Source organism: Hemitrygon akajei, unplaced genomic scaffold (genome assembly GCF_048418815.1).
Source record: "Hemitrygon akajei unplaced genomic scaffold, sHemAka1.3 Scf000060, whole genome shotgun sequence".
NCBI classification, from domain to species: Eukaryota; Metazoa; Chordata; class Chondrichthyes; order Myliobatiformes; family Dasyatidae; genus Hemitrygon; species Hemitrygon akajei.
The window spans coordinates 2,405,944-2,478,032 of record NW_027331946.1 but is presented as its reverse complement, the minus strand read 5'-3'; the positions used below and the strand labels follow the sequence as shown (position 1 = coordinate 2,478,032).

At 45.2% G+C, this 72,089-nt stretch overlaps 2 protein-coding genes across 3 annotated transcripts; both read left to right on the top strand.

The window, feature by feature from the left end:
- Window positions 1-21,239: 21,239 nt before the first annotated feature.
- On the top strand, window positions 21,240-45,104 carry LOC140721710 (NACHT, LRR and PYD domains-containing protein 3-like). The gene is made up of 7 exons (XM_073036495.1): window positions 21,240-21,362; window positions 25,543-25,634; window positions 28,686-28,852; window positions 33,796-33,967; window positions 34,066-34,131; window positions 44,135-45,006; window positions 45,099-45,104. The coding sequence occupies exons 2-7, from the start codon at window positions 25,625-25,627 to the stop codon at window positions 45,102-45,104; spliced, it is 1,293 nt and encodes a 430-aa protein (XP_072892596.1). The 5' UTR covers window positions 21,240-21,362; window positions 25,543-25,624.
- Window positions 45,105-45,176: 72 nt separating this feature from the next.
- On the top strand, window positions 45,177-48,870 carry LOC140721703 (NACHT, LRR and PYD domains-containing protein 3-like). 2 transcript variants are annotated; one of them, XM_073036489.1, is made up of 6 exons: window positions 45,177-45,902; window positions 46,986-47,072; window positions 47,219-47,389; window positions 47,545-47,715; window positions 47,871-48,038; window positions 48,199-48,870. In XM_073036489.1, the coding sequence occupies exons 1-6, from the start codon at window positions 45,226-45,228 to the stop codon at window positions 48,299-48,301; spliced, it is 1,377 nt and encodes a 458-aa protein (XP_072892590.1). In that variant the 5' UTR covers window positions 45,177-45,225; the 3' UTR covers window positions 48,302-48,870. The 2 variants fall into 2 exon arrangements, with proteins under 2 accessions (XP_072892590.1, XP_072892591.1); XM_073036490.1 differs by lacking the exon at window positions 47,545-47,715.
- The last annotated feature ends 23,219 nt before the right edge of the window (window positions 48,871-72,089 follow it).

The following is a 72,089-nucleotide window of genomic DNA, read 5'->3' as shown; positions in this document are numbered from 1 at the left end:
ACTGCCTCGGAAGGTAGTGGAGGCCAATTCTCTGGATGCTTTCAAGAAGGAGCTAGATAGGTATCTTATGTATAGGGGAATCAAGGGATATGGGGACAAGGCAGGAACCGGGTATTGTTAGTAATTGATCAGCCATGATCTCAAAATGGCGGTGCAGGCTCGAACGGCCGAATGGTCTACTTCTGCACCTATTGTCTATTGTTTTTTTTTACATAGTTTAGTCTAGTTTTTGTACTGTGTCATTTAACGTCATGGTCTTGAAAATCGTTGTCTCAATTTTACTATGCACTGTACCAGCAGTTATGGTCGAAATGACAATAAAAGTGATTTGACTTGACTTGACATGATTTGAACTTTAGACTAGAGCTGAGCCTTGAATTTCAGCCGGGTTTCGCTTCCCAAATTCCCTTCAGACTTCTAAGAATTTCTTAAAATGCAATTCTGTTAAATTTGAAATTAAATAATTTTCTCTTGATATGGATTAACACTGCACATCTGTTTGAATTACCGGTTTATTTTCAACACAGGCCACGGATTAAATAACAAGGAAGCTTCTTATCGAACACAGTGCTTGTCACAATGTCTGCATCGCACTCACTGATACACCGGCATCAAAATGCTGTCGGTAACCGAACGAGTCCAAAGACCGCGCACACAGAACAGCAAATATTAGTTCACTTTTGTTCTTACCTGGAACACCAATAACGGCAATGATCATGTAGTATATCTTTCTCACGCTGTAAAATGTTTCGAGCATGCTGTGTGAGATTCAGCCTGTCTTCCAGCTGCCCGCGATCTCGCTGAAGAAACTCTGAGCTAATGAATCTCCACGGTCATTCTTTATACTCGCTCCAGCACCACTGAATATTCAATACTACACAAGGCTGACGTGTCTTCCAACAGCTGGGGTAAAAATAAACATGATGCCCTTCAAGTCAAATCCCAATTGCGATGAGGTATGGATAGCTTGACACGAAATTGCAAAAGCTCAGAGACAAAGAAATGACGATTCGAGAAGTCAGTGAAAGTCGTTGCGAAACTCTCTCAGGCTCAGTTCTTGGTTTCATCATCGTTCGAGTTGATGATTTCCATTCCATGGCTCCATGACGTCGTCACCATGGACCAATGTTATACTGTCATTGGGCTTCTCTGTTTTACTCGGGATATTGTCTCGGTATAGATCTTGCAATAGAAATGTAAAATAAAATATGTTGTTTGTACGTTCCTTGAAAATACTGAAGAGCCTCAACCATCTGCAAACTGTTAATGAAATTAATAAACGGTTTCACAAACACCCTCTAGCAAACAATTTCAATTCCTATCCAACTCCCACTCCGAGATATCAGTTCATGGTTTCAGCTTCTGCCATAATGAGCCCACTGTCAGGTGGAACGAGCAATGCATCGGTCCCGATCACCTCCAATCTAATCGATTGAACGTCGACTGTTCTGACTTCTGATACTTTTCACTTCCCGATTTCTTCATCCCCATTTCTCTACTCTGCCCGTAGCCCTTCTCCTGCCCTGCCACTAAACTCCCCCTGTGCTTCTTCTCCTTGCCTTTCTCCCGTGATCCATTTTCCTCTCCTATTAGATTCTTCGTCAGCTCTGTGTCTTTTATACTTACCAACTTCCCAGCCTCTTATTTCTAGTTTTGATTGGTGAAAGAAACAGAAGGGTAAGGAAGAAAGAAGAAAAGTATGTCGGTGGGGGAGGGCACCGGAGCAAGGCGATGGGTGGGCAAGATAATATCATGAGTGGAGGAAACGGAGATGGGAAATGATGAAGGTGAGGGAGGCACTATTTGCTGGAAGTTTGAGAAATCGATGTTCACGCCATCAGGTTGCAGGCTACCCAAAAGAGATATCTGGACCAGATTGACGAGGCAATAGTATTCAGAAAGATCGAGATGGCAGTTTGTGGAGGCATTAGCAGTGAACTTTCAATAATCACTTGATTTTGAATTAGCCCACGTGAGTAGAAATAGCAAACGTCAACAGTTGGGAAGGGAGGTGGTCAAAATTCAATATTTTGTTACGAACTGTAGCGTTTGTCAAACAAATTAGAAGAACGAAATGTTATATAGAGTCAGGTTTTAATGTTAAACCCACTATCTTTATTAGTATCTACTTATAATACAGTAACTTAACGACATAAGTAAAAGTTAACCGTGTTATAGGTGTGTGTGTAACTATCAAGCTTAGGAATATTTATTGAAGACTTAAGATGGCAAATTAGTACGGTTGAGTAATCCACAGAATAAATGATGATTGGAGAGGTTTTGTAATTCACGTTGTAATGGAGAGAGAATGTAAGTACGAAGTATTCCATAGGTCCCACGCTAGTAAAACGGGATAACTGTCGTCGAAGATCTTGTCTATCGAGTCGTTCCAAATCCACATATGAATTATCACCAAAAAGTGACCTGTCACAGGAATGTCGTCATTGAGAGGTTACCACACAACATAACCAGGCAAGGGTTACACAGGTGATCCCATAGAATATTCCAAAATGCACTCCTGTTGATTATACAAAGTGACAGTGGCTTTTTCGTTATGCACTGTGTGGAGGATCAGCCCACCTTGGTGGGCATGGGAGAGTCCCAAGCCTCAGCTGCGACAAGGCGAAGCTATAGCTTTCCTATAGTCTCTCTCTCTCTCTCTCTCTCTCTCTCTCTCTCTCTCTCTCTCTCTCTCTCAGCCCACAGTCAGCAGTCTCAGCCTGTGACTGACGTCATAGTCCCGCCTCACTCAGGCGCTCTTAAATAAACAGTCTCAGCAAACGATCGCAACAATAATAAGCGACAGATAGCCTGACCTCTGTGGTTGAACATATGTAGGACTCCTATATTAAAGATGTTCTGGGTATATATTACAAAAGGCCCTTGGTCATACAAATGTTCATACAAAATCCATCGAATTTTGCCAGAGTTTCCTCAAGAGGAAATAAGCCGCGAAATCAGCAGTGGATGTTGTTTACTTGGATTTTCAGAAGGCCTTTGACAAGATGCCACGCATGAGGGAGCTGAACGACGAAACACTCTCGGTATTACAGAACGATGTTCTGATGGATAGGCATCCGTAGTCTCGAGAGAACATGGATTTGCGCCGTGGAAAGTTTCCAGGGCACAGGCAGGGTTTTATGGGAGGCTGACAGTTTCCCACGCTGCAAGTCTCCCCTCTCCACGCCACCGATGTTGTCCAAGGGAAGGGCAAGGACCGATACAGCTCGGCACCAGTGCCGTCGCAGAGCAATGTGTGGTTAAGTGCCTTGCTCTAGGACAGAACAGGCTGCCTCAGCTGAGGCTCGAACAAGCGACCTTTAGATCATTAGGCCAACACCTTGGCCACGCGCCAACCCTCTGCCAACACAAAAATGGCTTAATGATAGGAAGCAAGAGTGGAATAATGGAACATTTCTTGGTTAGTGTTCCACAAAGGGTCGTTGTCAGGATCGCTTCTATTCGCTTGGGGTGAAGGGAAGGTGCCTGTTCTCACGAAATAAAATCTCCCATTGCACAGGCGACCAAGTTGTGGTTTATTCAGTTTTCAAATGCACGTAGGTGCTTAGTCATCTGTCGGGCCTGCTACACATTTTATCGTTCCCACCTGCATCCAGATTGAGTTCTTGGTTCTATTTGAGACAAAGACACTGAATTCTCAGAAATTTTCCTATTCTCATACGGCACTCCTGATATCTAAGTCTGCGTGCTCATCATCTCGGGTACAGGGGTGGTCCTTATCTGGCAGTACACTGTGGCAAAATGTCGAGGTTGTGAGTTCGAGCCTCAGCTAGAGCACCAATGGTTTAAATGGTTGTTTCAGATGCGAGGGGGTAACTCTGAAGCTGTGAATTCCGCATTGCGTTTGTGTTTGCAGGACACCCTGGCTCGTAACTAACTTAGAAACGATGCACATGTCGTTTTGCCAAAGAGAATAAATTGCGCTTTCAAGCACAGCATGAGATTCTCGCTTAATAAAATGAAAGGCGTATTCCCCCTCTCTGCCTTTGATAATAAAGTCTGGGAAAGTATTCTCATCTTTGGAATTCTTCTGTTGCCTTTTTCCTGTTGTTTTTGTATTTACTTGTTCACCACCAGAGTCGCAAGCACACTCACTGTTTGTTCTCCCTTTGAACCCGCCGCGCCTCTCTACTCGTTGTTGAACAGGAGGTTGGTTGCCGAATCAAGACGTCACGTTTGCCCTCAGCTCCCCTTCTTATACGAAGCCCTGTTAACCAAACTCGTTTAGTCATCAACGCACCGTTCCTGAGGCCATGCTTGAGAAATGATTGCATACTCTAATTGCTCCTCCACCCGCTGAGGCCTGAGACGAGGCCATGAAGCAAATTCAATCTCATTTCATTCTTTTGTGCATTTTCGAGAAGCTTCGCGTTGGGCGGACTGTCCCAGCTGACATTCGACAATCTAAAGTTGCAACCGAAATCCCTCAGACCTCTGACGATCCGGTCCAACTACTCTGCCACCACTCCGGCGCAGCAATACGGCAGCGAGTATTTTGTCATGGAACTGGATGCAGCTTTTTATTTTTCTAGTGGAGTCCGAGCAATGGTTTAGACGTCATTGAGTTCAGGTTGTAATTCTCTCTGCAAGAGCTGACCATCCACACTCTGAACAGACAGACCGGCAGTGTTGTCTTTCTCACTATACTTGTTAACTCTGCGATAGAGACCAGGTTTAAGAGGGAATCTCTCTGCCTACCCAATCCCACGTTAAATCATGGAATACAAAGAGCATTGAAAATATCCACTTGGCTGCATTCTGCTCTGTTTTGATCGGATTCACTTTCAAGTTTCATTTACGTGGTGACAAAGTGCACTGATTAGTCTGTGTCAAATAAATAATAAACCGTTCATGATTCTAATAAAATGCTGTATGATAACTTGATACTAAAAACTAGGGACTTGCCCAATGCTGCATGCGTCCAGTTGGCCATTGAAACCAGGCGACATGGGACGGATCCACCGAACGCCAGAGTAAATGAATTCCACGGCCGCCGCTCCACAAGTTCTTGCAGGACAAAATCAAACCCCATCTTCCAGGACCCTGATGCGCGATTGAAGGGCAGGACTTCTTCACGTCACTGCGACTGTCGTTACAGCATAAGATGAGCCCTCGGAGGGTAAACAACAGAGACTGGGAGCAAGATGATGACTGGTGGAGGGGCAAGTCGTATTGAGGAGGTCGGGAGGCGACAAAAGGTTATTCAGATTTAAATGGGCAAAGAAGTGGCAGATGGAATATAGTGTCGGCAGGTGTATTGTCATGCATTTTAGTAGAAGAAGTGAAAGGGTAGAATACTTTATTAAGAGAGGGAAAACTAAAAAAAAAAACTCAGTGGCGCTGGCCGAGCCTGGGAGAGCTTTCAGCGTTCCCTAAAAGTTAATGTGCATGTTGAGTCGCTGGTGAGGAAAGCAAATGCGATGTCGCATTTATTTCAGGAGGTCTAGAATGTAAATTCAACGGTGCAATGTTGAGGATTAATATTGCACTGGTGGGGACGCACTTGTATTATTGTGAGCCATTTCTGTCTCTTTTTATAAGGAAGTGTGCGCTGGCAAAGGACACGGTTCAAATGCGGTTCACCTAAATGTTTCCTGGATAGAAAAGCTTGTCATATGAAGAGCGTTTGATAGTTCTGGGCTTGTACTCATTGCAATTCAAAAAAAAATATATGAGTGGTGACCTCGTCGAAACCTATCAACTGTTGAAAGCCATCGGAGGGGTGGTTGTGGAGAGTATGTTTCCGGTGGCGCGGCAGAGTAATGGGTATGAACTTCTTTAGCCAGAGGGTGGCGTATCTGTGGAATTCGTCGCTACGAACGCCCGTGGAGGAAAAATAATTGTCTGCATTTAAGGCAGAGAGTGATTATTCAAGGCATAAAGTGATAAGGGGATAAGGCAGGAGAGGGAAAATGGATTGTCCTTGATGAAATGGTGGAGCAGACGCGATGTGCCAAATTGCTTAATTCTGTTCTTAAATCTTATGGTCTTAGGGTCATATGGCAAAGATATCTGACAATCCGCAGACGCTATTCTGTGCTAAACCCTACTCTCCGTTTTTCAGGCCGTCATTAAAGAGGCCCTCCGAGACATGCTATACAGTTATGACTTCGACAGGACAGTAGCATCTGGTGAGCAATTATTTGTGGCAATCCACGCCGATAAAAAAAGAAACTAAAAACAATAATGTGCAAAACACAGGACTGAACTTGATCTAGCTCAAGGGCGATCAGCTGACTGCAGCGATCGCACAATGAGTTTTATAAATCACCAGCTGAATTTTGTACAGAAAGGAGAAACTTCAAACTTGCATCCTTAGGAATGCATTTTATTGAATGATCAGGTTACGCTCTGACATCATCACTTTGATCAGCTGACTGTGCAGAGGAAACAACGTTATCATCATAGTCAACGAAGGGCATGAATTAGTAATGACGCCGTCAGCATAGCTAGAAATGATATCGTCATCTCAAGTCAAGTCAGATTTTATTGTCATTTCGACCATAACTGCTGGTACAGTACACAGTAAAAACAAGACAACGTGCCACATGAAACAGTACAAAAGCTACACTGAACTACGTAAAAACAACACAGAAAAAAACTACACTGGTCTACAGACCTACCCAGGACTGCATAAAGTGCACAAAACAGTGCAGGCATTACAATTAATAATAAACAATAGGCACAGTAGAGGGCATTAAGTTGGTATCAGTCCAGGCTCTGGGTATTGAGGACTCTAATAGCTTGGGGGAAGAAACTGTTGCACAGTCTGGTCGTGAAAGCCCGAATGCTTCGGTGCCTTTTCCCAGACGGAAGGAGGGAAAAGAGATTGTATGACGGGTGCGTGGGTCCTTCATAATGCTGCTAGCTTTGCGGATGCAGCGTGCAGTGTAGATGTCCGTGATGGGGGGAATCTCTGCTCAGTGATGTTAAAGAAGCAGTGATAACATCAGCGTGGCAGGTGACGTGTTAAAGAAAGCGCAGCGCAGGCCATTCTGCTTATTTAATGTAAGTGTCCATATGAACAATAAACCAGGCCCGTTCTCGTTTAAACATTTCGAAATTACAGTCAAGGTGTCTGCTTAATGTCAGCTGACGTGCAAACCGAGTCCAGGTGGTGGCTCTGCAGTCGCGCAGACAAATGAGGGCGAGTGCGCTTCCTGGAGAGCTTGGGGGCATCCATCAGGCTGTGTTTTACATCAATCCCCATCTGCACGGACATTTTGTTCTGTTCCTTTTCTCTTATTACGGCAAAATTGAATGCCTTGATATTCTGATGTAATGTTGGTCACTCGTTGATAAGTTATCCTCAAATCTCTCTCCTCCGAACTGTAAGCAGGCTTGTTCCACTGAGGCTAGGGATGAGAAAACACCAGAGTTCATGGTTTAAGGGTGAAGATGGAAAAGTTTAAAGGGAACATGGGGGGGTTCTTCACCCAGAGAGTGGTGGGAGTGTGGAATGAGCTGCCAGATAAAGTGGTAAATGCGGGCTTACTTTTAACATCTAAGAAAAACTTGGCCAGGGACATAGATGAGAGGTATGTGCAGAGATATGGTCCATGTGTAGGTCAGTGGGACTCGGCAGAAAAATGGTTCGGCACAGCCAAAAGGCCTGTGCTGTAATGTTCTATGGTCCTATGGTTCTGTGTTATAACTGGTAAAATCAAATCCCAAAGCCATAATTTGTAGGGAAAGGCCCCCACTGTACAGCGTACTCTGAGTTCATAAATTATTACATTTTTGAAATATTGTTTGTACAATTTGTAAGTTGCGGAATTATCAGTATTTCTATTTGCTGGCAAGGGAGCGGCTTTGACCGATAAAGATATGACTAATATGTTCTGATATCCAGTGAAAGTGTGATGACCGATGACAGGATATCTTGACTGACAGTGTGATTGCGCTGAGGACCTTTTTTATATAAAGATGTGTCTACCACCTGACTGGACCAACAATGGAATTACCATTATACCCAGAGATGGTTCTGAACAAGCGATTATATTGTTTGTGTGCTCAATAGTGGGACCATTGAGCTGTGATAATAAAATTGCGATTGAGGGAACTGGACAAGCAGAGACATTATCCATGTGGCCGGTGACAGGTCAGGATAAACAGTGATAACACCAGTGTGGTCACCGACGTGTCCGAAGAGCGAGGACGGTTCTATCCATTGTTGTAATGGATCGCCTGGAAGGAGGGGAATCTGGCTGTGATCACCTCACTTCCCAGGAACGCAATAAAATTAACCGTCTCGTATCTATTCTCCTTCTCAATCGACGGTGAAATGTCATTATGTTCTTGGAAATTTTGTTCTCAATTGAACAATATATCCACATGTTTTATCGTTATTTTAAACGAACAGTGGTGAATGCCAACAGTTCGATTATAATTAGCAGACACCTGAGCCGCTATAACAGGAAGTACAATCACTCTGTTTCCAGTATTCTGTGTTTTCACCATCCTGATCTTACCAAGCGCCCTCCCAACCCCCACCCAGGCACCGCATTCCACCTTGTACCAAACAATAAGCGGGATCAGGTGACAAAACTCTCCGTAATTGAGCAATTACTAAGCTTTGACAAGGATATGAACAGAGATACGGGACAGTATTGAATTCGGGGAGGCGAATTCGTTAATACCTCGGGATCGTAAATTGGGGACAGATATACTCAGAGAAATGCACAACAGAAATGTAGAAGTTATTTATAGAGTACTTGCATAGTGTTCTGGATGGATTTTCCCCACTGAGGCAGCGGAAGAATGGTCGTGTAAAGAGCCACAGTTCTCAATACATAGGCAACTCCGACTGAAGAGGATGAAGGAAGTTCGCTTAAGGAGGAAAGGATCAGAGGGAGCTCGAGAGTCACCAGGTAGCCAGGAAGGAAGTTAAGAACGGATCCAGTAGAGCGAGAAGGGGACAGCAAAGGCATGGGTCAGAAGAACAGACGGGAATTAAGGCTTTTTACACACACGTGAAGAACAGAGGGTTGAGTAGAGTGAGGGCAGGACCGATCATGGATCAAACCGGAAACGTGCCCGGAGTTAGAGGGGAGCTGCAGCGGTCCCTGATGTACAGATTGTATCTGTATTCACCGATGAGTGGGGCACTAACGAATGTGAGGAGAGCGTTATGCAGTATAAATACACTGGAAAATGTTCATACCAAGAAAGGGAATTCGCTGAATTTTTTAAAGAAAAACCATTGGGATGGCTAGGTTTAGGGCCCCGGGTTATTCAGAGAAACGAAGACGGACAGACAGACATACATTATTGATCCCGAGGGAAACTGGGTTTCGTTACAGTCGCACCAACCAAGAATAGTGAAGAAATATAGCAATATAAAACGATAAATAATTAAATAATTATAATTTAATCATGCCAAGTGGAATAAGTCCAGGACCAGCCTATTGGCTCAGGGTGTCTGACACTCCGAGGGAGGAGTTGTAGAGTTTGATGGCCACAGGTGGGAATGACTTCCTATGACGCTCGGTGTTACATCTCGGTGGAATGAAAAAGAAGTTACTGCGCCCTTGACGATTATCTCTGTGTACGCACTAGCCACAGGATCAATAACAGAATGCTGGAGTGTGGCAAATGTTATCGCTTTGTTTAATGTTCAAGAATTTTAATAGGACTAATCCTTGCAATTATAGACCAGAGAATCTTCCATCAGTCATGGGAAACTAATGTAGAAGATTCTGAGGGAAAATATTTATGGAAACTTCGAAAAATATCTACTGATATTTAGTAAACCTTTATGATCGGCAGATTGTTTAGCCTTCAAAAGGAAGAGTCTGATAGCAGAGGAAGAACATTCAGCCTGGTGGTCGATGAGCTGTCGTGTTGCGCGGGGTCTGTTCTGGGTACCCGGCTCGTTTTGGTTTGAATACAAGAGCTTTTTGAGAAAGTGTAAGGTTTGATTTTCACGATTGTCGCTGTCCCGAAGATTGTTCGTTTTATCATTAATGTAGAATGTTGTAGCTCAGAACGGAGCATTAATAGGAAGTGGAGTTGGGCTGAGAAGTGGAAGTCGATGATCCATCCGGAAAAGTGTGAAGTGATACACCTTGGTGGGCCGAAATACAAGCAGAAGTGTGGGATTGTTAGCAGGATTCTTTGCGGTGAGGAGGTACATACGGGACTTGGTGACCAAGTGCACAATTCAAAGTTAGCACGCAAGTTGATAGTGTGGTTCAGAGGGTGTTGCCCTTCAGTTTTCTGGGGACTGAGTTTAAGAGCCGAGAGATAATGCAACATCACGATAAATTCCGTTAGACCACACTTACAGTATTGAGTTTAGTTCTGGTCCCTCATTATTAAAGCATCCCAATAGATGGACATTAACTTAGAATAGATATTTGGAGGATTATTTATTTTCTTAGTCAAACGGTGGCGAATCTTGTGTATTCACTCCACCTGTCGGCTGTGGAGGATAAGTTATGGATACAGTATTTAAAACCGAACTTGAGAGGTCCTTGATTAGTCAAGGCTTCAAAGGTTTTGGGAAGAAGGGAACATAATGGCATTGCGAGCGATATTAAATCAGCCATGATTGAACGGTGGAGCAGAATAGGCCTAATAGCCGCATATTATAGGAAGAATTTGGAAGCCTTAAACAGGATGCAGAGCAGATTTACCAGGAGGAAATTTTGACCGATCTCGGGTTTTTCACTTCGGGCGAAAGAGTATGATAGATGTCTTGATGGACGATAAGAGGTTTTGACAATTGGAGAGCTAGCCTTTATCGTGAGTGTAAATGGATAATGGCGAGGGATATAACATTAAGGTAATTGGAGAAAATTGCGGAGGGGATGTCATGTGTAAGGTTTTTTTTTTCTTTTGTTTACACAGAGAATGCTGCGGGCTTCGCACATGCTGCCAGAGCTGGTGTACGTGGCCGAAAGATTACGGGAGTTTCGGCGACACATAAATGACAGTAAAGTAGAGGTTTATACAGAGGAGTCATTTGTTATATCTGGGAGTAGGTTCCAGTGACGGTGGGACCAGTACAGAAGAGACATCTTGCACCTGAACTGAAAGGAGACTAATGTCCCAGCCGGAAGGTGTGCTGGTGCTGCACGCGAGGTATCGGGGGCGGGGGGGAGGAGTAATTTTAATAACCAGGGGAATAGAAACCAGATTGTCAGATCACTGGAGAACTTGCCTAGTGAGGTGTTCCCTGTCCAAAGGTTTTCGAGGAATGAATTAGTTGAGATCGCAAACTGTTGCAAGAAACAGAAGGTGATAAGAGGTGATTTTAACTTTCCAGATTTTGACTGGGAATCCCATGCTGTAAAAGGATTGGAGAGAGTAGAGTTTGCCAAATGTGTTGTGGATAGTTTAGTTAATCAGTACATGGAAGTTACAAACGTGAGAGTGCGCGATACTTGATCTGCTTTTTGGAAGTGAGAGAGATCCGATGAGAAACGTTTCCGTAGGGGAACACTTTCCAGTCAGTGATCCGAATGCCTTTAGACTCAAAGTAAATATACATAAAAGGTAGGTCTGGTCCACTAATATTGGGTTGGACGGCAACCAGTCGTGTTTAGATAAGGTGTAAGATGCAGGCATTAAGGGGAACAATGTGAAACTACTTCAGTCCGAGGGTGGTGAGAGTGTAGGACGAGCTGCCAGCACAGGTGGTGCATGCGAGCTCGATCTCAACGTTTAAGTAATAGTTTAGAAAGTAGGGGTATGGTGGGTATGGCCCCGGTGCAGGAAGATGGGAATAGGCAGGTTAAATAGTAAGGCGGAAGGGCCTGTTTCTGTGCTGTACTTTTCTCTGACACTTTGATTCCTTCGTCGCTGATTCATAACAGACCACAGGTTGATTATAGAAAGATCAGAAATAAAAATCATAACTTGAATTATTCACACCTAAATTCACCTAGAAAATTCCCGGATATACTTGGATATGTTTTGAGGTGGTTACAAACTGCCCCGTCCACTGCTCCAACCGCTCCCTCTCACCGATCTGAGAAGTCAGATGATTGATTATACTTGGAGCATGCGGGTTGGTTTTCTGTGAGAATCGGAGCTCAGGTATGTGTGTCAGTAGCTGTCTGGCCCTGCACATTCCTCAGAACAGGGAGCGGCCTTTCTGCTGAAACCAAATCCAGCCTGTTCGACGATTCACTCTCATTCGGCTGTGAACAAACTCACTTCAATATTGTACTTAACCATTTCTGCCTCAGCGAAGAGCGATAGGATCTTTAACGTGATTCAAAGAAAATTACCTGGGTTCTCGAACCCGCATCGTTATCGATGACAGCTCCTGACCTGTTTGCAGCGAGTTTCCAGCATTTTATTTTTATTTCAGACTCGCATCATCTGCAGTTATTTTAAAACATATATACATTTTTTTAAATATAAAAAAACAAATATTTGAAACTTATAAGGAAGGATTGCATAGATTCAAACTGTATTCCTTTGAACCGGGAATATGTGACATAGGTAGTTAAAATGAGGGGTGTTGATAGCAAAACTGCAAGCAGACGTTTTCCACCGAGGTTGGGTGGAGCTACAGGCACGGGTTAAGGGTTGAACATGAAAAGGTTAAGGAGAACATGAGGGGAAACATCTTCACTAAGCGGGTCGTGAGAGTATGAATCGAGCTGCCGGCTACACATGTTAGATGCGAGTTCGATTTCAACCATTAAGAGATATTTTGCATGGGAGGGGTGTGACGGGTTTTGCTCGGTTCAGCTCGATGGGTTCAGGCAGTTTAAATGGCTCAGCCGAAAGGCGTGGTTTTGTTTTACGTTCGTATGTCTCCTTGATCTCTGATTCATAACAGAGACAACAGGTTGATTAAACAAAGATCAGAAATAATTATCAGAACTTTATTTTTTTACAGCTTATTTCCCCAAGAATATTCTAACAGCGAAGATACGTTCTGAAGTTTTTTCAAGCTGCCCCTTTCATCTGCTCCACGCGCTGATCTTTCAAAACCATGGTAACACACAAAATGCTGGAGGAACTCAGCAGGACCGGAAGCATCTATGGAACGGAGAAATCAGTCGAGCTTTCGAGCCAAGACCCTTCAGTGGAACTGGAAAGAAAGGGTAAAGAGGGCAGATCATGGATGATTTGGAAGATGCGGGTGGTTGTTCTGTGAAACTCGGAGCTCAGGGTCTATGTGGAAGCATCTGCTTCCTCGGAACAGGGAACGGCCTTTCTGCTGAAATCACATCCGACCGGTTCGACAATTCACTGTCATTCAGGTGCGAAATCACTCACTTTTACAATGTATTTAATAACTTCTGCTGCAGGGAAGACCGATAAAACCATTAATATGTCTTTAAGAAATTTACCTGTGGTCTCGAATCCGCAACGACACCCATTACAGCGCTGCGAGTGTTTGCTGCGAGTTTCCAGCATTTTATGTTCCTCTTGGACTCGCATCATCTGCAATTATTCTACAAGTATTTTCAGCATTCCTTCAAATAATCAGTCCGTGGCATTCCTAACCGCAACATTAACTTGGTTGTGTTCCCAGTTACCGCTGTCAGTAACTTTTAAATGTTTCCTGTAACCGCGAGGGGAAGGGGGAGGAAGAGGCTGATGGAAAGAAGGAGGGGTGGGTGCGGAAGTTGGAGAGGGGAAAGATGAAATTCTGTCGGGAGCAGGCGGAGTGGGAGAGAGTTAAAGGGATGGGAGACATGGAGAGGGTGAGAGAGAGGGGAGGCAGAGAAAGAAGGGGACAGTGAAACAGTTGGAGGGAAAGGGGAGAGAAAGGAAGGGACAGGTAGAGGACGGAGAGAGAGGGAGAGTGTGAGAGAAAGGGTGTGAGGCATCTGGAGGGGTAAGTGAGAGGGGTAGCAAGCGCGGCAGAGAGAGATGAGAAAGAGTTGAAGAGAGCGTGAGTTACGGGTAAGGAGGGGGAATAGGAGAGGAGAGAGAAACGTGGGAAAAGGGGGAGAAGGGAGAACGTGGAGGGAGAGCGTTCAGCAGAATGGGAGAGACGATGATGGAGGGGGTGCGAGGAGGGTTGGGTGAGTGAGAGGAAGAGGTGTGCAGGAGGCGGCGAGTGGGAGGGCTGAGAGAGAAGTGCAGTGAGTAAGGAGGGTGAGTGACCGGGAAGCATAGGGGAGAGGAATGAGTGAGGTGGGTGGCAGGGAGAGAGGGGTGTAGAGGGGTACTCTTTACATCTCGTGATCACAATGCCACCAGATTCAAAGGAAATATGGAAAGGGGTATCTGCATGGGTTGAGATTAAAATTTGGAAAGGACAATTTTGTTGGTATCAGAAATGACCACTGTGGAATAGGGCAGGCTGTTTTCTGGCAAAGGCGTTCTAATAAGCGGGGGACCTTCAAAGGTGAAATTTTGAGAGTAATAAGAATGTATGTGCCTATCAGAATAAAAGGCAAGGATAACTGGATTAGTGATCCTTGTTTTTTTGAGAGATGTTGAGGCTCTGGTTACGAGATAAAAGGAGTCCCACTGTAGGTACAGGCAGATAGGTAATTATTGAGTATACGAAATGCAAGGTAACACTTGGAAAGAAATCAAGAGTGCTAAATGAATGTTTTGGGTGAAGGCCAGTACTAACGCAGTATACAGATTAGACCAAAAGGATTGCAAAGGTTAGCATTGGGCCTCTGAAAGATCAGAACAGTAAACCATACATGGAGCCAAAGGAGATGGGCAGATGACGAGATGGAAGAGATGGATATTCTGCATCTGAATTTACTTGGGAGATGGATACAGAGTCTGCATAAGTACTGAGGTCCTGGATCCTATATGGATTAGACAGGATCCTCTGTTTCAGAAAAGGTCAACAACTCTGTGAGAATGTTTTAGGCAGGTGAGTCTGATATCAGCAGTGGGAAAGCTATTGGGAGCTATTCTAAGGGATAGGATATATAAATTATTTGACATCCAGATGATAATGCAGTTAACTGGATCAGCGAATTTGCAGAGAACGCCAAGATTAGGGGTGTAGTGGATAACGAGGAAGGTTATCATGGCTTGCAGAGCGAATCGGACCAGCTGCAAAAATGGGCTAAAAACGTCAAAGGTAATTTAACGCGGACAAGTGCGAGGTGTTACACTTCGGTAGGAACAGCCAGGGTACGACTTTAGCAGTGAACGATAGGGTACTGAAGATTGTGGAAGAACGAAGGGATCTGGGGTTACTGTTCCATAATTCATTGAAAGTATCGTGGCAGGTAGACAGGGTCGTAAAGGAAAAATTTTCAAACATTCGCCTTCATAAATCTATGTACTGAGTACAGGAGATGGGATGTTATGTTGAAGTTGTATAAGACTTTGGAGAACGGTGTGAAGGATTTGTCACAGACCTTCAGTAAAGATGTGAATAAGGTTGTAGGAGTACTGAAGAATTTTACAAGGATTGTGCCGGGTCTTGATGACCTGAGTTTTTAGGACATATTGAATAGGTTGGAAAATTGAGAGGGGATTTGATCGAGGTATACAAAATTATGAGGAATATAGGGTAAATGTAAATGATCTTTTTCCAGTGATGGTGAGTGGGACTGCAACCAGAAAAGATTAAGAGGAACATGAGCTGAAACTTCTTCACTCAGAGGGTCGTGGAATGAACGGACATCAAAGGAAGTGCATGCCAACACAATGTCAATGTTTAACTGATCGTTTGAACGGTAGGGTTATGGTGGGCTACGTCCCTGGCGCAGGCCGATGAGATTAATCATTTGGATGGTTGGGGTAAGGTGAGCTACGGCCCCAGCGCAGGCCGATGAGATAAGGCAGTTTAAATTCCTCGGCCGAAGGGTCTATTTCTGTGCTGTAATTATCTATGTCTCCATTACTCCTGGATCTCCGACCCATAATACAGACAACGGGCTGATTAAACGGTGGTCCAAAATAAATATCAGAAATTAAATTATTCACACCTAATCCCCCCCCCAAAAAAGCCAACAGCATGGATGTGTTTTGAAGTAGTTTCACACTGCCTCGCCCACTTCCCCACACGCTCCCACTCGCCGATCTTTCGTAACCATGGTAACACACAAAATACTGCAGGAACCCAGCAGATCTGGCAGCATCTATGGAAATGAATCATGTATCGATGTTTCGGACCAAGTCCCCTCAGTGGAATTGGAAAGGAATGAGGAAGAGGCCGGATCATTGATTTGGAAGATGCGGGTTGTTCCGTTTGACTCTGAGTGCAGGGTCTGTGTGTAAGCAGCAACCTGTCCGGGCCCATTCTTCAGAACAGGGAGCGGCCTTTCTGCTGAAATCAAATCGGACCAGTTTGACAATTCACCCTCATGCGGGTGTCAAAAAAGCCACCTCAATAATGTATTTAACCATTTCTACTGCAGGATAATGCGATTGAAATCCGCAACGTGATTTTCAGTAAATTGCCTGGGGTCGTGAACCCGCCACGTTACCGGTTACAGTTGCTGCCCCGTTTGCTGCGAGTTTACAGCATTTTATGTTCACCTGAGACTCATATAATCTGCTGCTGTTATAAAGACTATCTTTCACGATGCCTTAAAATAATTCAACCCTTGGCATTCCCAACTACAACATTCCACAATCTAAAGAACATTATCAAGTATCTGGAATCTGAAAAATTGCCAATCACAGTTACTAGTAAACTTTTAAATGGGGTAGATGTACAGGTGAGAGTGAGGAGAAGAGACACGGTGATGTGGATGGTCAGGGGGTGAGCAGGGCAGGGGAAGGGCAGGGTTTGGGTGTGGAAGTTGGAGACGGGAAAGCTGAAGATGCGTTTCGCTGTTTGGGGCAGGTAGAGGGAGAGAGAAAGGTGAGCGAGAGAGAGCTAGGGAGAGAGATGAAGAGAGAGGAGAGAGTGAGAGGTGAGGAGAGGGAGAGAGCGGAGCACAGTGAGGGGAGAGAGGGAGAGTTAGAGGAGGAGATTGTGAGAGCAAGGGTCTGAGGGATTATGAGACGGTGAGTGAGAGGTCGAGAGCGTGTGAGTGAGATAGGAGAGAGAGGTGGAGAGGGGAGGGAGTAAGGAGTGGGGAGAGAGTGAGGAATCAAAAGGTTAAGTACGATATGATAATGTCCTGATGGTGATATGACTAATATTTCAGTGTAATAATTAGTGAAGGATAGGCAGATGATCTACTGTAGCCATTAGACTTGGTTACAGGACGGCAGACCTGGCAGCTCAGAATTTCGGGGTTCCGTTGTTTTAGACACAAGAATGTGGGCGGGATTAATGGGGGACGAGGCGTTACTAGTCGGGGTAAATATCACGTCATTGCTCAGTCAGGACAGAGAACACAGAACAACACAGGAACAGACCATTCGGCCCACAATGTATGCCGAAGCACCGCAGAGGCAAATCAGAGCACACAAACACTAATCCCTCTTACCGACACCATGTCCATATCCCCAGTCTTCCTTACATCAATGTGCCTATCCAAACGTCTCTTAAAAACGTCTAATGTCTTTGCCTCTCCCTCCATACCAGGCAGCACATTCTCTGAACACGACTCTGAATAAAGAAGCTTACCCCTCACATCCCCCTTGAAGCCACCCCCTCCTGCCTTCAATGCATGCACTCTGGTATCAGACATTGCAACCCTGGGAAACAGATAATCCTCTGTCCACTCCACTTAAGCCTCTCATAATATTTTAAACCTCTATCAGATCTCTGCCCACTAACTCCAGACCACCAGCTCGAGTTAGTCTCTTCAGCCCCTACCACCTGTCGTCCATGCACAAGCCAGTTCTGAATTCAAACAGCGAATTCGTAGCGGATCCCGTGCATCCTCCTCTTCTGGATTAGCCTCCCATGAGGGACTGTCAAATGGCTACTAAAATCCATGTAGACAACATCCAGTGCCCCACCCTCATCAATCTCTCTCATCGTCTTGTCAAAACGCTCAATCAATTTGGTACGACACGATCTAACAAACACACAGCCAATCCGGCTCTCCGTAATTAGGCCATGGTTTCCAAATGCTCAGAAATCCTAACCGGAATAATTTCTTTCAGCAACTTCACTCCACCTGACGTGAGACCCACCGGTCTACTGTTCCCAGGATTTTCCCCTTACTCCTTTCATAAAGAGAGTTGCAAAGTTATCGGCTTGCCTGTTCTCCGGGACCTCGCCTGTGCTGGAGAGGACAGAAAGACAGCAAGGGCCCAGCAATCTCATCTCTTGCCTCCTTCAAGGAAATGGAATAAACCCCATAAAGTTCAGGGAACCTATCCACCTATAAAACGTTATGGGGAGAAGTTAAAATAGGTTTCCTTTTCCTTCTTAATTAAATTTATCACTTCGCTGTTCATCTGACCTTCTCTTGTCTTTCCATCGCCGTCCTTTCTTTTAACAGAAACATACCTTTCTTTTTCTCATCAATTAACCTTTAAACACCCTGTACGTATCTGATGTTTGCTTTCCAGACAACATGTTCCCAATTAACACCTCTTAGTTCCTGTGTAATACACTCGAAGTTGTCCTACTTCAATTTAAAACACTCCCACTGGAACTATGCCTCTCCTTATCCGTCACTACCCTGATAGTTAAGGATTTATTTTCAATGTTCTCTGACTGTTCACCCACTGAAAGGTGAGACTCGTTATCCTACACCATATCCAGTATAGCCCAAATTCTGCTCCAATCTAAACCCCGACACTAAAAGAAGGCCCTCTTTATATTAGGGACGTTGAAATCCACCATGGCAACAACCCTACGTTTTTACATATCTGTGCCTCGATGTCCCGGTGGCTATTAGGGCGTCTGTAGTACAAAAACATCAGTTTGATTACACCCTCCCTCGTCCTGAGTTCCACCAAATGGACTTTGTCTGACCCATCCATTATATCTCCCCTGAGTGCAGCTGTGATATTATCCCTGATTAGTCGTGCAACTCCCTCGCTCCACTTTCACCGCCTCCGGTATCTTTTCTATAACTTTAAAAACCTGGTACATTAATCACTCATTCCTTCCCCTCTCTCAACCAAGTGTCAGTCATGGCTACAGCATCACAGTTTCATGTCCTGATCCATGCTCTATGTTAATCACCTTTCCCCATAATGCTCCTAATATTAAAATATACACACTGAACCTATCGGATCAATCATACCTGTTACATCCACAATGCGAGACAGTCGATGCTGTCTACTTTGCATTTGACAAGTTCCCACGTGAGAGGCTGACTGAGAAAAGTCATTTGCCTGACATTCAGAATGAGGTAATACATTAGAGTAGATATTAGCATTGTGGGAGAAGGCAGAGAGCTGTAATGGATGTTTGCCTCTCCCGTGTAGACTTGTGACCAGTGGAATACCGAAGATATCGCTGCTGGTCCGTTGCTATTCGTCATGTATATCAACGATGTGGATGAAAATGTGGTTAATTGAATCATCACGTTTGCGGATGACACCAAGATTGGGGGTGCAGATAACAGCGAGGAAGGCTATCAGTTTGCATTGGGATCTGGACCAGCTGGAAAGCTGAGCTGAAAACGGAAGATAGAATTTAATGCAGACAAGTCTGAGTTGTTTCGCTTGTGTAGAATCAACCAGGGTAGGTCATACACAGTGAACGGTAGGGCTCTGAGGAGTGCGGTAGGGCAAAGACGTCTGGAATACAGGTCCATAATTCATTGAAAGTGGCGGCACACCTTGATACGGTAGTAACGAAATCTTCTGACACATTGGCCTTCATAAATTATTCAGTACAGGAGATTGCATGTTATGTTAAAGTAGCATTAGAGGTTTATGAGGCCCTATTTGGACTGTTGAGTGCAGTTTGCGTTATTAACCAAGAGGACAGATTTAAATAAGGTTGACAGAGTAGAGTGAAATTTGACAAGGACGTTGCTGCGATTAGAGGACCTGAGTTACAAGGGAATGTTAATAGTTTTCGACATGTTCATTGTGGACAGTTCTGATCACCGAATTATAGGAAAGATATCAACAAATTAGAGAGAGTACAGAGAAGATTTACTAGAATGTTACCTGGGTTTCAGCATCTCAGTTACAGAGAAAGGTTGAACAAGTTAGGTCTTTATTCTTTGGAGCGTAGAAGGTTGAGGGGGGACCTGATGGAGGTATTTAGAATTATGAGCGGATAGATAGAGTTGACGTGGATAGGCTTTTTCCATTGACAGTAGGGGAGATTCAAACAAGAGGACATGATTTGAGAGTTAAAGGGCAAAAGTTTAAGGGTAACAAGAGGAAGGATTTTCTTAACTCAGAGAGTGGTAGATGTGTGGAACAAGCTTCCAGTAGAAGTGGTAGAGGAAGGTTCGGTATTGTCATTTAAAGTAAAATTGGATAGGTATATGGACAGGAAAGGAATGGAGGGTTATGGGCAGTGTGCGGGCAACTGGGACTAGGTGAGTGTAAGCGTCGGCACGGACTAGAAAGGCCGAGATGGCCTGTTTCCGTGCTGTAATTATTATATGGTTATATGGTTAAACGCAGAAGATTTTGGGAGAGATTGACGGAGGTCTACAAAATCATGAGGGGTATAGATGTGGTAGACGGGGTAGAGGGACGGGGAGAGTGAGGGGTAGATCAAGAGATAGTGGAGAGTGAGGCATCCATTTTAAAGCAGCACACTATTCCCTCTCTGGCGCTGATTTTCAATTAGTACGTCACTCCCTCCCAGGCGGCCATTCTGACAGCGGTCTTACTTAAGTTTTTGCATCACTCCCTCAGTAACGCCCACTTTCAATCAGCCCATCCCCCCCTCCCGACCCCTCTCGGTAAATCTTCTGGCCATTTAGAACATAGGACTTTTCAGAGAAACGAATTCCACAAGTATTTCCGGCGGGGTGTGGATCAACAATCTGCTTGTGAAGTGATCCCCCCGTTAACTGTGGGCGAGGGGGATTCTTGTGACAATAGTAATCCGGGTGGAAATGCAATAATTTTTCAATGATAGTGTTAATTAATGATTTTTCGTAAATTACCCTGAATCAAGAAGAGTTGAAAAATCTTTGACCAGATTTATTCCAGTTGAATGTAAATGCATATATATAGCAGAACTCTTTGGCTTAATTTCAGCAGGAAGGCGGCTCCCTGTACCCAAACAGGTGAGGGATGTTTGATCTGAAACTGTACCAACGCCGGGCAGTCCAGTTTACACACAGGGCGGAGCTCAGATCCTCCCAGAACCCGGACTAGATCAAATCCGCAGCCTGGGACTCGCTGAGTTAAATAGAGTAACTCCGCCCCACTGCTTGCAGTGAAAGGAAAATTAGAGATCTACGCGGAAATCCGGACAGAAAGGTTAACGCAGCAGCTCAGACCCAACTCTCCGTACAGGGTGAGCACACCGGTGGAGGAACATTGTCGATCACCCGGGATGTCAGACTGTGATTTCCCGGGACCACACTGAACGCCGTCCGGTTACAACATCAGAGGTAAGTGTTGTCTATGATTCTGCACAACTATTTAGCATTTACAGCGAGGCGAGGCTTTGGTCAGGGTCGGGAGTGAATTTAGTGGGAGAAGCCAGTCCTGAGACGTTCATGTTAACGAGTCAGTCACTGCCCAAATGTATTAAGAGAAACGAGGTCTTTGCCCAACCAGAAATACTCTGCAGGGTGGTTTCTACTGAGTGCGAGCAGAAGGCATCTTTCAGCCCGGTAGTGACTTATGAAGATGCCACGGGGGAGTGACCCATCACAGATCTCTCTCAAAGAAGAGAAAACAGTAGATGCGGGAAATCGGAGCAACACACACACAATGCTGGAGGAAATCGGAAGGCCAGGCAGCGTCTATGGAACAAGATACTGTTACCTTGGAGGCTATAGGTCATGTTCTTTACGTCGTGCCATGTAGCAAAAGGGGTTAAATACAATATTAAACTTCCTTCATATTTGAACAACAGTGTCTAGTCGAACAAGTTTGGATTTGATTTCAGCGGAACGGCCGCTCCCTGTTCTGAGGAATGTGACGGACAGGCAGCTGCTTGCTCGCAGACCCTGAGCACCGAGTCTCACAAAACAACAAGCCGCACCTTCCAAATCAGTCAATTATCTGCCCTCCTCCCCTTTCCAGTCCAGTCCTGGTGAAGGAACTCGGTCCGTAACGTCGCCTGTTTACACTCACCCACAGATACTGCCTGGCCTGCTGAGTGTGTGTTGTCATTGTGTGTGTTGTCATGGTTACGAGACATCCGTGTGGGGCAGTGGGCGGGGTTATTTTTAAGTAACGACACACAGTATCCATCTGTCAGAACATCGTTGGGGAATTGAGGTGAGAATAATTCATCTTCCGATATTTATTTCCGATCTTTATTTCCAAAGAACCAGCTGTCTGTGCACTGGATCAGCGATCGAGAAGATATTTGTTTTTTTTTAAGCCACTTCTGGCGGCAGTGATTTGTGTGTTCCTACTGTTTCCTGTTTGCATGATTGACATTTTCCACAGGTTTAGTAAAGAATAAGAACGACGGCCACCTGATTCAAAGCAAGGGTGTGAGCGATGTACAGCAAACACCTGTTCCTTTTACAGAATTTCTAATTTCATACGAGTGCATCTACTGGTCCTGTGTCAATTGTGGGTGTTTTGAGCTCCTCTGCTCAATGGTCAGTGGAGGCAAAGACTGTGATTCTGTTGAAGGCCGATATTTTTGATAAGCAGCGGGATTGAAGTGTTACAGGGATGGACATGGGAGAATACGTAATCAAATTTTAGATCAGTTCGGTCGTGATCTCATTATCTGCACAGCAGTTTCGAGGAGCCGGGTGGTCCAGTTCTGTGTTTTGTTGTGTTCACTGGAACGACTCTGACAATTTAATTAATGTAAGCTTACTGGTATGTGAAGGGAGATATGATTTTACATATAATAGTTGAGCTGAACACAAGCCGTTTGCTTGATTTAATGATTTGCGTTCAGCTTTGTGCGTTAAATGTGTGCCTCAACTGCATTAGGGGGTATAACTTTTGACTCATTTGGTAGCTGGCCAGCACGGTACGGGACCGAGGGCCGCGCTACCCGTTCCTTGTCCCTGACTCAACAGTCTCCCCATCTTCTGTACGCAGCAGCTCACCGCCCCGCCCACTGCCCACGCGCGCCCTCTCGCGCAGCATCTTCACCCTCGCGCTCCGGGGCTGACGTTGAGACGATTGATTCACGCTGCGCGGGCCTGGCATTTATCAGACAACTGCCGTGAAGTGACGGGATTTATCTTATCGCCTATTAGTGGCAGCAAATGCCACTTTAGCACTGCAACCAATGGGCGTCGCCATTAAGGAGTCCCTTCCCGTAGACCCCACCACATGTTTAGTACCCTGACTCCTGGGAAAAATCCAATAAGCTCTTTACTTTTAAATGTCACTCTTCCTCGACAAGGAGTTTGCGGAGCTGTAAAGGCGACGGATTGAAGTGGGAAAACAGGGGGTAATATCCTCTGAACTAACGAGGAGGAAAAAAGCTTCAGTATATTGTAGCTGACACTGGTAAAGTATTGACCTGCAAGTGCGGTGTTGGGGTGATTTTGAGGGCAAGGAATGATCTTACTGTATGACACCTTGGGCTAGAGGGACCATGTGGTTGGTCTTTGTTTGAGGTGTCTGGGTTTAAAGAACAGAGTAAACAGAGCCACATTGGGCCAGCAGACTGTGCTACTAGATGCTGTGGTTCAGATACTTGTAGCCTAGTTGTTTCCTGTTTGCATTATCAACTTATCTGAAGAACAAATTGCAACAATTACAAGTCTGTTATTGACTGAAAACATTTCTATGTATTCTGTATTTTGTTTATGATACAATCATTGTCCAACATGTTCAAATTCAATAGTCATTCAAACATAAATGAAAACCCATGAATCCAGCTAAATAAAAAAGTGCCTTCTTGTAAGAAACTGTCTCCCTGAGATCCCCTAAGGTCAAACCCATTTTCCGAGTAATATTATCTATCCATCGTAGACACTGTCATCCTCACCTTCTTTTGATTTCTACTTTACCTTGGATTCTTCTCCAAAGAATTCTGTCTTCTCATGATGTGGCCAAAACATTTGAGCTTTTCAAGCTTCCTAGTGAGCGGTCTGGCTGTATTTCACCAATTATTGACTTGTTGGATCTTCCTGCTGTTCAACGAACGCTTAACACTTTCTTCCAGTATCCAAGTTCAAAGGCGTTGATTCTTTTGTATTTATAGTATAGTCCAGCTGTCAGAGCCATACATCAAAACTGGAAATACCATAGACTTGACTCTACGCTCCTTCGTAGACAATGTTATGTCTCTGCACTTCAGTATTTTACCTAAATTTCCTATTGCTGCCCTCCCCAGAAATAAGAGCTATTTAATTTCGTGGCTACATTTGCCACCTATAGAAGACGTTGAACCGACAAAATCTGTTATTATTTCCACTTCCTTTCCATTTATTACCACGGAGTTGATAGGACTAGCCGGTATTCTTAATATTGATCAAAAGGGCAGCTTTCCACTTTCCTCTTTCACTTTCATCAGAAGCTTCCTCAGATCCTCCTCGCTTTCAGCCATTACAGCAGTAATACATCAGGCAACTTTGAGTCCGCGAGACCAACATTCTCCATTATGTGTTCAGCATATAGATTACATAAGTAGGGTGACAGTAAGCAGCCTTGTCGCACTCCTTTCCCAATGTTGAATCAGTTTGTTGTTCCGTGTTCAGTTCTGACTGCTGCTTCTTGATCTTCGTACAAGTTTCTCACAAGGCAGATTAGATGTCCACTTCTTTAAGGATTTGCTATAGTTTATTATGGTCCACACTATCGAAGGCTTTAGAGCAGTCAATAAAACATAGATAATTACCTGATTGGAGTTCCCTCGATTTCTCCATTATCCAACGCAGGTTAGCAATTTGGTCTCTGGTGACTCTGTCTCTTCTAAGACCAACTTGTACCTCGCAGTTCTCGATCCATACATTGCTGGAGTCTTGCTTGAATGATCTTTGGCATTAACTTGCTACCATGTGAAATTGTTCGGTAATTTCAACATTCCTTTACGTTTCCTTTCTTGGGTATTGAGATAAAAACGGATCTATATCCAGCCTAAAGGTCATTGATGTTGTTCTTTTTTTTCAGTAGAACATCACCCATTAGAGTTTTAAACAATTCAACTGGAATCTTGTCACACCCTGCATTCTTATTATTGGCAATGTTTTCTATCGCCCATTCGACTTCATTTCCAGAATGTCCGGCTCTAGATTGATGAAGGAGTCATTGCAGCTGTCTTCGCTGTTAGATCTTACTACAATTCTTCTGTGTGTTCCTGGCAAAACTTTTTGATCTGCTCTGCTTATGTAAGGTCCTTCCCTTCTTTGTCTTTTCCTATGCTCATTTTATATGAAACATTCCTTTGATTTCTCTAATCTTCTGCAACAGATCTCTTGTTTTGTTGTCCAATCCTGTTGGCTTCTTCAGCTTCAATGCATCACTCCTTTAAAAACGTTTCCTTATATTTCCATGCTATCTTCTTGAAATTTGTGTTCAGTTGGAGGTCTTTGCTCCAATCTGCATTTACTCCCTGGAGTGAGCAGTAACCTTATAAAAGTCTTTTAAATTTGAAGGACGGAGTAACTGAATCATACTTTTTTTATTTGTGTAATTCAGGTCATTGCCAGCAGGTGGGGCTTTCTTCCACCCGGATGGCAGTCAAGAAGACGACAATCAACCAAACTCAGTCAGAGTCAGAATGGACACAGGTATGCTCACTGGGCTCTTATTAAAACCCTGTCCTTATGGTAGACGTGTAGTCAAATCATCAATAGTTCAGAGGAATAAACTTGGGCGATAAAGGGGCAGGGAGAAAGTACCATCAAACGGGGTCATTAATCCTAATGGTAAAGCAACCTTGAGCACTGGAACAATTCAGCAGCTCCAGCGCAAGGACCTAACAAGGGGAATGGTCGAATCGCTCCGCTCACCAGGCAAATCTTCACCTGAGTGAAAGGAGAAGGAGCTTCTGAATAAGTGGCTGAAACTCAGGAATACAGCAGCGGGCAATGCAACAGTCCAGGGAACAGACAGAATATTTGGTACAACCTGATGTGGAAAATGCCTCCAACAGCCAGTGAGAAAAACAGATGTTGTTTTCTCGTTTGGAAGGGCAACGGTGAATTCTCCCCGGATTTCCGGGTTGTTGCACAATGGAGTTGAGCGGAGTTTCCCGGTGTCTGTCTTTTGTGGCCGATCTAAAGAACGTTATATTGAGGGAGAACCGGGAAAACAGGGAATCTGGGGGGAGGGGGGCTACCGAAGTATTGAAATGTCCTTGGCGAATAGGATTAAAGTAAAACAAAATGATAAGTAGAGAAGGCAACGCACAAAATGCTGGAGGAACTCAGCAGGTCAGCTAACATCTATAGAGAGAAATTAAGTATCAACGTTTCAGGTTAAGGAATCTTAAGGAATTAAGGAATCTTAATTAGAGAATTTGTGCATTGATTTGAAAGCTGTTTTGGGCACATAAAATAGAATAGGATTGTCTGTCTAGGTACCATGTCCGATGCGGATGTGGGTGACCATGGCTTTCCATACAAACTTATCCCTCGCTCTTTGGATGACTTCATTTCCCCGATATGCAGCCACCTGGGTTTCCAGACAGTATAAGTTCTTCTAGTTCATCTTTCCGCATGATGTGTCCTAGGAATCTGAGCTATCTTTCTCTTACTGTTGGTATGAGTGATCTAACTGCTTGTGCTCTTCTGAGAACTTCTTCAGTTGACGTGTGTGTAGTCCATGATATTTTAACATTCTAACATTCTCTTGTAGAATTATAATTCAGCTGCTTCTAGTCTCTTTTCCAATGCTGGGCAAATGGTCCAGCATTCACTTCCATAAATCAGGATAGAATAAATGTAGCATTGTAGTATTCTGTTTTTAGTGTACATGCTCATCTTTCTGTCTGTTAACATGGTCTTCATTTTCTGGAAAGCCTATTTCGCCATTGCTAATCTGTATTTGATATCTGTGTCGCACCTGCCATCACTTGCTATTTGGCTGCCAAGATATCTGAATTTGTTGACTTGTTTGATGTTTGTATTTCCGATCTTGATCACACTTTGTGGGATGCTTGTCTTTCTGGAGATAACCATGCTTTCTGTCCTCTTAGTGTTGATTGAGAGGCCTCTGCAATTACTTTATGCTGCCACTATAGTGAGTAGTTCTTTAAGTTTTGTTTCCGAGTCAGCTACTGGTAAGATGTCACCAGCATATCGGATGTTATTTATATTCTGGCCTCCAATTTGTGAGTCCTTTGATGTCTTTGATACTTCTCAAGATATTTTTACTATACAGGTTGAAGAAGTCAGGTGAAAAGGCACAACTTGCCTCTCATGATATTCACATACTCACTCACTTCTCCTTCTATTCTGATGGATGCTGTCTGGTCCGAGTATAGCCGAACATAAAGAAGAATCTTGAAGGACCTAACATTCTAAAATCAGAGATTCGAGCAGCCAGAAATAAAACAAAACATAACAAAGCAACTCGTCCAGTCAACATCGCTGTTGAAATGATACCGGCCTTAGAAGATTTTGGAATAGAGAAAATAACAGAAATAGCAAATGAAATCTATGATCATCGGGAGATACCTGATGATTTAAGTAAATCAGTGTTCATCGCACTTCCAAAGAAAGAGGGAGCAACAGAATGTGAGTTACATCGTACAATAAGCCTGATGAACCAGGTGGGAACAATTATTCTCAGAGTAATCATAATGAGAGCAAGACGCTTTTAAAACCATAATCCATTAAAGAACAATGCGGCTTTGTGGAAAACACTGGAACCAGAAATGCAATTTTCATGCTACGGATGATCTGTGAACGAGCCATCCAGTTTAAAAAAAGACATCTACCTATGTTTAATAGTCTATACAAAAGCTTTTGACACTGTCAGACACCAAGATCTCCTGGAAATGCTTCAAGAATCAGGACAGGAGGAGCGTTATTCTGGCTGAAGATCTGTGACCAGTAGTGTCCTCAAAGATCACTGGTTCGCCATGCTTCGTGTGTGATTTAAATAAATTAATAATAAACTATGCATTACTCAAAATGATATACTTTGTAAAACCACGTGGGTGCACTCATTAGTCGATTTACACAGTTGGCAGAGTTGAGTAAATTTGGGACTGTTGTCGAAGTGCTCAGCATCCAATTAGAAATATGAACAGAGAGTCACCAGGCACAGTTAATTCTGGCAAATATGAGAAGTTGCACTTTGGGAGGTCAAGTTCGCAAGCGATGTGCACACTGAATGCTGGGACCCTTAATAAGTTTGTTGTACAGACGGGTCTTGGATATGCATAGCTCTCACGGTTGGTAGCGTGCTAAGGATGAGTTGAGATATTTGTTAAAGTTGGGCTATAACTGGATGAACTTTGGTTAAGAGACAATTTCAATATTGTACAGAAATCTGGCAACCACATCACGAGAATGATGTGAAGGGTCTGGAGAGAGTGCAGACGAGTTTCACCACAAATACCAGAGGGAATAGGTTTAAGGTTAGAGGGTAAAGTTTAAAGGGGATTTTGGATGCATGTTTTCCACAGAGAGTGATCAATGTCTGGAATGAGCTGCCGAGAGAGGGACTGGAAACAGATACTCAGCAGCATCTGAGAGGCGTTTGAACTCATGAGTAGGCCGGGAACGGAGGGACATTGACCGTGTTCCTGAAGATGGGATTGGTTTAAATTGGCATTGTGTCCGCATACGCATGGTACACTCTACTATTTTATGTTCGATGATTGACTACAGATCTGAACTCCGCCATCTCCGCCTTCCTGGCAAAATGTGAGGATCACCACCTGTTCCGGTTGACGAGATTCTACATGGAGCGACTGGAGCAGGCGATTGAGGAGGGTGTGGAGGGAGTCGGCTCCATGTTAATGGGCGAGGATCACTTCACCGGGCGAGAGTATCACGTAAGTGGAAGTGACATATACTGAGTGTAGATTCTACTGAATCAATCACAGACCGACAGAACCGGTGTAACGGCGTCTCCGGGCTATGAAAATCCTGCAATGCTTGTGGTGAACATCAAGAAAAGAGTTTTCATCTGCGGAAACCCTGAACCTTTATTCACCAATATAATCCCCTTTCCAGTTATCTGACCACGTTCATTTTTAGACAGGTTAGGATACAGGCACTGATTGACAGGTGACTTTAGTGATGTGACACTTGACGGACATTGCAGGTGGACAGAGAACCACTTTACACCACTCAGTCTGACATCACATCATGTTTCCAATGCTCGACCTTAATGACCATTCACCAGACTGTGTTCTGCTGATGACCCACAGGTTTCCCACAAATCAGATATATTGTGACTTATTTCTCAGCTCATTTCTCGAGGCTAACTTCAATCCCATTTTCAACTGACCAGGCAACACTGACTATTATCTGTCACTTGAACTGCTGACCCTTTTTTGATCAATATCACAACATGCCTCATGGTTCTGTTATCTTTTGTTCCTTGTGACTGTTCCAATTTGAGTTTGTAGTTAACACGGCATATGCTGTTAACACCGGGAAGTGCAATATTACTATCACTGAAAATATTCGAATGATCTACAGCTAACACAGAATTACAAAGAAGCAGCTTTCCAATGGTCCATGTGCTACTGGAGTGCATTCACCTATTGCCACCCAGACTGAATTTTAGTGAAGAGCTACACACTATAACCGAACACTATATTCCACGTGAGGCAGCTGACAATTTCATTCCAAACTTCTTACTCAACATTACCACCAGTTGGCTTTGGTCTGTCACACATGCACAATAGTCCTGAGTTTGCTGACTGCTCCTCACTGGCAATTCCCAGCTGCAGGCTGTATCTGGACCCCCCATGGAGCCTGGCAGTGAAGTGTAATCCTGCTGTGGTTCACCAGCAATTACCCCAGGGAAAATCAACAGTGAGCCTGCCATAGATTGACCTAGCCATAGTCATCAAACCCTACAGTACAGCAACAGGCTCTTCTGCCTTTTTTGTCCACACTGACCTATTATATGCTTAGTCCCATTGATCTGAACCCGGACTGGAGACGTCCATAACTCCCCCATTGATTGAACTTATCCAAATCGATCTGAAACGTTCAAATCGAATGTACATCGACTAATTCCGATGGCATCACGTTTCACGCTCTCCGCAACCTCGGAGTGAACAAGTTCCGCCTCATCTTGCCTTTCACCTGTCATCGTTACCCCATGACCTCTAATTCCAGTCCCACCCAACCTCAGTAGTAAAAGCATTTTCGCACTAACTCTCTCTATACCTTTTATAGACGTGAATTCCTCTAGCACACCTCTCCTGGTACTCCTACACTCTATGGAGTAATGTCCTAACCTATTCATACTCTCCCTATAACTCAGGTCCTCAAGTCCTGGCAACAATCTGTAATGTTTTTCTGCATTCGTTCAATCTTATTGATATCCTTCCGAGAGGTACGCGCACACATTGTTTCAAATTAGCCTCTGCAGCATCAATTTCGACAGAATATCCCGACTTCTACATTCAATATTTTGATTTATGAAAGCCCATGGATCATGTATTCCCAGATATCTTAGTTTTACTGCACTGCTCAATGTTCTACCACTCAATGTCTTAGTGTTATCGTGGTTTCTCCTCAAAAAGTGCAACACCTCACATGTGTTTTCATTGAATTCTATCTCCGAATCTCCATTCCACCTTTTTCTAGTTGTTCCATGTCCCGCTGCAAGCTCTGATAACCTTCCTCGCTGTCACTACCTTGGTGTCATCCACAGATTTGCTGACCCATTTTACCAGGTTGTCATCCGGAGCGTTGATATATATGACAGACAACATCAGACCCAGTACAGATCCCTGCCGCACACCACTAGTCATAGACACTCAGTCGGATTAGCAAACCTCTGCTGCCACTCTCAGCTTCTTTCGCGAATCCAATATCTAAACTAACTTACTGCCATGTCATGAATGGCAAGCGACTTAATCTTATTGATCAAGCATTCATGACGGATCTTCTCAATGGTCTTGCTGAGGTTCATGTGGATATCATCCACTGAATGGTTTACATTATTTGCTTGGTGAGTTCCTCGAGAAACTATAAGATTGGTTAGACGGGATCTACTAGGCACAGATCAGTGTTGACTATCCCTAATCAATCCTTGCCCATCCAAATACTAATATTCAGTCCCTTACAATACCTGCCATTCTGCCAATAGCTTTACCAGCACTGGTGTCAGGATCACCAGTCTGTAATTCCCTGGCTTATTCTTACAGCCTTTTTAAACAGCAGAACAACATTACTTACCCTCCAATACTTCCACATCTGACATCTTAAGTACCTTTGCCGGGAGCACCTGTAATCTCTGAACTAGCCTCAAAAGAGGTAAGAAGGAAAGCACTAGGGATTTATCCACGCTAATCTGCTTCAAGACAACAAATATCTCCTCCTCTATAATCTGTGTAATGTTTATGATTCCACTGCTTCTTTGCCTCACTCCAAAGATTCTGCATATCTCCAGAGTCTTTATAGTGAGGCAAGACAGCAGTGAAATATACAACAGTACATATAAATGAAAAAAATTCCATTTAAATCTCCCCACCATTTTCAGCTTCATGCACTCTGAACTTCAAGAGGACCAATTTTGTCCATTGGCATAATTCTGTTCGAAATACATTTGATGACGAATTTGGAATTCTATTTTCCTTTGTCTGCTCGAGCAATCTCATGCCGTTCTTCAGCTCTCCAGATTTTTGCATTTCTTGTACTCATCGAGTACCTCATTTGATCCTTCGAAACAGTACTTGTTATGTGCTTAGGATCTGACTATCTCTCAAAAGCTAAGGCTCCCTAAACGTCTTACTCTTGCTTTTTATTCCGTCAGGAACAGTCAAACTTTGTACTTGTGGTCTTTTATGCATTCGAACTCTGTACTCTCAAAATTTCAGTTTTGGAAACCTCAAAGTTACTAAGCACGTCTGTACCAGAAAACAACCGGTCCCAATCCACTTTCCTCAAATCCCTTCTGATTCCATTAAAATTGGCCTTTCTCCAATTTAGATTCTTAACCCGAAGACCAGACATACCCTATTTCATAATGATGTTAAGCTATTGGCACCACATCCAAAGTGTTTACCTGCACACGAGTCTGTCATCTACCATCATAACCTTGTGTTTATCGCGACTGTCCGTGATCTCTCTACAAATTTGATCCTCTAAAGCCCAATGACTATCTCTTTGTTATTGTTCAGTTTCACCCATGCAGTCAGTAGACGAGCCCTCCCGTTTGTCCTGTCTGAGCAATGCAGGGACATCTTTCCTGTTTAGTTATGCCACCTCTCCTTCTATAATTCATCCCGCTCGATTGAATCATGTCTTACACAATGGAACACTGGAATGCTGAACAGCCTCTTCCTAGCAAATCACATCATTAGTTACAATGCTGCAATTCAATGTGCTGATGAATGCTCTAGGCTCATCTGCCTTTCTTACAATACTCATTGCAATGAAATAATACGCAACTCACAACATTAGTTTCACCATGTTTAGTGACCTGACTCTGTAAGATGTCCTAACAACACATTTCCCACACAGCCACTCCATTATCCGCTCTGATTATTCATCCCCCGTAACTCAAGTTTAACACCTCCCCCAACTCAATGCAGCGCTAACAACCCTTCCCGTAAGATTATCAGTCCCCCTCCAGTTCAGGTGCAAAACCATCACCTCTCTCCATGTCCCATTTCCTTGGAAGAGAGCCCAATCATCCAAACATCTGAAGCCCTCCATAATGTAGCATCTGATCACCCACACGTTAGACTGTATTATCGTACTATTTCAGGCCTCATTCGCACGTGGTACGGATAGCAATCCCTAGAACACAGCCCTAGGGTTCCTGCCCTTTAACGTAGCATCTAATTCCATGAAATCATTTTGCAGGACCTCATCACACTTCCTACACTTGTCATTGGTAACGACGTGGACCACGACCTTTGACAGCTCCTCCTGCCCTTCATAATGTGTCAGACTCGACGGGAGATATCCCAGGCATTGGCAAGCCGGTATCCAAATGCCTTGTTCTCATAAATAGTATCTCCAGTCTGTTATCCTGACCATTGAATTCCCTCTGTCAGTGCAGCTCAGCACTTTTCATCGCTTCCGAGTCACAAAGACAAACTCAGAGCCAAAGGCGTAATCACCGTGGCTTTCCTCTGCTAGGCATACCCCGGAACTGAAAGCCGTATACCTGTTATAGAGGAGTTTCCTGCAGTGGCTGCCTATTCCCTCCCCCCCCCCTCCGCCCCGCTGCCGGTGACCCAGTTGCCTGTGTCCTGCCCCTTGGGTATAGCTCCCTCTCTGTAGAGCCTGTCAGTCAACCTGTCAGCTCCAGCTCCCATTCCTCAGCACAGTCTGTAAGAAGCTTCAGCTGGGTCAAATTCCTGACGGTGTAATTATTGGGGAGAATGGAGGTCTCCCTGTATTGCTGACCCTGTAGGAAAAGCATTCCACTATTCTGCATAGCATGCCCACCGTTCTAATCATGAAAAAGAGGTAAAATATTACCCAAAAACTACCTAACCCGCCGCCGCTCCACACTGAACCCTCTCTTACACAAAGCCTCAACTCCCTACTCAATTTCTGGCTCACTGACGCTTGGGTGCTCCTCTTAAAACTCGTCAGGCGGATTATTACCCCGCCATCTGTGACGTACAGTAACTCCACACTGACCCCGCTCGCTTCTTTTAAAATCGTTCCCCAGTACGAACACTTCAATGGCTGTTAGTGATCTGTGGGGAGAAGAATGTGCTGTGTCAGTCCATATTCAGGGTAGATTTGGACCCATCCCTCTGCTCCTCAATATGTTCCCCATTGTTCATTACAGGGCGTGACTGAGCTCGCGGAGAAGGGAAACCGAGTGGGCGCTTCCAAACTCCTCCTGGATCTGGTGATGGAGAAGGGCTCCGGGGCCCGGAGGGTGATGTGGGAATCGTTTGTGAAACTACATCACCATTTACCGAAGCTGAGCAGAATATTGAATGAAATACGGGAACGAGGTACGGTGAACAATACACTGTGTGTTACAGATGTAAATGCTGATGAATTTACAGTATTACACAGAACAGACTTCATGCAGGTTAATCTGTTCGAACAGGTGACGGCCAGTTCGCCTACATGGACCCTAAGCGGGGTTTATCTGAAGTGCCCAAGCATCTGAAAGGTAAGCGATGGAACAGAAATCTCAATGTCTTTATTTCACTCGGAGTGCCTGAATACCTGTCTTTACAGGCATGTTTCGAGACTGTCAGAGTTTGGGAGACACTCTGTTACTGTGGCTGGGGGACGGGTAACCAATTGCATTTTTCGGAACATTTTTTACCGTCCGGATCTTCGGCTGTGCACCTGGAGAAATCTATGAGTTTGCTAAACACATATTCCCGTCGGTGAGAGAAGCATAGGACATAGAATAGTATACCACAGTCAGGCCCTTCGGCCCACAATATTGTGCCGACTCTCAAGACCCTGCTTCCCATACTTTAACACCCCAACTTAAATTCCTCCATATATCTGTCTAGTAGTCACTTAAATTTCACTATTGTATCTGCCTGCGCCAGTGACTTAGGCAGTGCATTCCACACACCAACCACTCTCTGAGTAAAAAACCTTCCTCTAATATCCCCCTTGAACTTCCCAGCCCTTAGTTTAAAGCCATGTCTTCTTTTATTGAGCAGTGGTGCCCTGAGAAAGAGGCGCTGGCTGTTCATTCCATCTATTCCTCTTAATATCTTGTATACATCTATCACGTCTCCGTTCATCCTCCTTCTCTCCAAAGAGTAAAGCCGTAGCTCTCATAATCTCGGATGCATACTCTGTAAACTAGGAAGCATCCTGGTAAATCTCCTCTGCTTCCTTTCCAATGCTTCCACATCCTTCCTATAGTGAGGCGACCAGAACAGGACACAATACTCCAAGTGTGGCCTAACCAGAGTTTTATAGAGCTGCATCATTACATCGCGACTCTTAAACTCTATCCCTCGACTTATAAAAGCTAGCACTCCATAAGCTTTCTTAACTACCCTATTTACCTGTGAAGCAACTTTCAGGAATCTGTGGACATGTACCCCCAGATCCCTCTGCTCCTCCACACTACCAGGTATCCTGCCATTTACTTTGTACTCTGCCTTGGAGTTTGTCCTTCCAAGGTGTACCTCCTCACACTTCCCCGAGTTGAACTCCATCTGCCAGTTCTCAGTCCACTTCTGCATCCTATCAATGTCTCTCTGAAACCTTCAACAATCCTCTACACTATCCACAACACCACCAAACATTGTGAACACAAAATACACTGCAGATGTTGTGGTCAAATAAACACGTACAAACAAGCTGGATGAACTCAGCAGATCGGGCAGCATCCGTTGAAATGAGCAGTCAACGTTTCGGGTCGAGACCCTTCATCAGGACTGAAGAAGGAGGGGGCAGGGGCCCTATAAAGAAGGTGGGGGGAGGGTGGAAAACCAATCAGAGGAAAGGTCAAGGGGTGGGGGAGGGGAAGCAGGGAGGTGATAGGCAGTAGGGGTGAAGAAATAATCTAAGGGGAAAGCACGATGTTTAGTAGAAGAAGGCAGAGTCATAAGAGGTGATAGGCAGCTAGAAGATGAAACAGTGTGAAAGTGGGATGTAGGAAGGGAGAGGGAGGGAATTAACGGAAGTTGGAGAGTTCAACCATTGTGTCGTCTGCAAACTTGCCAACCCACGCTTCTACCCCCACGTCCAGATTATTAATAAAACTCACAACATTCCTTTCCCTCCAATCCTCCGGTACCATTCCCGTGGACAACGAGGACATAAAGATCCTAGCCAGACGCTCAGCAATATCTTCGCTCGCCTCATGGAATAGCCTGGGGAATATTCCGTCAGGCCACGGGGACTTATCCGTCCTGATATATTTTAACAACTCCAACACCTCCTCTCCCTTAATATCAACATGCTCCAGAACATCAACCTCTTTCATATTGTCCTCACCGGCAGCACGGTACCTCTCCTTGCTGAATAACGAAGAGAAATATTTATTGCGGACCTCGCTCACTTCCACAGCCTCCAGGCACATCTTTCCACCTTTATCTCTAATCTGTTCTTCCTTCACTCTTGTCATCCTTTTATTCTTCACATATTTGTAGAATGCCTTGGGGTTTTCCTTTACCTTACTCACAAAGGTCTTCTCATGACCTCGTCTTGCTCTTCTAGCCCTTTCTTAAGCTCCTTTCTTGCTACCCTATATTCCTCAACAGACCCATCTGATCCTTACTTCCTAAACGTCATTTATGCTGCCTTCTTGCATCTGACTCGATTTCCCACTTCACTTGACATCCATGGCTCCTTCATCCTACCATTCTTCATCTTCCTCACCGGGACAAATTTATCCCTCACATCCTGCAAGAGATCCTTGAACATCGACCACATGTCCATAGTACATTTCCCTGCAAAAACATCCTCCCAATTCACATCCGCAAGTTCTAGCCTTATAGCCTCATAACTTACCCTTTCCCAATTAAAAATGTTCTTGTTCTCTCTATTTCTATCCTTTTCCATGATAATGCTAAATACCAGGGAGCGGCGATAACTGTCCCCCAGATGTTCACTCACTGAGAGATCTGTGACTTGACCCGGTTCGTTACCTAATACTAGATCTAGTACGTCATTCCCCCTAGTCGGCCTGTCGACATACTGTGACAGGAATCCGTCCTGGACACACTGAACAAACTCTGCCCCATCCAAAACCTTGGAACTAATCAGGTGTCAATCAATATTAGGGAAGTTAAAGTCACCCATGATAACAACCCTGTTATTTTTGAACCTTTCCAAAATCTGCCTCCCAATCTGCTGTTCGGTATCTCTGCTGCTACTAGGGGCCTAAAGAATACTTCCAATAGAGTAACTGCTCCCTTCCTGTTTGCTGACTTCTACCCATACTGACTCAAACGAGGATCCTGCCACATTGCCCACCCTTTCTGTAGTTTGTAATAGTATCCCTGACCAGTAATTCCACCCCTCCTCCCCTTCCCCCCCCCCTCTCTATCCCTTTTAAAGCACTAAAATCTGGGAATATTGTGAATCAATTCCTGCCCTGGTGCCAGCCAAGTCTCTGTAATGGCCACTACATCATAATTCCATGTATGTATCCAAGCTTCCAGTTATTCACCTTTACTCCTGATGTTTCTTGCATTGAAGTACACGCACTTTAGCCCATCTACTTACTACCATTACACCCTTTATCTGCTTCTGTTTCCTCTAAACCTCTATATGTCAGACCTGGCTTTATTCCATGCACAATACTTGCAGTTCTCGCATGATCATTATCCTCCTCCACCTCACTATCTGATCTAACACTCTGGTCCCCCCCCCCCCCCCGCAAAGCTAGACTAAACCCCCTGGAGTAGCACTAACAAACCTTGCCGCAAGGATGTTAGTCCCCCTCCAGTTCAGGTGCAACCCATCCCGTCGGAACAGGTACCACCTTCCCTGGAACAAGGTCCAATTTTCCAGAAACATGAAGACCCCCCCCCCACCCCGCATCAACTCCTCAGCCATGTATTTAGCTGCATTATCTCCCTAGCACGTGGCACGGGTAGCAATCCTGAGATTGCAACCCTGGAGGTCCTGTTCTTCAACTTTGCACCTAAATCAGTAAACTCCCTTTGCAGAACCTCCTTCTTCTTCCTATCCACGTCATTGACATGTACCATGACATCTGGCTACTCACCCCTCCCTCTTGAGAATACAGAGAACTCGATTTGAGACACCGCGGACCCTAGCACCAGAGAGGCAACAGACCATCCAGGATTCTCGATCTCTCCCATAGAACCTCCTATCAATCCCCCTAACTATCGAATCGCCTATCACTACTGCTCTCCTCTTTTCCCTCCTTCCCTTCTGAGCTGAGGGTCCAGTCTCAATGCCAGAGACGCGACCACTTCAAATTATCCCTGGTAGGCCGTCCACACCAACAGTATCCAAAGTGGTACACTTATTATTGATGGGAACGGACACAGGGGTGCTTTGATTCTGTCTATTCCCCTTCCCTCTCCTGACAGTCACCCAGCTACCTGTCTCCTGACTTTTAGGGGTGTCTCTCCCTGAAACTCCTGTCTATTTTTGTCTCTGCCTCCCGAATGATCTGAAGTTCCTCCAGCTCCCGCTCCAGTTCCCTAACACGGTTTGTCAGGAGCTGCAGCTGGATGCACCTTTTGCAGGTGTAGTCATCACGGACAGCTGTGCTCGCTCTGCCTTCTCACGGACTGCAAACGGAGCACCCGGCTGTCCTAACGGCGGTTTCCATTTTCCAATTCTAAGATAATTAGATTAACTAAAGGAGCTTACCCGGCTTTACCTCACTGAGAGCAAGTTTGTCCTCAGTCTCTTCTGGCCGAAGCCTCTCGAGCCAAAACCTTCCTGCTCTGTCTCCCTCTACTCCGTCACCGGCTGCTACGTCGCCCGCTACTAAATCTGCTCGCTTTTTGAACTCTCTCGCTGTTCTCGCAGGTCAACCTTCACGCGCTTGCGCAGTCGTGCCCCGTTCAAACTGCAGAAGAAGCTTCTGCATTCCCCTTTCTTAGCGCCAAATATCCCGAGAACTGTCAAAACTGTAGCCAAACCTCTCCAGTAGAAACATCCAACACCAGCATGGTATGTCTTACACCTCAGATCCAAAGTGGAGCCGAGATTTGCTGTTCTTCCTCTATCAGACCACAAGACATGGGAGCAGAATTAGGCCATCCAGCCATTGAGTCCACTCCGCCATTCCATCATGGCTGATCCCAGGTCTGCTCAATCTCATACAACTGCCTTCTCACCATATCCTTTGATGCCCTGACTAATCAGGACCTTCTGCCTTAAATATACACATGGACACGGCCTCCACTGCAGCCTGTAGCACAGCACTCCAGCGATTCACTACTCTCTGGCTCAAAAAATCCTCCTTACCTTTTCTGAAGGATCGCCCCTCAATTTGGAGGCTGTGTCCTCCAGTTCTGGATACTCCCACCATAGAAAACGTCCTCTCCACATCCACCCTGTCTGGTCCTTTCAGCATTCGGTAGGTTCCAAAGAGATCCCCCCGCGTTCTTCCAAATTCCGTTGAGTACAGGCCCAAAGTTGCCGAAACGCTCCTCATATGTTAACCCCTTCATTCTGAGAATCATCCTGCTGAATCTCTCTGGACTCTCTCCAATGACAACACATCTTTTCTGAGGTATATCCCCAAAACGTTTGGCAAAACTTCACGTGCTGCCTGACTACATACTTATAAGGGCTCAGCATTATCTCCTTGCTTTTATGTTCCATTCCACTTGAAATAAATGCCAACATTGCATTTGCCTTCTTTACCAGAGACTCAACCTGTACATTAAAGTTCTGGGAATCTTGCTGGAGGTTCCTCTGTACCTGTGATGTCTGAACCTTCTTCCCATTTAGATAATGATCCGCACTATTGTTCCTTGTCCCAAAACAGATTATCATACATTTCCCAACACTGTATTCCATCTGCCACTTTTTAACCCATTCTTCCAATTTGTCCACATTCTGGTACCTACTCCCCCCCATCTGTGTATCATCCGCAGACTTTGCCACAGAGGCATCAGCTCCATGATCCGAATCATTGTCAAAAAACGTCAAATGCAGCAGTTCCAATACTGCCCCCTGCGGAGCACCACTAGTCACAGGCAGCCAACCAGAAAAGGCCCCTTTCATTCCCACTCGCTGCCTCCTGGCATTCCGCTACCCACGCCAATATCTTTCCTGTAACGTCAAAGAATTTTATCTTGTTCAGCAGTCTCATATGTGGCACCTAATCAAATGCCTTCTGAAAATCTAAGTAAATCACATCCACTGCCTCTCCTTTGTTGACACTGCGTCTTACTTCCTCGGAGAACAGATTGGTCAGGCATGATTTCCCTTTACAGAAACCATGCTGACTTTGACGTAGTTTGTCATTAGTCTCCAAGTACCTCGAAACCTCAACTTTCATAAGAGACTCCAACACTTTCCTAACCACTGAGGTTTGGCTACTGGCCTATAATTTTCTTTTTTTTATTTTATCTTCGTCCTTTCTTAAAGTGTTAAGTGATATTTGCAGTCCTCCAGTCCTCCGGGATCATGCCAGAACCAACTGATTTTTGAAGGACCATGACAAATGTATCCGTTATCTCTCCAGCAACCTCTCTCAGGTCTCTGGGATGTAGTCCATCTGGCCCTGGTGACTTATCCATCTTAAGACCTTTCAGTATGCCGAGCACTTTTTGTTGTGATATATCAATAGCACTCACTTGGGCTGCCTGTGTTCTACTGCAAGCGTCTTCCACCGTGAAGACATATGCAAAGTACCCATCAAGTTTATCGGCCATTTCTTTGTCCCTATTGCTATCTCACCAACATCACTTTTCAGTGTTCCAATATCAACTCTCATCTCCCTTTTACTCTTTATATAACTGAAAAAAGTGTTTATTATCGTGCTTTATATTATTGGCTTGACTGCCCCCATATTTCATCTTTTCACTTCTCATAGCTTTTTAGTTGCCTGGTGTTGGATTTTAAAACCTTTCCATTCATCTAATTTTCCACGCGCCTTTGCTACATTATATGCCCTTTCATTGGCTTTTATGCAGTCCTTAACTTCCGTTGTCAATCACTGTTGCCTGCCTCTTCCGTTTGAGAGCAACTTCTTCTGTGGGCCATATCTATCCTGCACCTTGTGAAATATATCCAGAATCGTCAGCCATCTATGTTCTGCCGTTATTCCCATTATTACGCTCTCTAACCCACCTCGTAAAACTCCTCTCTCATGACTCTGTATTTACCTTTATTCCATTGCGATACAAGTACATGTAAGTTATGCTTCTCCCTCTCAAATTGCAGCTTGAATTCCATCAGTTCATGATCACTGCCTCCTAAGATTCCTTTGCCTTAAGCTCCCTATTAAGATCTGGGTTATTACACAAGACCCAATTTAAAATAGCCTCTCCCCGCGTAGTCAAAAGCACAAGCTGCTCTACAAAGCTATCTCGTGGGCATTCAATAAATTGCCTCTCTTGCGATTCCACACCTTACGTATGTTTGATTCTCCTATTTCCCTTGAATTCCCCCATTACAACTATGTCATTACCCTTATTACGTGCTTTTCCGGCTCCCTTTTCTGTATCAACCCCTCCTCTCGGCTACTATTTGGAGGCCTATATATGATTTTCTTTATGTTTTTTTTTTTTTACCCTTGCAATTTCTTATCTTCACCCACAAAGATTCAACATTCTCTGATCCTATCTAAATCTCTTTCTAAACATGTATTTCCATCTCAAATCAATAGAAACACAACACCTATTTGGTCCTGCCTGTCCTTTGGATACAAATTACTTCCTTTGATTTTAAGTTCCCAGCTATGGCCTTCATTCAGCCACGACTCAGTGACGCCCACAACATCATACTGTTCTAAATATAATTGCACCGAGAGCTCGTCACCTTGTTCCGAATGCTACGAAAATCAAATAGAATACCATCAGTTCTGCATCTGCGCCCTTTTGAATTTTGCCTCTGTGGTGCAATTCAACATTTCGATCCGTCTGCATTTGAACCCAATCATGAGCTTGTCCTTTCTGATATTCATGTTACACCTATCATCTAAGGTAAGCTTGTAGGCTCATTCTAAGCTCTATCATCCTGGTTTCCAATCCCCTGCCATATTAGTGTAAAATAGTCCCAACAACTCCAGTAGATCTACCCACAGGAATATGTGTCCCCCTCGAATTCGTGCAACACGTCAATTTTGTACAGAGCACGCCTGTCCCACAGGTTGTCCCAATTATCCAAAAACCTGAACACCTACACCCGCTGCAATTCTTCAGCCACGCATTTATCTGCCACCCCATTCTCACTGTCGTGTGGAACAGACAGCAATCCCGAGATTACTATGTTTGAGATCCAGCTTCTCAGCTTCACTCCTACCTCCCTATGTTCTGTTTTCCAGAAATCCTCTCTTTTTACTTCTTATGTCATTGGTACCAATATGTTCCACGACTTCTGGCTGTTCACCCTCCCTTTTCCGGATATTCTGGACGTGTCCAGACACATTTTGGACCCTGGCACCTGAGAGACAAAGTAACATCGGTGTCTCCATTTTGTGTCCATAGAATCGCCCACCTGTCCCCCTGACTATAGAATCTCCTGTTACTGCTGACATCATCTTCAGCTTCCTACTCTTCCGGACAACATCAGTGAATTGCATGAATTCATGTCCAAGTTCTCTGCAGCAGCGGAGACTGTAGAGGTGTGGTAGGGGTGGATCGGCTCAGTTCATGTACCCGCTCCTCCGTGAGGAGGAGATTGTAGAGGGGTGGTAGGGGTGTATTGTCTGACATCACGTACCAGCACCTCCGTGTAGAGGAGATTGTAGAGGGGTGGTAGGGGTGTATTGTCTGACATCACGTACCAGCTCCTCCGTGTAGAGGAGATTGTAGAGGGGTGGTAGGGGTGTGTTGTCTGTGATCACGTACCAGCTCCTCTGTGTAGAGGAGATTGTAGAGGGGTGGTAGGGTTGTGTTGTCTGAGATCACGTACCAGCTCCTCCGTGTAGAGGAGATTGTAGAGGGGTGGTAGGGGTGTGTTGTCTGAGATCACGTACCAGCTCCTCCGTGTAGAGGAGATTGTAAAGGGTGGTAGGGGTGTGTTGTCTGAGATCACGTACCAGCTCCTCCGTGTAGAGGATATTGTAGAGGGGTGGTAGGGGTGTGTTGTCTGAGATCACGTACCAGCTCCTCCGTGTAGAGGAGATTGTAGAGGGGTGGTAGGGTTGTGTTGTCTCAGATCACGTACCAGCTCCTCCGTGTAGAGGAGATTGTAGAGGGGTGATAGGGGTGTCTTGTGTGAGATCACGTACCAGCTCCTCCGTGTAGAGGAGATTGTAGAGCAGTGGTAGGGGTGTGTTGTCTGAGATCACGTACCAGCTCCTCCGTGTAGAGGATATTGTAGAGGGGTGGTAGGGGTGTGTTGTCTGAGATCACGTACCTGCTCCTCCGTGTAGAGGAGATTGTAGAGGGGTGGTAGGGGTGTGTTGTCTGAGATCACGTTCCAGCTCCTCCGTGTAGAGGAGATTGTAAAGGGTGGTAGGGGTGTGTTGTCTGAGATCACGTACCAGCTCCTCCGTGTAGAGGATATTGTAGAGGGGTGGTAGGGGTGTGTTGTCTGAGATCACGTACCAGCTCCTCCGTGTAGAGGAGATTGTAGAGGGGTGGTAGGGTTGTGTTGTCTCAGATCACGTACCAGCTCCTCCGTGTAGAGGAGATTGTAGAGGGGTGATAGGGGTGTCTTGTGTGAGATCACGTACCAGCTCCTCCGTGTAGAGGAGATTGTAGAGCGGTGGTAGGGGTGTGTTGTCTGAGATCACGTACCTGCTCCTCCTTGTAGAGGAGATTGTAGAGGGGTGGTAGTGGTGTGTTGTCTGAGATCACGTACCAGCTCCTCGGAGCCGAGGGGACTGTAGGGCTGTTCTTGGGACATATTGCCTGAGTTCCTGTACTAGCCCCTTGGAGCAGAGGGGACTGCAGATGTGTGGTGGGGTCTTATTGCCTGCGTTCACGTACCAGCTCCTCTGAGCAGAGAAGACTGTAGATGTGTGGTGGGGGTGTATTGCATGTGTCATGTACTAGTTCCTCAGAGAATAAGAGACAGTGGAATAGTGCAGGTTGTTTTACACCATGACTGGACCAACCTGGAAAGGGAAACTCTGGGTTCAGTACGGACAGCATACACCTGAAGGACGATCAAGAACATCAGGTCTGTTATGAGAAAAGAAAAATGATGTAAATTGCCCATTGCCCACCAGCCCCCACTGTTACCCTCTGCAGGGTTGTACAGTTCAGCAGAAGCTGAGCAGTGAAAGCAGTGAAACCACCCGCTCCACACAACACTCTCCTCTCCAGAATCACGTGTGCACTTGGTGCTCGCTGGAACACCGGGGAATCTGCAAAATACCAACAGAGGGGAGAGTGGAGCCTTTAACAGCGAATCTGAATCAGAGCTGAAATGTTTCTGGGCCGTCGTTCATTTTCAGACATGCTTACTTCTGATCTCCCGATTTCACCCAAACAATGTCCTTAACAATTATTTTAATTAGGGGAAATCAGTGGGTGTTCCGTGTTCATCAGATCAGGCTTTGACAACCGATTTCTGTCCGTCCACAGATGTTCAACAGAAACACAAGGAGACTCTGCGGACACAAACTGAAAAACTGAGAGTGAACACGATCCTGATGAGGGAGAAGGTGAAGGTTTTCCAGCTGGTTGATCGATACGCTGAGCTCACGGTCATTTCTATTGATCGAGATCGGACACTGGTGGAACATGAGCTGCTGGCAAGAGGCAGAGACCACGAGGAGTGGAGAGAAAAACATCTCCGCAAAAAGCGGGAGAAAATCCACATTGCTCATCTATTTCAGAATAGGTATTCACATAGTTTTCGGGGCAAAATGAAAAGATTCTTCACAAGATCAACTTCTGGATGTTCGGCAGCAGTGTCTGGAGTCTCGGGGATCGGGAAAACAACAATGGTACAAAAGATTGTTTATGACTGGGCAACAGGGAAAATATACCAACAGTTCCAGTTTGTCTTCTGTTTCAAATTCCGGGATTTAAACTCCATTAACTGTAGAATAAACCTGAGGGAACTGATTCTGGATCAGTATCCTTACTTTAGGAAGTTACTGAGAAAGGTCTGGAAGAACCCAGAGGGATTGCTGTTTATATTCGATGGTTTGGATGAATTCAAGCACAGAATGGATTTTGCTGACAGTTGGAGAGATACCGACCCCAAGCACCAGTGCCCAGATCCCGAGTGGTGGTGTGAAGTGTCTGACATTGTGTACAGTTTAATCCAGGGCAAGCTGCTCCCAGGGTGCTCAGTGCTGGTGACCACCCGCTCCACTGCGTTACATTTATTGGAAAAGGCTGATATCAGTGTCTGTGCTGAAATCCTGGGATTTGTTGGTGAGGAACGGAAGGAATATTTCATCAGACATTTTGAAGATCAGACGGTGGCAGAAGCTGTTTACAAACACGTTGAGGAGAACGAGATCCTGTACACTATGAGATACAACCCTTCCTACTGCTGGATCCTCGCTCTGGCACTGGGCCCCTTCTTCACAAAAAGAGTTAGGGACCCACAGCGAGTTCCCAAGACCATCACCCAACTGTACTCCTACTATATTTCTAACATCCTGAGAAACCACGGCCGTGAGATTGAGAATCCCCGTGATGTGTTACTCAGGGTTGGTCAGATGGCCTTCAGAGGAGTGTCCGAGAAGAAGATTGTGTTTACAAATGGAGATTTGATCAACTACAATCTGCAGCCTTCCCAGTTCCTGTCCGGGTTCCTGATGGAGCTTTTGGAGAGAGAGGATTCTGCCTGGAGCGTTGTGTACACATTTCCACACCCCACCATCCAAGAGTTTGTAGCTGCAGTCGCACAATTCCTGAATCCACATCCCGGGGACATCCTGAAGTTCCTCACTAAAGCCCACAACACGACAGATGGGCGATTTGAGGTATTTATCCGTTTTCTTGCTGGTCTCTCCTCCCCAATGTCATCTCGGGGTCTTGAGGAGTTTCTGGGTCCATTTCCCAATGAAACAACCTGCCGGGTGATTGACTGGGTGAAGGAGGAGGTTAAACGCCGGAGTGGAAACACGAGGAGTGAAGCTGGTAAAAGGAGCCTCCTGAACACATTGCACTACCTGTTTGAGTCTCAGAATCGTGAACTGGCTCAGGCCTCACTGGGATCTGTGGAAACACTTTCATTCAGTGGAATGACACTGACTCCGATTGACTGCGCGGTCCTGTGTCATGTCATCGGACTCTGTGATACAATAAAACACCTCGACCTGGGGAACTGCCACATTCAGTGTGAAGGAATCCAGCGGCTGGGACCCGGGCTGCACAAGTGCCAGGAGTTGAGGTAACTTGATTTATCTCTCACTCTTGAACTGTGAAACTGCGTTGTTTCAAATGGGTAAAATTGTAGCAAATCAGATAATGTGACAAATAACTACAGGAATATGAAGGTTCTGTTGGATGTCGGTGACTTCAGTGAAAAACGACCATTGTTTTAATGGTAGTAAACCACAGGAATGGCCATGTTTCTCGCTGCCTGTGACACGTCCATTGACAATGTTCCTTCTCACTGTTACTGACATCCAGACCGACACTGACTGCAGCAGGTGGGTCAGAGCTTCACACCCCCTTCCCGGTGAGGGACAAGAGACCGTCAGCAGATGGTCCCAGTGAGAAGGAAATAAATACCATTGTGAGATTGTCCTCCTCTGCCCTTCCCGCGTGTGTGACTATCACCATCAGTCCACCTGTGTGTCTGTGCTCACTACCAAATACCAGATACCCAGAACCCATGGGCGCATCTCCTCCGCCGATTGCGGGCCTCAGTTCGGACTCACCCCTTCCTTGCAATATATTTCTGGATCATCTTATCTTATTGGATTATCTTCTCCTATCGGTATACTGCTGCGTGACTTCTCATCCCCATACCCCTTCCTCCTGTGAGAACACTCTCCCTATCCCCTTAATCCTGTGGGATCTCTCATCCCTATCCCGTTCCTCCTAAGAGATCTCTCTTCCCCATCAGCTTTCTCCTGCAGATTCTGTCTTCTTATCCCTTTTCCTCAGGTGGGGTCTCTTCCACCGTCTCCCATCGACTTTTCCCCATTCACAAATATTTTTCAATGTGGAACTTTCTCCCAACCTTCATCCCTGTCTCTCCCGACCATCTCACATCAAGAAGACTTTTCTAACCATCGGGAAAAGAGACAGAATATGTGGAGTTTTGCTGTGTCTCACCGACAGACTAGATTACTGACATTCGGTGAATACCCTGGAGCTGGACAGTGAGGGACATTGACAGTGATGTGCATTCAGATCAGTGATTTACTGAAAGGTTTAATGTTTCCTGAAATATCCGAGTGAGAGAAATTCCCTCAGACCCACGGTTTGAATCACTTTGTTCATCAATCTGTCTGTTTGTGTTCAGACTTGGGACGAATGAACTGGGAGATTCTGGAGTGAAACTGGTGTCTGCGGCTCTGAGGAACCCGGAGTGTAAAATACAGATACTTGGGTAAGTACCAGACTGTGGGAGATTGTGTTTACAGTCACTGGGTGTCTGACACTGAACATTAATGTCATCAGCGATTGTGTACACTGGGGATTTGTATCGTCTCCTGTCTCTCTGTGTCCTTCACCCTCACTCTCTCTCATCTCCAGGCTGAGGGGTGTCGGTCTCACAGATTCTGGTGCTGAGGATCTCGTCTCCGCTCTCAGTACAAACCTATCATTGACGGGTCTGAACCTGAGTGGTAATAAACTGGGAGATTCAGGAGTGAGTCTTGTGTTTGCGGCTCTGAGGAACCCGGAGTGTAAAATTCAGAGACTGCGGTAAGTACCAAACTGTGGGAGATTGTGTTTACAGTCACTGGGCTTCTGACACTGAACATTAATGTGATCAGTAATTGTGTTACTGATAAACACTGGGGATTTGTACCGTCTCCTGTCCCTATGTGTCCTTCACCCTCACTCTCTCTCATCTCCAGGCTGAGTGGCGTCGGTCTCACAGATTCTGATGCCGAGGATTTTGCCACCGATCTCATTACAAACCGATCACTCACGGATCTGGACCTGAGTGATAATAAACTGGGAGATTCAGGAGTGAAACTGGTGTCTGCGGCTCTGAGGAACCCGGAGTGTAAAATACAGAAACTGTGGTAAGTACCAGACTGTGGGAGATTGTGTTTACAGTCACTGGGTGTCTGACACTGAACTTTAATGTGATCAATAATTGTGTTACTGATAAACACTGGGGATTTGTAGCGATTCCTGTCTGTGTGTGTCCTTCACCCTCACTCGCTCTCATCTCCAGGCTGAGTCGTGTTTGTCTATCAGATTCTGGTGTCGAGGATCTCGTCTCAGCTATCATTACAAACCGATTGCTAACGCGGCTGAACCTGGAATCAAACTGGCTCACAGACCGATCTATCCCCGCTCTTCGTCGCCTTATAGTAGAAGTCCCGACACTGGAGCGAATCGTGTAAGTGTTAATGTTCAATGTGATAAAAAAAAACAACGGATCCGCGGGTTTTCTGGTGATATTTGTCTGTGAGCGTTGTTGAAACATTAACCCCAGTTCTCTGTTACTGACACTGTAGTGTAATCTGTTTATTTCATCTTTATTCTTCCATCTGTTTCAGGCTGGTGAGGAATCGGTTCAGTCAAACCGGGGAGCAGGAATTGAAGTCTCTCCAGGAACCCACACCCGGACTGAGAGTGATATTTGACCGTCGGAATATGTGAACATTTTCGCCCGCGGGATGGGGACATTCAGGCAGATTTCCCGGTTTTACCTTTAACGACCGCGCTCCAGAATCATTTCCAACATACTCCGGGTTCAGCCGAGCGTGCCCTGACGTCAGAAACAGTCCCGTAGCTGTGCGTTTCCGTCTGCAGTGCAGAGACCCTGCTTCCGGCGGATGTCTTGGTGCAGGCTTCGCCAGGGGAACCCGGGAATTACACAGACAGGCATTGTCACTCTGGAACACCACTGTCCCGGTTTGGACTAACCGGGAAGGGGATCGTTTTTGTCACTTTGGGCTGAGGACGGTACATTCGGCAGATTTGCCTCCATAATGATGTTAAATTAACAAATACTTTGGTAGCAACCCTGGGTCTGCAGCGATCTCGGACGCAGCACTGGTGTGATTTTATAATCATCGGTTCCACGACGGTGAGAAACGGGACTGATTGTTCAACCGGTCACTCGTTGTGCTGTAGGTTTTCTACGTTTCTATCTTTCTATGTAAGACGCGCCTATCACCTGTGATCTCATTGGACGAATGGAAAAAGTCTGACTCTAGCTATTCTAGACAGCGGCAGTGATACCTCAGTTATTGCTACGACGATGTCTTTTTTTGTATTTTACATTATCTTTGTCAGAACTAACGTCTGCCTGTCAATTTTGCTTCAGAAAGATAAATCACAGTATTAAGCATTATTATTTATGTTAAGTTTACTTTTCTAGCCAATTAAACAAGAAACTTCTAATGTGAATGCTAAGAACTATTGACTTTCTGTTCTGTGGATGGTTTGGAGGGAGGGATCGATTATCCTTGGAATATGGGGAAAGTGACGGAATCTGCCGCGGTGATATACAAGTTTTAAGGGCAGAAGCAAAGGAGATGAAGCGATTCTGATCTCAGTGTGGACCGCTGGAACCGGAAGAATTGAATGAATGTGCCTCGAAAGTTCTAACAAAGGTTGAAAGCACATTCTATACAGCGAATAGAAATGCAGAGAATGGATGACATGTGCATTCACTTGGACAATTGCTGTATTGGTAGAAAAACCGTTGCACAGGTTTGTTAAATCCAAAATGGTTCTTCCTAACACGGTAGAATCCTTCAATGAAGCAGACGATAAGCAAGCAAATGAAATGGGACGGTTACAGACTTCTAAAAGCCCTGGGTTCCCCACAAGATTTAATATCGTGGAATAACAGGAACTGCTATTCTACAGAAATAACGCGAACGTGACACATGTCTCCCCAGCAGCGCCTCCTACTGAGCCCAAAACCTCCCACACCAAAACCCACTGTCCATCCCATCACCACAGTGGTTTCGCATTGAAATCATGGACACCCGTGATGTTTTACAGACACCCAAAGACCTCACATGGCGTCATTGATCCCTCCTTCTGCACCTGCCTCTTCACGATCGATATATGGCAATAGCTTTAATCCTTCCCACGAACTTTTTCCAGTGATCTCATCAGATCCCAGCAGGATGCACCGCTGTAGCCCGCTGCCCTATTAATCCCCGACTCCGCTAACCCTCAGCAGCCCCTACATGGACCAATTCTCTCAGCGACATCATCGCTAACTGCTCACACACATCCCGATTACTGTCCCGCACTTTTTCTCCTCAACATTGACGACTGTATTGGTGCTGCTTCTTGCACCTGTGCTGAATTCGTCAATTTCATCCACTTTGCCTGCAACTTCCAAACTGCGCACAAATTCAACAAGTCCATTTCTGATATTTCCCTTCCTTGTCTCCATCTCCGGAGACAGCTTATCCACCAATGTGTATTATAAACCAACGGACTCTCACAGCTACCTGGAATATACCTCGTCCCACGTTTCTGCTAGTAAAAACGCCATCCCCCTTCTCTCAAATCCTCCGTCTCCACCATATCTTCCCTCAGGATGAGACTTTTCAGTCCAGAACGAAGGAGATGTCCTCCTTTTGCAAATAAAGTGGCTTCCCTTCCTCCACAATCAACTCTGCCCTCAAACACATCTCCCATTTCACGCACATCTGCTCTCACCCCATCCTCTAGCCTTCCCACCGGGGATAGAGGTCATTTTGTCCTCACGTACCACCCCATCGGCCTTCGCATCCCGCAAACAATTTTCTGAAATTTCCACCACCTCCAACTGGACCCTACTACCAAACACGACTACCCCCCTCCATCTATCCCTCTTTCTGCTTATGGCAGGGATCATTCTCTACGTGCCTCCCTTGTCCATTCGTCCCACCCCACTGATCTTCCTCGTGGCACTTTTCCTTCTGAGAGTAACAAGGGCTCCACCTGCCTCTAAACCTCCTCCGTCACTACCACTCAGCGGCATAAACACTAATTCCAGGTGAGACGCACATCACTTCTGAGCCTGTTGGGGTCATATACTGTGTTCGGTGCTCCTGTTGCGGCCTCCTGTATATCGGTGAGACTCGACGTAGATAGAGAAACCGCTTCGAACAGGCGGGATCTTCCAGTTTGATTCCACTTCACATTCGCATTTCGATATGTCCAAACGTGGCATCTTCCACTTCGTGATAAGGCGACACATAGGTTGGGTCTGTAATTGCACCCCACCCACCTTTCACCACTTCCCTTCGCGTTTCCCTCTCTCATCTTATCTCCTTGTCCGCCCATCTCCTCTTTTCTTTTTATTCCATGGCCTTCTGTCTCTTTCACCTATCAACTTCCTAACTCTTTGCTTCATGCGTCCCCTTCTAAGTTTCATCTATCGTCTTGGGTATCTCTCTGACCTCCCCTTACCTTTCACATCTATTCCTCAGCTTTATTCCTCTCCAGAGCAGTCGAAGCATTTCAGTCCGAAACATCGGCTGTGCTTTTTCCACGGATGCTCCCTGACTTGCTGAGTTCCTCCTGCATACTCTGTGTGTTATCCCGATACATTTCCCACTAACCTTAACCCGCGGCAACCGAATCCCACTGGCCTCACGTTCACACCAGACTGCACCTCCCCACCAGCTTCCTCTGACCCAATACACTTGCAACAGCCCTACCGCTGCACCAGATGGATCACTAAACACACTCATACCGATTGTTGACAATGACCCCACACCACTCCACGCACCTCGACTGGTCATACACCGCCCCTTAGCTTCTCTCTGACAACATAGTTCGTCCGGCTTCCAAAGAATGCCACATCGCTTCCCTTTTCCCCACTTCCCTGGCCGCACAAAAGTCCAAGTCCCAATGAACCCTCATCTCGCTAGCAGTTCCCAATGAACTCTTATCTCTCCACGTCCCCAACGACCCAAAAGCCCCAACATTTCCCACTGCCATTGCACTTCAGCCATGTTCCAATTAATACCACAACTCCTCTATAATCTCCCAATTACTCCACATTGTCTGCATCCCCAGTGTCTCCACACATCCCAAGCAGTTCCTACTGTCCATGCCCAGAAGACCTCGACACTTCCGCTAGCTCCCATTGACGCAGTATTTCCTCCACGTTACAACTAATACCACAACTCGTCTCCCAGTTCCCACTGACGTCAAACTTTTCCACGTCCCCCGTGACCACACAACTCTCCAGCTGCTCCCACTGACCATAAACCGCCTACATTGCCACAATGGTCACTCCCCCCTCCATTAATTTCCTCTGACCACCACTTCCCAACGACTCCAATGACCTCACGTTCCATATTCTCCCTTACTCCATTCGTCCCCATCAGCTCACACTGCGACATAACCGCCCCAGCGAACCACACACGGCCAGTCCTCTGATTCTGATCTAACATCCATTCAGTCCACACCCTGAAACGGGTCACATGTTTCCCCACCAACAGCATACCTGTATCTCCGACCCCACACTGGTCTTGCCAGCGACACTAGACCCAGTTCCTAACGATTCTATGCCCCATGAATCCACATCATGCGTTCCCCCGCCACGACCTTACTCCTCGTACTCAGTAGACGTGCACAACTCAACAACCACAGAATCCCAACAGCAACATTCACTCATCTAACATTGCAGCCTCCGGATCAGATGTCTGTGAATCTTTGGGAGTAGGCCTTTCGGTCTTTTTGAGCTGATGCTGCTTCGCACGACACTCTGCAAGTTTCCCATCGGCAGTAAAAGTTGGAGGAGCCGAAGCCGGGGTTACAAAGGCGGTGAAATGTACAATCATCTGCTTCAGAATGGGGACAAGTGTGAGAGTCATTTTTTGGGAGTTGAGTATCACTGACCGCCACTGAATTCTTCGAGGCCGTAATCAGGAAGTTAGACAAGGGAGATCCGGTGGATGTAGTGTACCTCGATTTTCAGAAGGCATTTGCTAAGGTCCCACATAGGAGATTGGTGGGTAAAATCAGAGTTCGTGGCATTGGGGGGAAGATATTGACATGGATAGAAAACTGGTTGGCGGATAGAAAGCAAAGGCTAGCGGTGAATGGGTGTTTCTCGGAATGGCAGGTGGTGACTAGTGGGGTGCCACAGGGCTCGGTATTGGCACGACAGCTGTTTACGATTTACATCAACGATTTAGATGAAGGCATTGAGAATAACATCAGCAAGTTTTCTGATGATACTAAGCTGAGTGGCAGTGTGACATGTGCTGATGATGTTAGGAGAATGCAGGGAGACTTGGATAGGCTGGCTGAGTGGGCAGATACTTGGCAGATGACATTTAATGTGAATAAGTGTGAGGTTATCCACTTTGGGAGCAAGAACAGGAAGTCAGATTATTATCTGAACGGTGTAGAGTTAGGTAAGGGAGAAATACAAAGAGATCTAGGAGTCCTTGTTCATCAGTCACTGAAGGTGAATGAGCAAGTGCAGCAGGCAGTGAAGAAGGCTGATGGAATGTTGGCCTTTATTACAAAGGGAATTGAGTATAAGAGCAAGGAAATCCTTTTGCATTTGTACAGGGCCCTGGTGAGACCACACCTGGAGTATTGTGTACAGTTTTGGTCTCCAGTGTTAAGAAAGGACATCCTGGCTGTCGAGGAAGTGCAGCGTAGATTCACAAGTTTAATTCCTGGGATGTCCGGACTGTCTTCCGCCGAGAGGTTAGAGAGACTGGGCTTGTACACGCTGTAATTAAGGAGATTGAGAGGGGATCTGATCGCAACATATTAGATTATTAAGGGATTGGACAAGATAGAGGCAGGAAATATGTTCCAGATGCTGGGAGAGTCCAGTACCAGAGGGCATGGTTTAAGAATAAGGGTAGGTCATTTAGGACAGAGTAGAGGAAAAATGTCTTCTCCTAGAGAGTTGTCGAGGTGTGGAATGCACTGCCTCAGAAGGCAGTGGAGGCCAATTCTCTGGATGCTTTCAAGAAGGAGCTAGATAGGTATCTTATGGATAGGCGAATCAAGGGATATGGAGACAAGGCAGGAACCGGGTATTGATCGTAGATGATCAGCCATGATCTCAGAATGGCGGTGCAGGCTCGAAGGGCCGAATGGTCTACTCCTGCACCTATTGTCTATTGTCTATTGAATTCACCCAGTGAACGATGTAGAAGGAGATCCCTGATCCAACCGTTTTTGTGTTGACAATTCAACAAGCGGTCTTCATAACTGTGCTCCAGGTCTCGTTTTGATATCTACAAATAAATCAACCGTCAGCTGTATTTGCAGTTGCCTTTAAAGCCTCCGGCGGAACCCTCCTGCATCATAGTATCAAGCAGCGCCATCCAAATCATAAAGTTATTGTTCGAGAAGGTACATCGTGCCGTTCCATTCAACATCAATCTCTACTTCGCCGACCACCAGCTCCCCACCAGTTTATCGTCTCGTTTACTGAGTTCAACTGTTTCTTGTCTTGTTTGTATAATCTATCACGAACTGTCTCTGCACTAAGGGTAAACTCCGTTTCTCAAGTATCCACAAAGGTTACCGTTTGTTACTTCACTTGTACTTCCCAAAGTTCTCGGCCCGATATAGGACGCAATAATAACCAGGCCACAGTCAAGATTTCCACAGCACCACACAGTCTCACATAAGAATCGGTCGAGCAGCATCTGTAGAGGATAAAGGAATTTACGGCGTTTCGAATCGAAACCCTGTATCGGGAATGAGGATCCAGTGCATTTCTGTGTTACCCATGTAGTGACTCAACTTCCTCTTTGATGACACAACAAAATCTGTCGCCCTCTGGGTCAGGTCGATACACGAGGAATTGCCATTGACCGAGTTTGTGTGCATTATTGAAACCGCTCATAACCCATTTCTCTGGAACCCTGGATAACACATGTGTATAAGGAAAGTATCAGCTTTGATGCTGGCACACAATGGATTGTCATGCAATAGTCCATTGACTAGGATGAAACAGGGATACCAGAGCCGAGACCTTGGACATCAGAGGATGCGAGCCGTGGCTTAGAAGACAGGCGAAACAACTGGACTTCAAATTGTCCAAATGTGAGCATCACAGTCCCAGATATCACTGTGGCAGAGAGTAGGCGAGTTTCTTTACCTAGTGTTCTATCTAACTGCTTAAACCTCCCTTTGCGTCTGTCAGGGATCAGCCCATGCTAGAGGCCGCACAAGATGCTGCATAACGGATTGATGCCGGGAATGTTTATAAACCTCCTGAAAGTGTCTGAAAGGATCAATAGATTTGGCGAAAAGGAGGAGACAGAATAAAGACGAGGAGGAGTGGGAGAAAAGACAGGAGAAACACAGGGAACCAAGGAACTGCAGAGAACATTGAACAATTGGAAAGAAAGGACTCAGAAGGAGAAGGAGACACCATGCCGTGTTTGAGAAATAAATACAGACAACCGGAAACAGGTGAGGGAAAAATAAACATTGAGGTCATTCCCTCTACAATGTTTTCCTTTTGTCTATTCTGACAAAAATATTGTCAAAGTTATCACAGATTAGATGGTGTACGAGTGTGGGATCCATTATGGGACATGGTTAGCAATGTGTGTATGCGGTAGCTAAGAAACTGTATGAGGAGGGATATTAGAATGTGAAACTGGGACATCACACGGCAGATGGGTGGGATATAGCTTGGTAAACAGGACTGAACCTGAAGTTACATAAGCACTCAATTTGGACTGTAGAATACGTGCAGAACGCTGGTAGAACTCAGCAGGGCAGGCAGCATCCATGAGAAAAGAGTAGCCAACGTTTCGGGCCGAGACCCTTCAATTAGGACTGTAACTGTATCTTGCCTGGGATCACGGTTTGACAGCAGGAAATTCACAGCCCTGGTAAACAAGGCAATCTGCAGCTGGATGAGAGCAGAGCAGAGGAGATGTGTGAAGGAGAGCCAAGAGCAACTTTGATGGTGACACACAATGGATTGTCAAACAGCAGTCCATTGACGAGGATGAAACAAGCATACCGTAGCAGAGACCATGGTCTGTGATGCTCACATTTGGACAATTTGAAGATAAATTTTTCCGCCTGTCTCCTATGCATCTTCCGCTGAAGGAAGGAACTTCCTCACCACTTTGGTCACTGTCGCTGTGACAGTGAGAAAGGGGAGAAATGCAGAAGCAAAAGCAATAGGGAGTCAGGAACAGGCAATATTGCTCTGTTCTGGCATTCCAGGCAAACGTTTCAGTCGGTGGTGACGGGTGCGTGTGCATGTGTGAATGTGTGCACACGAATGCCTGTCATGTGACGTGAATGCTGTAGCATCTGTGAATGTCTGGCTGCTGCGTTTATCTGTGTGGCAGTGTGGCGTGCGTAACGGATACAGGCACTCTCTCTCTCTCTCTCTCTCTCTCTCTCTCTCTCTCTCTCTCTCTCTCTCTCTCTCTCTCTCTCTCTCTCTCTCTCTCTCTCTCTCCTCTCTCCCTCCCCCCCCCACACACACACACCAACAACAACAACAACATTTATGTGTTGCATATTTCCACTTTACAACATAGAAATGACTAAGGACATGTTGAGAATGAGCAAGCTGAGAAACTGAGAGGAATGGATACTGCGAAAGAAAGTGGTTAAAGTGAAGTAGGGACAAAGTGCAAAACCACACATTTTATTGTTATGCATTTGCTGTATAAGTCATGTGCAAATCTTCAGTGACTAGCATCAGTGACCAACACAATCTGAGTGTACGCTGGGGTCTGCCCCCGAGTGTCACTAAAGTTGACATCTATACAGTTCCCCCCCTCAAATTTCCAAATAATGTACATCCTGCTTTGGCCTTTGAGAATCTACCACATTTTCCGAAACTTGACTTACTCCGTGCTATCTGCAAATATACTAATTAGAAAACCAGCATTCTTCTTCAAAATTATTAACACATCTTGCAAGCAGCAGATGTCCTAACCATATCTTTCTACATCATCTGTTTAAAACGGAAGGTGGGAAATTGGACAGAATATTCCATCATTTCACACACTGATGTGTTTGTAGCTCCAGATGCAGTCCGGGTCTGCTCCCCTGCAGTGATTGCAACTCATTCTTTCCATCTGAACTGAATGGATTGTCCCTCAGCCTGAAGAAGATGAAGGAATAAAGATTAAATAACTGACATCATAAAAAAAATGTCTGTAACAGACATCTGGGGTTAAAGTATTAATAACACGTACGAAACCATAATAAGTAAAGCCCATGGATCATGTTGTATAAACCCTCACCCGAACTGCTGCAAACTTGGGTGCTTAAGTATTAATCTCTTAAGAACGGGGACAGATCTGTCTGTGAAGGAATTCGAACCCAGGTCCAGATCGTTCAAAGAGGGATTAGTCATGAGAGCAGAGACAAGATCCGCGATGCAAGAATCTGTAAAACCGTCATCCCTCAGCCTAGAGATGAGAGAAAGAATGAAGATGAAGGGCAGCAACTTAAAATTCCTCAAAGTTATTATTTCAGAAGATCTGCATGTGCCCCGATAATTGTGAATTCTCAGTCTTTGAGTCTCCAATGCGAGCATCCTTCAGGAGGGTGGGCCCATGAAAATAAACTTCTAGACCAGTTGGTGTAACTAGCCAAGTACTGAAGATCTATACTGATCAGTTGACTGGGGTGATAACGGAGGTCTTTGACCTCCCACTTCATCAGTCTGAGGTACTCAGCTGGTACAAGTCAACTTTACTTATACTAGTGCCTTAGAAAAGTGTGGTAACCTATCTCAATCGCTATCTAGTAGCACTTACATCCACAGTGACCAGGTGTTCTGAAAGGTCAGAAATGAAACATATCAACTCCTACCTGAAAAGCAACTTGGATCCACTCAAATTTGCCTACCGGAGCAACAGGTCCACAGCCTAGTCCCACCGACCTGCACTCAGCCCACAACCCTCCATTCCTTTGCTGCCCATATACCTATCCAATTTTTCTTTCAATGACAAAATCGAACCTGCCACCACCACTTCTACTGGAAGCTCGTTCCACACAGCTACCACTCTCTGAGTAAAGAAGTTCCCCCTCGTGTTACCCTTAAACTTTTGCCCCCTAACTCTCAAATCATGTCCCCTTGTTTGAATCTCCCCTACTCTCAGCGGAAAAAGCCTATCAATCTCAACTCTGTCTATCCCCCTCGTAATTTTAAGTACCTCTATCAAGCCCCCCTCAACCTTCTACGCTCGAAAGAATAAAGACCTAACTTGTTCAACCTTTCTCTGTAACTTAGGTGCTGAAACCCAGTTAACATTCTAGTAAATATAGAATACTAACATCCCCTCAATAAGCTTGAAGACCCTGGCCTCAATCCCTCCTTATACAATTCGATCCGCTATATCCCCTTTTGCAGAGGTCAATCTGTTGCCAACAACATAACCATAATCTCCATCGGCACAGGTGCACCACAATGATGTGTGTTCACCTTCCTCAGCCACTCACTTTGCAATTATCCAAAAGTGACTAAGCACAGTTGCAATGGCATATTCACATTTGAAGATGACATCTCTTTCATTGCCCTAATCAGAGATGGTGACGAATCAGCATATGGGAAGTAGATTGAAAATCTGATTGTGATGCCAAAATAACAATCTCTTACTCCATTTCAGGAATGCTGAGAAGATGATTATTGACTTCAGGAGGAGGAATCCAGAGGCTCATAAACCAGTTACATTGGCGGAACAGAGGTCGAAACAGTCAGCAACTTTAAACTCCTCGGTGTTAACATTTTGGAGAACCTGTTCTGGGCCTAGCAAGTAAGTGCAATTCCAAAGAAAGCAAGGCAGCACCTCTACTTCCTTCGGAGTTTGCAAAAATTGAGCAAGACATCTGAAATGTTGAGAAGCTTCTACAGATGTGTAGTGAAGAGTGTATTGACTGGCTGCGTCAGATCCTGGTACGGATGGACCAATGCCCTTGCACCGAAATGCACACGTAATATGGTTAATATGGTCCAGCTCATCATGGGTAAGGCCCTCTCCACAATTGAATACGTCTACACAAAACGTTTTCGCAGGAAAGCAGTCTCCATCATCATGGATCTTACCATCCAGGTCATGCTCACTTCTTGCTGCTACCATCAGGAAGAAGGGAGAGCAACAGCAGGACGCAACCCAGGTTCAGGAACAGTCAATACTCTGAAACATCAGGCTCTTGAACCAAAGAGGATAATATCACTCAACTTCACTTGCTCCATAATTGAAATGTTTCCTCAAACTATGGACACGCTCAAATTCTCGATATACATTTCTGAACTATTTATTATAATAATTATTATTAATTTTCTGTATTTGCACAGTTTGTTGTCTTTTGTACATTTGTTGTTTGTTTGTCCTTTTAGATGTGGCCTTTCAATGATTCTATTGTGCTTCTGGATTTCCGTGTATTCCGATAAGAAACAAATCTTAGGGTTATATAGGTACTTCGATAATAAATTTACTTTCATATTTTCATTTTAACGGATATTTTCATTTTCTCTGATGTTTGGGAAAATGACCTGCATAATCACTATCAACACAAGTGCACCACAAGGCTATCTGCTTATCCTCCTGCTCTACCTCATTTCTGCCAGTGACTGTGAGGCTAAGTACAGTTTCAGTGAAATATTTAAGTTTGCTGATGACATCATTGCTGTTGGCCGAATCGGTAGTGATGAATCGGTATATAAGAAGGGAATTAAAAATCTAGTTGAATGGTGCCACTCTAACAATACTCACTGAACGTCAGCAAAAACAGAGAGCTAATTGTTGGCTGCAGGAGGAAAAAATCGGAGGTAATATCCCACGGCTCATTAGTGGTTTGGCAGCCGTGAGTAACTTCAAATTCCTTTGTGTTAGACCGGACCTGTGTTGGGACCGACAGATAAATTCATCTTAGAGAAGGAAAGGCCGAGCCTCCAAATTATTAAAATTTGTCAAAGATTCAACATGGTATCTAAAACTTTTGATCAACTTCTATAGATGCAGAGTGCAGAGTATTATGTCTGATTGTACCGTAGCCTGGAATGGAAACATCAGACTCAGGAAACGGAAAGTTCATAAAAACTGGTGGATAAAACAGAGTTCCTCAGAGAAAAGCTATCCTCACTTTTGAACACTTCTGGAAAAAGTGCCGCCACGAGAAAGCAGCTACCTTTACCCAGGACTCCCACCATCAGGAAGTAGCTACAGGAGCCTTCATTCCCATACTTCCCGGTTCAGGGACAGGTATTATCTTTGAGCCCGTACAAACACGCTGGATGAACCCAGCAGGTCGGGCATCATCCGCTGAAACGAGCAGTCAACGTTTCGGGCCGAGACCCTTCGTCAGGATTGAAGAAGGAGGGGGCAGAGGTCCTATAAAGAAGGTGGGGGGGAGGGTGGAAAACCAATCAGAGGAAAGATCAAGAGATGGGGGAGGGGAAGCAGGGAGGGGACAGGCAGTGGAGTGGAAGAAGTAATGTAAGGGAAAAGCACTATGGGAAGTAGAAGAAGGCAGAATCATGAGAGAGGTGATAGGCAGCAGAGTGAAAGTGGGATGGGGGAAGGGAGAGGGAGGGAATTACCGGAAGTTGGAGAGTTCGATGTTCATACCAAGGGGCTGGAGGCTACCCAGACGGTATATGAGGTGTTGCTCGTCCAACCTGAGTTTAGCCTCATCATGGCAGTAGAGGAGGCCATGTATGGACATATCCAAATGAGAATGTGAAGCAGAGCTGAAGCGGTTGGCAACCGGGAGATCCTGTCTGTTGTGGCAGACGGAGCGGAGATGCTCGACGAAGCGCTCCCGCAGTCTGCGTCAGGTCTCGCCGATGTAGAGCAGGCCACACTGGGAGCACCGGATGCCATCGATGACCCCAACAGACTCACATGTGAAGTGTTGCCTCACCTGGAAGGACTGTTTGGAGCCCTGAATGGTGGTAAGAGAGGAGGCGTAGGGACAGGTGTAGCACTTACGCTTGCAGGGATAAGTACCAGGTGGGAGATCTGTGGGGAGGGACTTGTGGACCAGGCAGAGGGAACGATCCCTGCGAAAAGCAGAGAGGGGTAGAGAGGGAAAGATGTGCTTAGTGGTGGCGTCCTGCAGAGGATAACTTGCTGGATCCGGAAGCTGATTAGGTGGTAGGTGAGGACAAGGGGAACAGAGACCCCGTTGTGGTGACGGCCTGGCCCACACGTCCGTCCCCACAGATCTCCCACTTTGTACTTGTGGTCTGGGTTCTGAGGGTCCGGATGTCGGCGACGCTCAGAGGAGACCGTTGGTGGAAGAAGGACTATTGAGTGGGCTCCAACGTGACTCTGACTTGATTTGGGCCCCTTTTTTTATTTTCATTGTTAACCCTATATTCATATTAAGATTCATAAAGTTCAATCATTTAATTGCATATGGTGGACTGTCTGATATTTTGCTTTGTGGGTTTGTAACTGGGGGTACATTACACAGCAGCCACACAAACGTGATTTCCCAGTTTGACAGGGCCGAAGGCTGCTTCCCGAGACGAACACGAGCTGGGCGAGCCTGAGGGTTACACAGGTAAAGAAGTGAATTGTCTGCATAGCAACAGCATCGGCAGCTTTGCTCTTGTTTGTAATTGTGTGTATATAATGATATTTCAGAACTCTCAGATAGTTGGGAATTAATTGTAGCAAGCCGCGTCCGCCGATGATAGGAAAGATCCTTTAAGGTACAACACGGGGACATAACAGAGCGCTTTAGAAACTGACAAATTTATTTTCCCGGCGACTGCGTAGATGGAAGCATCTTTTACCCACTGTAAATTGACTGTGCAGCTGTATTTCAGACGTCAAACTGTACGAATTCGGAACAGAGCCTACAATAAAAATTCTGTAACCTGGGTAGAACTATAATTAGGCGCCACAGCAGCTTAGCGGGAAGCGCGACCCCATTACAGCTTGGGGTGTCAGGGTTCGGAGTTCCATTCCGGCGTCCTCCGTAAGAATGTCATACGTCCTTCCCCAGAGCACGTGGCTTTCCCTGGGTGCTCCGATTTCCTGCTGCGGATCAAAGTTGTATTGACACACTACTGGTCACTGTAAAATAGGTAAATAGGAGGGCTGCCGAAACGGTCCGTTCGGCCCTGCGTCTCCAAATCAATTAATAAATCAGGAAAATTGTTATTTTGCTATTTACTGCGAAGTGAATTTAAGACACATATTTAGGAAGTTGTATGCCCACAGAGGGATTTGGATTGTCCGCGCATCCTGAGAAAGCCACTGAGAATTTAAAACAAGTACAGTGAATGTCATCGGCGCTCAGGAAGTCAGGCACCGTCTGTACAAAGACAAGCGCTGGAATGAAATTTGAGCAAATAAGCGAATCCAATTACAATGTGATTAGGGAGGTCATGACTCGGGCAAAGGGAGTTCGGAAGTAGTTTGGTCATTTCTGAAGATCAGATTAGGGGTCTCTAATATTGATGGTGGCTCGAGGCCTAAGGGGAAAAGAAATGCCAGCAGTGTTAATAGTTAAATGCTTACTGCGCTCGTCGCTCACAGGTGGAGACCTCTTCCCAGAAAACACAAAACAACTCGACGTGATCGGTTTAACTGCCAGTTTCCACTTGCATCTATTGTTCAATCCGCATCCTCATCGCAAACCGTTACTCCGTGGTTCCTGCGAGATTGAGTAGTTTCAATTCATCTTCCGCCTGCGTGGAACGCACAATTCCTGTGAGGCGCATTTCAGAAAATCCTTGTGTTCTGTCAGTTTGTCCGCCTCTACACCCTCTCTCCGCTCCTTTGCGTGTTCTGTCTCTGACCTGCGTGTGTCCGTCTGGCTGCCTCGCTCTCTCTCTCTATTCTCTATCACCCCGCACTTTCTCTCACGCAAACCCTCTCTCTCTCAATCACTCTGTCCCTCCCTGTCCCTTCTCTATCTATTTGCATCTCCCTCCTCACCTCGACTTAGCACAGAAATAAACGAGAGTCACTGGGGTCCATCAGCGACACTGATGCCCGGTCTAAAAACTAAATCCGGCACACACATCCTTGATGAAAGTTCTGGAAGTGCTACAGTATGAAAGTTTATCCTTGCATATATTCTGCCCAACCGGCTGACTATTGGGTAATGTACCGTTTATTATTGTGAACTTATTTGAACCGTCAGAGGGATGAGACGGTTCTCCCCCTGATGTCGGGACAAAGTTCCCTCGCCGGCGGAGCTCGAAGAAATAAACTAGTGAAAAGATAAATAATGATCTTTTTTCTGCTGTGGTTATTTGGTCCGGTGAATTTAAGTTTCTGGACCAAATGATGCACATCTCAGAGTTCCGAAAGAGGTGGCTGAAGAGAGTGCAGTTACTTTACTTCCTTCACTTTATTGTCACCAAACAATTGATACTAGAGCGTACAATCATCATAGCGATATCTGACTCTGTGCTTCGCGCTCCCTGAAGTAGAAATCGAAGTAAATATAATTTTAAAAATTACATTATAAATCATAATTAGAAAATAGAAAAGGGAAAGTAAGGTAATGCAAGCCAGGTCCGGATATTTGGAAGGTACGTCCCAGATCCGAGTGGAGATCAGATCAGTGTGGAGATAAAGTGATAGTTTTTCAAGAATTAAAGGATTCTGTTATGGTTCTGGAAGACAGGAATGTTGGAAATATCACTTCACCCTTCAAGTAGGTAGAGAGGTAGAAGAACCGAAATTATAGGCCAATTAGTCTGACCTCACTGGTTGGGAAGATATTGGAGTCGGATGTTGAGGATGTGTTTTCAGTGTATTTCAGGCTCATGGTAAAATCGGCCATTTTCAGTATGTTTTCCTGAAGGGAAATTCTTGTCTCACAAGTATGTTGAAATCTTTTGAATGCATTGCAGAACTAACAAGCAAGATACAGAAAAGAGAATTGGTTGATGATGTGCACCTGTAGTTTCAAAAGGTTGTTGACAAGGTGCCACACATGAGGCCATAATTTTACAGGAAACATTTTTGCATGCATAAAACAGTAGCTGTTTTGCTGGAGGCAAAGAATAGTAATAAGGGGTACCTACCGGTGACCAGTGGAATTCCACAGGGATCTGTGTTGAAACGATTCTTTTTATGTTGTATGGCAACTGCTTGATGCCAGAATTGATGACTTTATAGCAAAGTTTGCGGATGATCCCAAGGTATTTGGAGGGACAGGCAGTTTTGAGGAAGTAGCGAGGCTGCAAAAGCATCTCGACAGTCTGGAGAAATGGGCAAAGTCTTGCAGATGGAATACAGTGGGGAAGTGTATAGTCATGCACTTTGGAAAAAAAATAAAAGAGTAGACTATTTTCTAAATAGGGAGAAAATTTCAAAAAAATCGATCTGCAAAAGGACCTGGGAGTCCATGTGCAGGATTCTCTGCAGGAGAATTTGCAGCTTGAGTCGGCGGTGAGGAAGACAAATACGACTTTAGCACTCATTTCAAGAGGACTAGAATATAAAGCAATAACTTAATTTTGTGGCTTTATTTTGAGGGCTCATTTAGAATATTGTAAGCAGTTTTGTGCCCCTGGTCTTAGAAAGGATAGACTAACACTGGAGTAAGTTTAATGGAGGTTTACGAAAATGATTTCAGGATTGAATATCTTGTCATATGAAGATAATTTGACGGGTGATATAATTGAAGTGTATCTAATGTCCTCGATGGGTTGGACGTGGAGGGGATGTGTCCTATAGTGGGGAGAGACTAGGAACAGAGGAGACACGTTCTGAATAGAGGGGCGTCCTTTTGGAACGAAGATGAGGTTAACCAGAGAGTGGTGATTCTGTGTAATTCTGTGGCAGCTGTGGAGGCCAAATCTTTATGAGTATTTAAGACAGAGGTTGGTAGATTCTTGATTGGTCAAGACATGAAGGAATATGGGGAGAAGCAGGAGACTGGGGCTACGAAGGAAATTGGATCAGCCATGTTGAAATGGCGGAGCAGTCTCAATGGGCCAAATAAACTAATTCTGCCCCTACGTCTTTTGGTCTTATGTTTCATATTTATATCTCTGTTGTATTGTATCTGGCTGATCTGTTTCATATTCTACCAGCTCTATTGCAGCTTCCATGTTTTTTTTTTGCTCTGGACTTATCCCGTCCAAAGTTCATGTTTAGATCTCCAAAATAGTCTTGCTATTTAAATTAATTGTTCTGCCTTTGATGAAGGAGCGATCGTCCGCCTATAGAGAGTTTCTCAAAATATAATAATATTATTTTGTCGTTTCTCAGCTCCAGCTGGTAGAAATTCGGGTACGGGTATCGCGAAGCGCACTCATTTTTCAGTTTGTTAAGAACTTTTCTGCTCAAATCGCAGGGATGTCTTCTACAGAGGGAAATGAGTAGTTAACTTTATCTTCTATAGTGACTATTTCTTCACATTTCTGGGTTGTGTTTTCATTTAAGTTTAGTGGTGTGTACTTCTTATTAGTTTTACATATTCCAGCATGGAGTGTGGCATCCTGGCTTCGGAGATTGTTTTTATTTCATCTCTCCCACTCTCCCTCTTTCACGAATAACTTACCATCTTGTAACGCTTCCTTTTGTCTCCCCTAAACTTCTTACTCTGAATTATCACCTTTGTTTCCTCCAAAAATGCCAATGCCGCCAGAGTATCGGGTACAGATGTGAGTATAGACGCTATGAATTAGGAGGGAATGTGCGACTCTATAGAAAACTCCAAATGAGGTGATCGCGCTCTTCATGCCTCTGTGTAGTCTCACAGTCAATTAGCAAACCCACGCTCCACGTTCCCCTCCCTTTCTGCAGCGGCGATTCCACAACCCCTTGTGGAAGTGGTTTCTTCTTTTATGTTACAGCTGAGGCTAATAAAATGGCTTCTTATTTATGTTAAAAGTAAAAACACTTCTTTGTTATGTTAACTGGTGACAGAGTGCGTTCTCTCGCAGACTGTTTGGATTATAATTACTGATAACGAGAATTGGATTCATTTGTTAACCAATTGGGATAGGTGTTATTCTTTCTTGTGGGGCTGTAGGCTAGTGTTGTCGGGCTTTTGGGGAGTCGGCGCGAGGGGGTTAGAGAGAGAAGACGCGATGCTGTAAGCTGGGCGACGGAACGGACCCCGAGTGGGGGTCGGAGGCCCAGGTTTTCGTCGAGGAGAGGAGATGAGGACAGATTCGTGTGGAGCTTCTGCTCGACCACCGTTGTTGGTCCCAGGCGGCGAGTCGATGAGGTCGGAGGGGATCGAATGTTGGCAAGAAGACGTCGTTAACTGAGATCCAACGGTTGTGCAAGAAGTGGTTGGACTTGGTAAGTTTGGCGCCTTTATACTTTTCCTTTTACTTTTCTCTATGAAGTACATAGTTCCAGTAAGATCTATAAAGTGCAATCATTTAATCGCATATGGTGTACTGTCTGTTATTTGGCGTGGTGGGGACATCACACAGCTGATCTACACACATCTACACACGCTGATTAGCCAGACTGGCGGGGCCTGAGGCTGCTCCCCCGAGACGGAAGCGATCTGAGCAAGCCTGAGTCTTACCAGGGGGCTACTCCTGTTTGGCATCGCGCTCGCTTTACACTCTTTTACCCGACGCTGTCCATTTAAAAAAAATATAAAACCCGTAAAGTTCTGAAGCCATTCTTGCCCTTGTGACAATCGAGTGTCTGTGATAGTTCGGAACATACTTCAACCAATGTAACAATCACGCCAGCAGCATTGAGCGTTTCTATCGCTACCTACCTGAACTGTATGAAGTCAGCAATCTTCCGCAAATTCTGTAATTCCCGGATGACAAGGCATAAGATCGTTTGAATTAATGACATACTTGCCAATGCTGTTCATTGTAAAACGGCTTTATTTGAAAATTCCGCTGAATTGCCATTAGACACGGGCGTTATCTACACAGATGACCATTTAATGTAAACACATACTTCATTCCATTCCTCAGCTCTTCTCTGAATTTCCTCTGTGTCAGTGTATAGATACAAGTATTGGTGCACACGCTGAGAATTTGCAACATGAACCCAAATTGTTGTAAGATATATACCGGGGAACTCAAATATTTGTCCTGATAAAAATAGTTTTCCGTTTGCCATTTCAGGGTATGGGCTACATTGGGCATCCAAAGTAATATGAAATTAGCTGATATAGAAAACAACAAAATCATCGATTTTCTGCGTTTTTCCACCTCGGCATCTTTCTGATTGTCGCTGCTGTGCCGAAGCCTTCTGCGGACTCCATTTGCCATAACGATATGCCTTACGGTTAACCCGTTAAACACCAGGATTAAGGCAATTGGTAGCAAAGGTGTTAAAATACAGTCCAGTAATTCGTATCCTCTCCACACGGGTGAAGTAGCGTATTCATATGTGATGGCACACCGCCACGGCGTGTTGTCAATGATGACGTAAGGTTCAATGGCAAAGTAAACCGGGACACATCTCCCGCAGCTCACTATAACTACGGTCACGATAACCACCATTGCTGTTCTCTCGGTGCAGTATCGCTCCCGCAGCTTTCGGCAACATATTGCGATGAAGCGATCGAAGGTAAAACTGACCGTGAACCAAACAGAATAGTCCGTCGTTACAGTCCGCAATACCAGTGTCAGAGCGCATACAGGAGTGATGAGTAGGGATCTGGAATAAAGGTAGATATTGTTGGTCTGTTCCACTAAAGCAACAACGATAACCACCATCAGATCCGCTGTTGCCATTCCAACCAGGTAACGGGTGATGCATTTGGAGAGTCCGCATTTTCCCCGAGATAGGATCACAATCGCCGTTAAGTTAACTGCAAGAAATTAGGAAAGAAAACAGAAATACAGTCAGCTCCCTGAATGCCCCCATTCTACCGATGCTATGCAGGGTATGGTCTGTTTGGAAGTGGAAAGCGGGAATCCAGTGTGTGCGGTCTCCGTCGCTGCACTCCGGCTGGAGGACAATGACGGATGTGAGTGTCTGTGGATTGGCGACATTGCCACAGTTTAGAGCGAGGCATCCGAGTTCCACGACTCACGTACCGGTGAGCAGTCGATCGCTCCTGTAAACAACACCATTTCCATTATTAGAGGTGAAAGAGCTGAGGGGATTGTTTGTAGCGGTGACAAAGTGGAGTCAATGAGATATAAAGCACGGGTTCTCATTTACTGACTTACAGAAAAAAAGACCTACGTGTCGAAAATAGACTGGACCGTTATTTAAATAAGCTGCAACGTTGTTATAAGGTCGAAGTGTCTGCACTGATCGAGACTCGTGCCTAGAAAATGCAGAAACAAGAATCACTTCAGAAAACCGAGCGAGGTGAAATTATGAAGCAACGACAATATCGATACCAACTTAATTAACAAAAGAAGAAAACACTGCGATCAAAGTATGGAAAATGGAAATAAAACTTTTAGATGCCTGAATTCTCCATTCCGGAAACACGTTTTAGCCGACGATAGCATTTGTGCTCAGTAACAATGCGGATACCGCAGAAGAGTAACGACGGCACCATACATAAAGTGACCAGCTCCGGCATCTTACCGGGGACACCAACCGCTACAAGTGTGGGATAGAAAATGGCTGCGATGTAGTAAATAGCCGGATATCCCATATTCTGCCAGAAGCAGCGTTCAGTTGTACGGAACGTTTCAGCTGCTCAGATGGACTGGGGATCGGTTTAGCAAACTTTTATTGAGGTGAGAGCAATTCCACTGAGGCAATTAGCGTGGCGATCACGTCAGGGACATTAGTGACAACCAACTGCACAAACACTTACGTTAAACTATTTTTACTCACTGTTCGAGTGTCATTAATTTGACTCCTCAAGGGATATTGCTTTATTTACTTTAAATAAAATATGATGTGTATTTTCCTTGTTATTTTCCATGATACCTGGCTTGAGCTATTTAAATAGGACTTTTTTGTATCTGTGTTGCTTTTAAAGTAGGCATGCATATTGAAGTTGATTTATTTTGTAACATTTAACGGAGCACATTCGCTTCTGAAATTGAGGGAAGGAGTTTGTTCTGGCGGGTGAAATGGAGAACACTTCTTTATTAAAAGGGAACATTCGTTCATTCTTTTCTTTCGTTTGTTCCAGTCATTCCAGGGGTGTGAGTGATGGAATAAACAATGACAGCTGACATGTATTACAATAACACTGCACTTTTATTCCTACAAACAATTCTAAAGATCCACAGCGTTATTCCGGAGACCTGTGATCAAAAAGGGAACGTGTCTTCGGGAAATTAGCGAGGGTTGTGGACAGTTTGAAGAACAATGTTTTCCAGCGCACACGTGGGCCGTTTGAAAGGAACCTGACCTCTTCCAGTGAATGACTTGACCGCCCCATACCCGTGAACTGCGATGGTGCCGACTTAACTTTAAAGATATCCTCAAACCAGCCATAATGCTAACATCATTTCGCCATCCATTCCGCAGGTTTTCAGGCTGTTCTATTATTTGCCACGAAGTTGTCTGTTTCTCTCCTGATCTGCTTTCGGGTATATTGTCTTTCATACAAACATAGAATCATAGAAAACTTACAGCACAATACAGGCCCTTCGGCCCACAAAACTGTGCCGAACATGTCCCTACGTTAGAAATTACTAGGCTTACCCATAGCCATCTATTTTTCTAGCTCCATGTACCTCTCCAAAAGTCTCTGAAAAGACCCTATCGTATCCGCGTCCACTACCGTTGCTGGCAGCCCATTCCACGCACTCACCGCACTCTGCGTAAGAAATTTACCCCTGACATCTCATCAGTACCTAATCCCAAGCACCTTAATCCTGTATTTTCTTGTGGCAACCATTGCCGCCCCGGGGAAAAGCCTCTGACTATCCATATGATCAATTCCTCTCATCACCCTGTACACCTCTATCAGGTTACCTCTCAGGTCGGAAATTGGCCTGGTCGAGGCAAGTGCCCGGTGTGAAAAGTGCTAGTCTTTGGCTCAAGAGTCTTCGGCGAGAAGACTACGCCAGGCACAATTGCAGAGGGTGAAGACATGACCGCAAAGCTGATTCAGTGTACTACGTGCATGATGTGGGAGGTCAGGGACACTGATGGTGCTCCCGGCTGCTACAGCTGTGGAAAGGGTGTCCAGATTCAGTTTCTGAAGGAGCATGTTGCAGCACTGAAGAAAGAACTGGATGATCTCAGGTTTATCCGCGAAAACGAGGGTTTTCTGGACAGGACCTGCAGTGAGGTCGTTACACCGAGGATACCGGAAGAGAGAAAGGGGGTGACGATGAGGAAGGAAAGGATGCTTGAAGTACAGGAGACCCCAGGGGATGTAACTCTCGTAAACAGGTTCACCTTCTTGGAAGCTGTCAGGACAGAAGATACTGACAGTCTGAGAGGCGGACAGGTCTGCGAGCCGAACATTGGTGCAGAAGCAGAGCCGAGAAGTCAGACATCAGGAAGAGCCGTAGTAGTAGGGGACTCCATAGTAAGAGGTACGGAAAGGTGTTTCTGCTGCAACAGGCGAGATTTAAGGATGGTGTGTTGCCTCCCTGGTGCTAGTATCCAGGACATCACGGACCGATTGCAGGGAATCCTCAAGGGTGAAGGTGAACAGCCAGAAGTGGTAGTGCATGTCGGCAGAAATGACATCGGGAAGAGGAGGAAGGACATTCTGCAGCGGGACTTCAGAGAACTCGGAAGAAGACTGAAAAGCAGGACCTCCAGAGTGGTTATCTCTGGTTTGCTTCCAGTTCCTCGTGCTGGAGAGGGCAGGAACAGGGAGATAATGGATCTGAATGTGTGGCTGACAAACTGGAGCAGGAAGCAAGGATTTACATTCTTGGACCACTGGGATCTGTTTTGGGGTAGGGATGAATTGTACAATAGGGACGGGTTGCACCTTAATAGGCGGGGGGCCAGCATTCTGGCAGGCAGATTTGCCTCTGCAACACGAATGTGTTTGAACTAAGTAGTGGGGGGAAAAGGGATGAACTGGAAAAAAAAGGATGGAGTTAAAGAGAAAGTGAAAATAAGAAAAGTTAAAAAGGACAACAGAATCAATAGAGTAGAAGGCTCAAGAAGGGATCATACAGTATGTCCAAGTGAAATAGGAATTGATATGAAAGGAGAGGGGAGTACCGAATTAAAAGTATTATATATGAATGCACCAAGTATAAGGAATAAAGTAGATGAGCTTGAGGCTCAGTTGGAAATTGGCAAGTACGATGTTGTGGGAATAACAGAGACATGGCTTCAAGTGGACAGGGCCTGGCAAATGAATACTCAAGGATATACATCTTATCGAAAAGACAGACTGACTGGAAGAGGGTGTGGGGTGGCTTTGTTGTTGAGGAATGATATTCAGTCCCTTGCGAGGGGGGCATAGAATCTGGGGATGTAGAGTCAGTATGGATAGAGCTGAGAAATTCTAAGGGTAGAAAGACCCTAATGGGAATTATCTACAGGCCCCCAAACAGCAGTCTGGATGTAGGGTGTAAATTGAATGAAGAGCTAAAATTGGCATGTCGCAAATGTAATGCTACAGTTGTCATGGGGGATTTTAACATGCAGGTAGACTAGGAGAATCAGAATGGTACTGAACCCCAAGAAAGGGAGATTGTGAGTGCCTCCGAGATAGATTCTTAGAACTGCTTGTACTGGAGCCTACCAGGGAGAAGGCAATTCTAGATTTAGTGTTGTGCAATGAACTGGATTTGATCAGGGACCTCGAGGTAAGGGAACCATTAGGAGGTAGTGACCATAATATGATATGTTTTAACGTACAATTTGAGAGGGAAAATCGGATGTGTCATTATTACAGTTGAACAAAGGGAACTATGGAGCTTTGAGGCAGAAGCTGGCCAAAGTTCAGTGGAACGATACCCTAGCAGGGAAGACAGTGGGACAACAATGGCAGGTCTTTCTGTGAATAATGCAGAAGGTGCAGGATCGATTCATTCCAAAGAGGAAGAAAGATCCTAAGGGGAGTACGGGGCGGCCGTGGCTGACGAGGGAAGTAAAGGACAGTACAAAAATAAAAGAGAAGAGTATAACATATCAAAGATGAGCGGGAAACCGGAGGACTTGGAAGCTTTTAAAGAGGAACAGAAGATAACAAAAAAGGCAATACGCCAAGAAAAAAATGAGGTACGAAGGTAAACTAGCCATGAATATAAAGGAGGATAGTAAAAGCTTCTTTAGGTATGTGAATAGCAAAAAAATAGTTAAGACCAAAATTGGACCATTGAAGACAGAAACGGGTGAATTTATTATGGGGAACAAGGAAATGGCAGACGAGTTGAGCAGGTATTTAGATCTGTCTTTACTACAGAAGACACAAACAACCTCCCAGATGTAATAGTGGCCAAAGGAACCAGGGTAAAACTTGAACTGAAGGAAATTTATATTAGGCAAGAAACGGTGTTGAATAGACTGTTGAGTCTGAAGGCTGATAAGTCCCCGGGACCTGATGTTCTGCATCCCAGTGTACTTAAAGAGGTGGCTCTAGGAATCGTGGGCGCATTGGTAATCATTTTCCAATGTTCTATAGATTCAGGAACAGTTCCTGCTGATTGGAGGGTGGC

Bases quoted from the DNA above. Each gene is read 5' to 3' on its own strand.
- LOC140721710 (XM_073036495.1), top strand. The intron at 33,968-34,065 runs GTACGGTGAACA...CTGTTCGAACAG, and splicing joins GAATGAAATACGGGAACGAG to GTGACGGCCAGTTCGCCTAC. The intron at 34,132-44,134 runs GTAAGCGATGGA...GTCCGTCCACAG, and splicing joins AGTGCCCAAGCATCTGAAAG to ATGTTCAACAGAAACACAAG.
- LOC140721703 (XM_073036489.1), top strand. From the start codon at position 45,226: ATGGCCTTCAGAGGAGTGTCCGAGAAGAAGATTGTGTTTACAAATGGA. The intron at 47,716-47,870 runs GTAAGTACCAGA...TCTCATCTCCAG, and splicing joins TGTAAAATACAGAAACTGTG to GCTGAGTCGTGTTTGTCTAT. The intron at 48,039-48,198 runs GTAAGTGTTAAT...CATCTGTTTCAG, and splicing joins CCGACACTGGAGCGAATCGT to GCTGGTGAGGAATCGGTTCA.